Raw genomic sequence first — 72,089 nt, forward strand, 5'->3', positions numbered from 1 at the left:
TCTCTGGGGCTGAGGTCGCCGAGGTGGTTGAAAAGCGTGGCAGGGCCCCTGGGGTGGATGAGGTCCGCCCGGACTTCCTTAAGGCTCTGGATGTTGTAGGGCTGTCTTGGTTGACACGACTCTGCAACATCGCGTGGACATCGGGGAAAGTGTCTCTGGACTGGCAGACCGGGGTGGAGGTTCCCCTCTTTAAAAAGGGGGACCGGAGGGTGTGCTCCAACTTTAGGGGGATCACACTCCTCAGCCTCCCTGGGAAAGTCTATTCAGGGGTCCTGGAGAGGAGGGTCCGTCGGATTGTCGAACCTCGGATTCAGGAGGAGCAATGTGGTTTTCGTGCTGGCCGTGGAACAGTGGACCAGCTTTATACCCTCCGCGGAGTCCTGGAGGGTACATGGGAGTTTGCCCAACCAGTCTACACATGTTTTGTGGATTTGGAAAAGGCGTTTGACCATGTCCCTCGGGGGCTCATGTGGGGGGTGCTCCGAGAGTACGGGGTACCGGATTCCCTGATCGGGGCTGTCCAGTCCATGTACGACCGGTGCCAGAGTTTGGTCCGCATTGCCGGTAGTAAGTCAAACTTGTTTCCGGTGAGGGTTGGACTCCGCCAGGGCTGCCCTATGTCACCAATTCTGTTCATTACCTATATGGACAGAATTTCTAGGCGCAGCCAGGGTGTTGAGGGGGTCCGGTTTGGTGACCTCAGGATCGGGTCGCTGCTTTTTGCGGATGATGTGGTCCTGTTGGCTTCATCGGGCCGTGACCTTCAGCTCTCACTGGAGCGGTTCGCAACCGAATGTGAAGTGGCTGGGATGCGAATCAGCACCTCCAAATCTGAGGCCATGGTAATCGACCGGAAAAGGGTGGAGTGCCATCTCCGGGTTGGGGAGGAGATGCTGAACCAAGCGGAGGAGTTCAAGTATCTCAGGGTCTTGTTCACGAGTGAGGGAAGAATGGAGCGTGAGGTCGACAGGCGGATCGGTGCGGCGTCCGCAGTGATGCGGGCTCTGCATCGGTCCGTCGTGGTGAAGAAGGAGCTGAGTCGAAAGGCGAAGCTCTTTATTTACCAGTCGATCTACGTTCCTACCGTCACCTATGGTCACGAACTATGGGTAGTGACCGAAATAACGAGATCGCGAACACAAGCGGCCGAAATGAGCTTTCTCCACAGGGTGTCCGGGCTCTCCCTTAGAGATAGGGTGAGAAGCTCGGTCATCCGGGAGGGGCTCAGAGTAGAACCGCTGCTCCTCCGCGTAAAGAGGAGCCAGCTGAGATGGCTTGGGCATCTGATTAGGATGCCTCCTGGACGCCTCCCTGGTGAGGTGTTCCGGGCACGTCCCACTGGGAAGAGGCACCGGGGAAGACCCAGGACATGCTGGAGGGACTATACGTCCACAGCCTTTACTTTTTCAATAAAGTTTCAAATAAAATGATAGAAAATCACTCTTTGAAAATAACTTAATCCTCGCAAATCTTAACCTTTTTCGAAATTGTGTCAAACAATCTTAAATATACACCAGAGATTATTTGAATAAAGTCTGGCCTACTTCCATAGCCTTTCAAATTTCAATCAAGTTTTAAACAAATCTCAAATAAATTGCTCATATTTACATTTACATTTACTCATTTAGCAAACGCTTTTATCCAAAGCGACTTCCAAGAGAGAGCTTTACAAAGTGCATAGGTCACTGATAATAACAACAAGATAGCCCCACAGCATTGCGGGTAGTCAAAAACAAGAAGTACATATTGTGAACAACCAAAAAATAGTGCTAAAGGGAAGAAACCATAAGAGCATGTAGTTAAACAAGTTGTGTGCAGGTGTACCTGTAGGAAAGCAATAAAAATAGGATTAACTAAAATAGAATACAACAGTTTAAATCAGCTACCACTAACCAACAAGAGAAACAGTCTAAGCAAGAGTCATTGTGATCCTTGAGGAAACTAGCGTTGGGTTCAGCAAACAATTCCTAAGTACCATTGTACTCCCGGAACAAGTGCGTCTTGAGCCTTCTCTTGAAGGTGGAGAGACAGTCTGTGTCTCTGATGGAGGTGGGGAGTTGATTCCACCACTGGGGTGCCAGGCAGGAGAAGAGCTTGTGCTGGGACCGGGCGGTCTTGAGAGGTGGGACCACCAGGCGGTTGTCTGAAGAAGACCGTAGGTGGCGGGTGGGGGTGTAAGGCTGCAGGAGAGACTTGATGTAGTCGGGCGCAGTCCCGTTCACTGCTCGGAAGGTCAGTACCAGGGTCTTGAATCTGATGCGGGCCGTTATGGGTAGCCAGTGGAGGGAGATGAGGGGGTAACGTGGGAGCGTCTGGGTAGATTGTAGACCAGGCGGGCCGCTGCGTTCTGAATCCTCTGAAGAGGGCGGGTTGCGCATGATGGGAGACCGGCGAGCAGCGAGTTGCAGTAGTCCAACTTGGAGAGGACAAGTGCTTGGACAAGCAGCTGGGTGGAGTGCTCAGACAGGTATCTCCTGATCTTCCGGATGTTGTAGAGGGTGAATCTACACGACCGGGAGACCGCAGCAATGTGGGCCGAGAGGGAGAGCTCGTCATCCATGGTAACCCCAAGGTTCCTGGCAGAGGATGAGGGGGTCACCGTCGCAGATCCCAGGGTGATTGAGAAGTCATGGGAGATGGAGGGTTTGGCCGGGATGATGAGAAGTTCCGTTTTGGCAAGGTTCAGCTGGAGGTGGTGCTCAGTCATCCAGGCGGAGATGTCTGCGAGGCAGGCCTCAATCCTAGCTGAGATCCCAGGATCGGTCGGAGGGAACGACAGGTACAGCTGCGTGTCGTCAGCGTAGCAGTGGTAGGAGAAGCCATGGGAGGTGATGATTGGTCCAAGTGAGGTGGTGTACAGAGAGAAGAGGAGGGGACCAAGGACGGAGCCCTGTGGGACACCAGTGGAGGGCTGGCGAGGGCCTGACAGTTTGCCTCCCCAGGAGACCTGGTAGAATCTTCCCGACAGGTAGGATGAGATCCACTGGAGTGCAGTGCCAGTGATGCCCATCTCAGAAAGTCTGGAGAGCAGGATCTGGTGGTTAACCGTATCAAACGCCGCAGAAAGGTCCAGCAGAATGATGACGGATGACCTGGAAGCCGCTCTGGCAGACTGGAGGGCAGTGGTGACTGAAAGGAGGGCAGTCTCTGTGGAGTGGCCGGTCTTGAAGCCCGATTGGTTGGGGTCGAGCAGGTTGTTCTGAGAAAGGAAGTTAAACAGTTGGTTAGATACAGCACGTTCAATTGTTTTAGAAAAGAAGGGTAACAATGATACCGGTCTGTAGTTCTGGAGGACGGCAGGGTTAAGGGAGGGTTTTTTGAGTAAAGGGGTAACTCTGGCCTGTTTGAAGGCAGAGGGGAAGGTGCCAGAGGTAAGAGAGGAGTTTAGAACATGGAGCAGAAAAGTTATGATAGAGGGGGAGATGGTTTGAAAGAGAGGGGAGGGGACAGGATCAAGGGGACAGGAGGTGGGGCGATGAGAGAGAATGAGGTCAGAGAGCTCTGCCTCGGACAGGGGAGAGAAGGAGTTAAGACATTTAGTAGGGTCAGTAATGGAGGGTGAGGGGGTAGGAAAGGTGGGTTTAGGGAACCGACTGCTAATGTCGGCGACTTTTTTCTCACAGAAGGAGGAGAAGTCGTCTGCTGTCAGGGTGGAGGGAGGGGGTGGGGGAGGTGGGTTAAGAAGGGTGGAGAAGGTAGAGAAAAGTTTGTGGGGGTTTGAAGCGGAGTTAATTTTGTTAAGAAAGTAGAGGGTTTTGGCACCAGTTATGTGAGAAGAGAAGGATTTAAGGAGGGAGTGATACTTATCAAGGTCCAGACCGTCTTTGGACTTGCGTCATCTCCTCTCAGCTGCTCGAAGGGTGGACCGTTCTTCACGAATAACATTCGTAAGCCACGGGCAGGGGGGAGAAGATCGTGCAGGCCTGGTAGACAGGGGACAGAGAGAGTCAAGTGATGCAGTTAAAGTGGTTAGCAAGGTGTCGGTGGCAGTGTTAGTGGGGTGGGACGAGAACTCGTCAATGGGAGGGAGGGAGGATGTTACAATAGAGGAGAAGTGGGAGGGGGATAGGGAGCGGAGGTTGCGCCGGAAAGTTACGAGGGGAGGGGAGGTAGGAGGGGTTGGAGGGAGAGAGACAGAGAATTGGATAAAGTAGTGATCAGAGATGTGCAGTGGGGTTACAGAGGTTAAGTCAGTGATACAGTTACGTGTCAGGACGAGGTCTAGCTGTTTGCCTGCCTTGTGGGTTGCCGGTGTGCTCAGCAGCGTCAGGTCGAAGGAGGTCAGGAGAGACAAGAAGTCGACAGCCTGCATTCCTTGGAGGTGGATGTTGAAGTCCCCAAGGACTATCAGGGGGGTTCCATCATCCGGGAGGACGCTGAGGAGCATGTCCAGCTCCTCCACAAAGTCGGCTAGCGGTCCTGGTGGGCGATAAAGAACAATTAAGCATGCTTTGATAGTTAGCATCACATAATGGTGTTCAAATGATTTGGCAGTAACAGAGAGTGGTGTGGATGTGTATTTAATATGTGGGGAAAGAAGCAAACCTGTCCCGCCACCCCGCCCGGTTGAGCGGGGTGAGTGAGTGAAGGAGTGGTTGACGGAGAGAGCAGCTGGAGTTGCAGTGTTCTCTGGGCGGATCCATGTCTCAGTCAGCGCAAGGGCATGAAGAGAAGCATGGGATGCAAACGCCGGGATGAAGTCTGACTTGTTCACAGCAGACTGGCAGTTCCAAAGCCCTAAGGAAAGAGAGAGGGCAGGTGGAGAAGAACTGGATAGGTAGTGAAGGTTAGAAGTTGACCGAATATACTTTGTGACATATCTACGTCTACGGGTAGTGTAGTGAACAGGAATGCTAAGGAAGCACATGCTAGCTATGAATAAATTCTAGGTAGAATATAATCTAAATATGAATATAAATAGGTTGATACTTATCAGAAGAGGTGATCCGCCTCGTCGGCCTTCCTCGGTAGACTCCGCAGGTAGACTCCTTTGTCTTTGATCGACTGAGTCTTCGTGCGACGAGGCTGGCAGACGAGGCTGCCTCTGTAATGCTAACCGCCTTTAATATGCTAATGCACAGATACAACGCCCCCAATTACTGCCAAACAAAAGAATACCCTGAGTACCCTGAAACCGAAAATGACTCCCTGGCTAGCTACTCCTTGACCAGTTTCAACTGGTTATCTAACTGCTGACCCTTCTGCTCTGCCCAAGAGACTAACTTTTAGCTAAACTCAATAATATACTAGTCTTGATCACTCGCAGTCAATGCAGCGCTCTCGAATTTCTCTTCAGTATGACGCTATACGTATCATATTGGAAAATAGCATTAAATCCATGCTAATATTAATAACTTTTTCAAAATTGTATGCCTGTTTGTGCACAGTCTGAAAATGTTTTGCACTGTGAATTTGGACTATCAGTTTTGTTTTTAAATAAAGGGTTGGAAATTAATGCTTTTTTGTTTTATGTTATCCGATTCATCGAAAAAAGAATCGACAGATTAATCGATTATTAAAATAATCGTTAGTTGCAGCCCTAATACGAATGAGTTTTGCAAATATATTGGGCAAAACATATTTTTCGAAAATTAACAAAATATTGGTGGGGACAATTGGTCTTTCCCAAACTGGTCGTGACTTGTCCCTCTGGACCCTATGCAAACCTATGCCCTTGACTGTCACTGTAATTGTAGTTACTGAAGTTACATATCAACTATAACTTGATTTGGGAAGAGCCGAAACAAACTCTCTGCTAAGGTTTGCTGATGGAAAACAGCCTTCATTATGTATTCAATGACTAGGTACAATGAATAGTGGGTTTGGGAAGGTCACTTTCACAGACAATATAGCATCAATAGTACAATTGTCAGCGGTTGTATTTCTTTGAATTTGTATGGTAGATAGATGGATTGACAGCTTTACAGAAATATAGGACAAATATACCTTCAGACACCTGCATTGGGTTGGCCCTTTTCTGTTGGTGTTCAGAGTTTGTGGAGGACTTGAGAATGGCACTTCCGCTTCATGGGGATAAAGATATTGCAGCTTTCCAAGTATCTGCACACACAAACACAGGATCAGAATTACAATCAAAAATATAGCTGCAAGCAGCAATCAAAGGGGCCAAGCATCATTCGATATGTAAATTCAGTAGCTAAAAAGCAAAACTTTTCATAAAAAACATTCATGTCATTTTGAGACAGAATTCGCTGGCTACATGTAGCAGCGTTATATCTACAAAGCACAATAAATCCGCTACTTCTTGACTATAAATCCCCTGACAATGAAACGTTATCGTTAACATTATGATTATACTGCTAGACAGCTACTGTGGCATACCTGGTTTCGCTAAACAGATAATTCAGTGTCACGACATGCTTGACGACTGTGGCTGGATTCGATCCTACGACCTTGCGTTCCAAAGCAGCACGTCTTATCCCAGTGAGCTATTCTTGTTGCTGGAAAATGCTGTGTTCGGTTACTTTATGAAAAAAAGGAAGCCGTTTCTCCCGTGGCAAGCGTTGTCAGATTTGACCCAAGTATAAACAGCTGTAATTCAGTCATATTTTGACATATCAAGGTTATTGTGGTAAGAAGATGATTAGATTGCATGCTCGTGATGACATTTCCAAAGTTTCGCTCCATACGGTAAACCGTCGCAGAGTCAAGGCCTCACGTCCGCTTTGGCGTCCTCTTTGTCAAAATCGTTTGCGCGTTATTCGTGAACGGTTTGACTCATCGATAACATTTTGATAACTTTTTGTCGGCATGGTCTGAAGATGATCTGTTGCAATTTCCATGAAAATCGGAGAACGGCCTAGGAGGAGTTTGAAAAAGTTGGCATTTCTTAAAATACAAATGACGGAAAAACCATCATGACGACAATGACGTCACAGGGTTCAATCGAATCGTCTGCATCCATGGAATCCAATGGACGTCTGTCGTAAGGTCAACCTATATGACATAGCAGCCCATTTTCAGGTTCCAGTTCCCAAACAGGCCACCCTAGCCGTCCTGCGGCGTTTGGTCTGGGAGGGGCTAGTAGAACGGCAGGTGCTGTCGTCAGAAGGCGCGGCACCACTTACTGAGTCTGGTCTAAGCAAAAGCAAAGAGGAGCGACAAGTGGAAGTGGGGGAACCTCCGATGGAGGGGACCAGTCCTTCCAAAACCCCATTCACTTTACCGCGTTTTGATCCGCTGTCCCCTGATGTGGCGGTGGGCTCTAGTTTAACCGCTAGATTGAAAGTCTGTTTAGCACGTCTCGAGTTGGAGAACCGAGAAAAGGCCCACACCCGACAGCTAGAACAGGAACTAAAGATACGCCGCGTGGAAATTGAAGCGGAAAAGGAGATAAAAATCCGGCAACTTGAGTTGGACGCCGGTAGGCTCGTCCCGACTCTTGCTCAGCAACACCCAGGAGTAGGGGTGTCGTCCACCACTGTCAACCCCCCACGTACGTTTGACGTGAGTAAACATATTGCCCTGGTTCCTCCTTTAAGAGAAACCGAAGTTGATTCCTATTTCGGAGCATTCGAGCGCGTTGCGGCGGCTCTTCAGTGGCCTAGGGAAGTTTGGCCACTCCTGCTTCAATGTAGGCTGTCTGAAAAAGCCCAGGAGGTTATGTCGGCTCTCTCGCTGGCTGACAGTTAAGAGTACGACTTTGTAAATTCTACGGTTCTTCGGCTTACGAGCTTGTACCTGAAGCTTACCGGCAGAAATTCAGAAACCACCGAAAAGCGCAAAACCGGTCGTTTGTGGAGTTCGCTAGGGAGAAGGAGTCTCTTTCTGATCGCTGGTGTACGGTCAGTAAAGCTACCGACTGTGTTACTCTTAGGGAGTTACCTCTATTGGAGGAGTTCAAGAACAGCTTACCTGAGCATCTGGTGGTGTATTTGAATGAACAGAAGGTGACGTCCCTGTCACATGCTGCCATGTTAGCAGATGAGTTTGTGCTAACATACAAACCGTTTTTGGCAGGCCTCACTTTGAGGGCAAGCCTGTATCCCCTCCTACCTCTCGTCCTGTTAGCTCCCAAGGTCCGCAACAGTCCAATCGGGAGTGTTATTAATGTCACAAGATAGGGCATATCGTTGCAGATTGCCCTGTCCTGAGGTGTAAACAGCAGCCAAGCCAGGTCCAAAGACCCCCAAAAGGGTTTGGGTTGATACAGAAAAGCCGCTCGGTCTGTACAAACAGTCCCTAGTGTTGCCTCGGATCCCATCAAGTCTGACCCTGTTTACGATCCTTTTGTGTTTACGGGGCTGGTTTCCTTGTCAGGCAACCGAGCTGATCAGCACCCAGTTCAAGTCCTGAGGGATACTGGTGCTGCGCAGTCGGTGATCCTCACCGATGCTCTTCCCTGGTCCGACAAGTCGTACAGTGGGTCTCGTGTGATGTTATGGGGTATCGAAATGGGGATGGTGCCGGTGCCCTTTCACTGGGTACATTTTGAGTCGGTCTTGGTAACAGGTTTTTTCAGAGTGGGGGTTCAACCCGCTCTCCCCGTACCTGGGGTTACATTCATTTTTGGGGAATGACATAGCCGGGGGTAAGGTGTTGCCTGTTTTAGAGGTGCTAGACATTCCAGAGATCAGTTCAATGTCTGATAGTTTGGCAAAGGAGTTCCCGGGGGTCTTCCCGGCCTGTGTTGTCACTCGGGCACAGTCCCGTAGGTTTGGTGACATGATTGATTTGGAGGGCACTGTTATCCAACCGGTCTTCGCTAACGATGAATTCCCTGACCAAGGGCAGGGAGGTGTACCTCCTGAACACTTAAGAGAGGTAAAACCTACTGCTCCAAACAATGACCGGGCTGATAGTAAGCCTGTTTCTGACATGCTCCCCGGTCCCATATCGGTGACCCGCGGAGACTTAATCGTACTGCAAAAAGAGGACCCCACGTTGTTGAAATGTTTTTCTTCCGTTGTCACACCAGACGAAGCTAGCCAGAGGAAGGTAGCTTACTTCATTGACAATGGACTCCTGATGAGGAAGTGGCCTGCCCACTGCTCAGATGCTGATTTGACTTCAGTTTCCCAAATTGTAGTGCCTATGAAGCACCGTCAGGGGGTGTTGTCCCTAGCTCATGATCATGCCTGGTCCGGTCATTTAGGGATTACCAAAATCTATGATCGGGTCCTGAGATATTATTTTTGGCCCGGTTTGAGGTCTAGTGTAGCCAGTTTCTGTCGCACTTGTCACGTCTGCCAATTGATGGGAAAACCAAACCAGAGGATAACGCCGGCTCCGTTACATCCCATACCAGCCATGGGAGAGCCTTTTGAGCGGGTGATTGTTGACTGTGTTGGTCCGCTGCCGAAGGCACGGTCTGGCAACCAGTTTTTGTTGACAATCATGTGCTGTGCCACCAGGTATCCCGAGGCTATCCCTCTTCATCGGATCACAGTCAAAGCAGTAATTAGAGCTCTGATCAAGTTTTTCTCCACCTTCGGTCTGCCGAAAGTGCTACAAACTGATCAGGGATCCAATTTTACGTCGCAGTTATTCAGGGATGTGCTAAAGACTCTAGCTGTCACCCATAAGGTCTCCAGTGCTTACCATCCTGAGAGCCAGGGTGTTTTGGAACGATGGCACCAGACATTGAAGTCTATGTTACGGAAGTATTGTATGGACACCCAAAAGGACTGGGATGAGGGTGTTCCACTTGTGTTGTTTGCCATCCGTGAGACCGTGCAGGAATCCCTAGGGTTCAGCCCTGCCTAACTCATCTTTGGTCACACCGTGCGTGGACCCTTGAGATAGTTAAAGGAGCAGATGTTGTCAACTGACCCCTGCCCTAAGGTAAACGTATTAGACTACGTGAGTCAGGTCCGCGAACGGTTACATGGAGCCTGTACTCTTGCGAAGGAAACGCTGTAGGTGTCCCAGAAGATAATGAAACAGCGTTACGATCGCAGCACTGTTGCTCGGTCTTTACAGCCAGGTGACAAAGTTATGGTTTTGTTGCCCATACCTGGGTCACCCCTCAGTGCCCGTTTCTCCGGACCATACTTGGTGGAGGCAAAATTAAGTGAAACAGATTACGTCATTAAAACACTGGACCGCAGGCGCCACTCTCGCGTCTGCCACATCAACATGTTGAAATCGTATCACGCCAGAGAGCACCAGACCTGCTCCGATGATAAGACGGCAGAGCCCGCTGTCTCATCGGTGGCTGCCATGGTACCAGTTCCCAGCTCTGATGTGACTGCGGATGCCGAGGATGGCCTAGAGTTGCAAAACACTCCCCAACAGACTGCTCGATTGTGTAATTCGGAAATGCTGTTCTCCCTTCCATCGCCGTTGTTGCATTTAGATGAAGAACAGAAGGCAGATGTGGTGGCCCTGATTCGTAGTTCTCCGGGTCTTTTTAAGGATGTTCCCACTCGTACCACTGTGTTGGAGCACGATGTGGATGTGGGTGGTGCGGCTCCGGTCAAACAACATCCATATTGGGTTAACGCAAAGAAAAGGTTGGTAATGGTCCAGGAGACCGCTTATGTTAGCCAATCAGATGGCTAAGCCAAGTTGTACTCCGTGGAGTTCGCCGTGTCTCCTGATACCTAAGCCTGACGGAACCCATCGGTTTTGTACGGACTACCGTAAAGTGAACGCGGTTACAAACCCCGACTCGTTCCCTTTACCTCGCATTGATGACTGCGTGGACACTATCGGGTCCGCTGCCTATGTTAGCAAGCTGGACTTCCTAAAAGGGTACTGGCAGGTACCGTTGACCTCCCGTGCCTCAGACATCTCTGCTTTTGTGACCCCTGATAGGTTTTTACAGTACACTGTTATGGCGTTTGGAATGCGCAACGCTCCTGCTACCTTCCAACGCCTCGTGAACCTTGTGTTGGCTGATGTCCCGAATTGTACTGCGTATTTGGATGATCTGGTCATTCATTCCTCTACCTGGTCAGACCACATGGGTACCTTAAGCGCTGTGTTCAGTCGTTTAGCCAGGGCTTCGTTAACTCTAAATTTGGCTAAATGTGAGTTTGGAAAAGCTACGGTCACTTATTTGGGCAAACAGGTTGGCCTTGGCCAGGTACGTCCGTTAACCGCCAAGGTTTCTGCCATCACAGACTTCCCCGCCCCTACGACAAGACGGGGTTGCGCAGGTTAATAGGGCTGGTGTGTTATTATCGTACCTTCTGTAGGAACTTTTCCTCTGTTGTTGCTCCACTGACCCGTTTACTCAGTCCTTCTGTAACGTTTCTGTGGACTGTTGAATGTCAGTGTGCCTTTGACTCTGCTAAGGCTTTACTTTCTAGTGGACCTGTTCTCTCTGCTCCCCAACTTTGAGAGGCAGTTTAAGTTGGAGGTCGATGCCAGTTCTGTTGGGGCGGTCCTGCTGCTGGAGGATGAGGAAGGAGTGGACCACCCTGTGTGCTACTTCTCCTGTAAGATTCAACAATTGTCAGACAAAGTACTCTACCATTGAGCAGGAGACCTTGGCCCTGTTACTTGCCTTACAGTATTTTGAAGTTTATGTTGGGTCTTGTAGTTTGCCCGATGTGGTGTTCACAGATCACAACCCTTTAGGTTTTCTTGGCCGCATGTATAATCACAGCCAACGCCTTATGCGTTGGGCTTTAATGGCACAGAACTACCATGCTACTCATGTCATGTGGTTATGTGGGTGTGTAACAAACCCAACGTTTGTTTCTTTTTTGGGGGGGGTGTGTTACGTTCCAGGACCCCTCCCTGTTTGTACTGCTTGTTTGCACTCTGTCATGTTCTCCAAGGGTTCCAGGTCCTGCCCTCCTGTGGTCCAATCAGTGTCCCCCAATCAGTGGCAGCCAATCGGAGGCACTCAATTACCTTCAATTACAAATCTGCTCCTGACCCGCCCGGTTTTCCTTTGCTATTTAAGTTCCTTTGTTCTCTCCTGTTGGGAGGAGGGTTTGTCTGTTGTTGCCATTAAGACCGTGACTGGGTGATGTATGGTTTATAAGGTCTGTGTATACCCAGTGTTGTGCCGTTTGTTTAAACCCTGGGGGGGAGGGGGATTCCTGTAGGTTAGACGCCCATGGGCTTACATTCTACCCGTAGGATTACTTTGTCTATACACCCTAGGTAAGAACCTGGGTGGACCACCTCCTGTATTGTTTTGTTTAGGGCGCCTTACTTGTGTGCCAGATATGTTTGTATTGGGGGCGGTTGACAGGCTAGGGGTGGGGCGGTTGACAGGCTAGGCGTGGGGCGGTTGACAGGCTAGGGGTGGAGAGGTTACCTATTTGATTTCTTTGCTTTGGTCCTGCTCAGCCCCTTCCTCCCAGCCCCCTTGTTTGGTCTTTGTCGCGCCCTGTGTTCCTGGGGCCTGTACTACGAATCAAGATCAACATGCTCTGGATTACTTTCATGTACCCGGCTACGCGAAGCCTAACAATCGCAGTCACGATAAGCGGTACTACGACGGCAGTTATCAACTCTCTAACTCAACCCAGATCTTTCCAATCTAGAGACGTGTGCGTTCACACAAAGGGGCGGTGTTTGTATCGTATGTCCAATTGCAAACATGGACAAAACAAGAGCTGCATATTTCACGCAGGAGGAGCAGACAGTAATCTTCTTCTTTGTCTACTCCTCCTGCGTGAAATATTGTAATACAAGCATATCAGGAATACAGACATATATAATACAGGCAAAATTAAACTGTGCTGCTGCCACGCTGGCATTAAATAGCAGACGCTGTAAATGCGTAAGCTACATGACTTATTGAAGATGTGACTATAATTACACGAGTGCATTCAATCCACAACGCTCAACTTTTGTTGCTGTTGTGAAGTGTACTGTAAGTAGAGCAGTATCAAAAAGTACTGTGATGGTAGTTCACAACAAAGGACATAGGCTTGCCTTTTAAGATTTGCTTAACATTTCTGGGACTTTCTTCTATACGACTCTCCAAGTCAATTTCTCTCGGTCTCCCTATTCCTCTCGGCAGAAACCGCACTTTTAAACGCTCAGCCTGGTCTTTCCCCCCTGGATGATGCAGACAAAAAGCCCCCTGGCTCCCTTGAGAGTGTAGTAGCCTGGCAAGCCTGAGAGTGTAGTGTCTATAACAAGCCAGTGTAGCTACAGCAGCACCATTGTGCATGTAGGGGACAGGAAACCCTCTCCAGGTATACAGACATGAACATTCCTCCTTCTCTCCTCTGTCCTGTGTGTGCATGTGGGTGTGTGTTTGTATGTGCTGGTGTATTCTGTATTGTGTGTACAGTTTTATCATGCTGCCCCCATGCCACCTTCTATAGCTGGTAGACTTGCAGGTGCAGAGCAATTGGCTGTTGTATATTGAACTCGGCTGTCTGTTGCCAGGCTGTAACCTAATGTTAGTTTTACTTGTGGTCCATACAGAGATCATAGAGAATGTGAGTGGAGCAGGCCAGACCAGAGAAAGCAGCCAAATCACTGGGCCTTCGGCAAGTGCAGTTTCAGCTCCTAGCCAGGAGACGAAGCCCTATAAGAAGCTGGGGCTAACTAAACAGGTTCTGGCTGCACACACGCAGAAGGAGGAGCAAGCCTTCCTCCAATAATGTTTCCGGGAGCTGAGGGGTGTCAAGGCCTTCAAGTCAGATTGTTCTCAGTATTTGGAGCGTCAGAGGGGACAGTTTGCTAGCGATGGTGGGGCTTGTGGACATGTATTCCTAGTACTTAAACACTAGTCTTCTTGCAAAGGTGCCAACACTAATAGGAAGATATTCTCAACCCTCCTTATATTATTTGTATCTCATCCTATGCCCTTCTCTAGCGGTACTTGCTGCCAGCTCATGTATGCAGGGTGGCACGGGCGCCAAGCCTGTTGCTCGTCGAGGTGGGCGCAACAAGAAAACCAAGACCAAGCGAGTGACGCAGAACGATTCGTCAGACAGCACAGACATCAGCAACCTCGCCCGCCCCTCCAGAACCAGGGCCTCAACCAGACTTCCTGGTCACCCTCCACTTCTCAGTCCACTTTCCCCCTGGGCTACCCTGCCGTGGTACCGGCCTACCCCCTCCAGGTGTACCCCGGGTCTGGTGCCCTGCCCTCTCAACAAGATCCATCCCTACAAGGCTTTTGGGGTAGCCAGTGCAGACAAGACCGTCGCTGCTGCCCACCCATTCAGCCTTGTCCCTATCCCGCACCCCTGGTCACCCCCATGGTGGCCAAACTACATGTTCCCTCAGTTGGGAAGCGACCCTCCACCCCAGCAACCCATCTACCAGCCAGCCACAGCCCTTTCCCCAACCAACGGCTTTCCCAGGCCAGAGCCCCTGGCCTCCTACACCATCCAGTACAACCCCCAGAGCACCTTCATACTCCAGACAGGTTTCCCCGCTCAGCCCTTCCCCATTCGGCACTTCCCATGCTCAACAACCTCCGGGACACCAAAAACCCCCGGAGAGGGGCCCTCCCGCTCCTCCACACCCCAGTCTGTGGGAGTCCGTGACCAGGCGTCACCCCCACTGTTCCAGGCATCACCCCCACTGTCCCGCTGCAGCTCACCCTTGCAGCTCAACCTGCTCCAGGTGGAGGAGAGTCAGAGGTCAATGGAGAGGCAGGACAGCACCGTGCTCTCTGGTGGAGCACAGCGGAACAACGCCGTTGGGGAGAAGGGGGGGAAATGCAATGAGAAAGAGCTACAGAAGGTAAGACTAGTAGCTTGATGTTTTCCTCTCTTTGCTTCACCGTTTTCCTCTACCACCTTTAGGCCTGCGGGCTAAATGTGCCCCGCCACGTCATTTTACGTGGCCCGCGGGAGCTTAAATGGTGTATTGAAATAAGTCTATTATATCTACGCTGCTTTACAGCGTGCATTGACAATAAACTACATCTCTCACAATGCATTTCGATTATGTTACGGCAAAGTGACGACATCCCGCTTCTAAAAAGCAGTGTATATACACATCAGTGTTTAAAGCAAAGTTCCAAGTTTAACTGTGGGTGAACTATGTTTTTACATCGTAGTTACAACTGGCCCTTTGAGGGTGTTGTATTAAATCTAACTAGCCAGCGGGAATAAATGGAGGTCCACAACTGGGTACAAACTGAGAATACTTTTACTTGCAGAATCTCTCAGTTACATTTTTCTTACAGAGTACCAGCAGAAAACAACCGTTTGAAAACGTCACCGGAAGTGCAACTCCCAGTGCACCACGGGAAACGCAGTCATCCATCCACACATTCAACTTACTGCATTATCCAACAACAGCACAAATAAAACAACCAATTGAAAGTCAAATGTAAACCATACACTTAAAGTTACAACAGAGGGCAACCATAATGCTGATGTGGCCCTCTGTGAAAATTAGTTTGACACCCCTGCTCTATACCCTTATCTTTCTGCCTTTACAGCCTCTCATATAAATAGATTAGATGGTCAATGTGAAGTGGCAACCACAACTCGATTATACCCCAAATTGTTCCATGGATGTAAACCCCCCTCCACTCCCCTCCAGTTCAAATGGTCCAAGCAGTGTTTGGGGAAAACACTTTTTGGGATTTGCGGCCCTAGTAGTGGGCAATAGCGGAGCCAGAGGGGTGGCCGGGGTGGCATTGGACCCCCCTGATATCGGACTGGCCACCCCAGGTGCCTCCCCAAAATGTCCTTCGCTATCCCTGGCAATTGGATGCTGATTAACATTTAATTTATCTTGTTAAAAGAAGCGTTTCTTTTGACATCTGGCAGCGCATTTTTTTCATCGAGGATATTGCCACAGGTATCATTGGTATCATTTGGTTTCATAACAGATTCAGATAAGAGAAGTCTGTTTGCGTTTAGCACTTATAGCTAACAGCGCAGCACAGTTGTCATACTGTGGTGTAGTTGATTCAATGTCGTTTTTTTCATTTTCATTTATATAGCACACTTAAAATAAAATAAAAGTATAATTTAGCCATTTGAAAACCATTGTAATGACCTGACTAGGTCAAAAAGGAACAATCGTTCAGGCATAAGATTAAGTTACTGACGTTTATTAACCACACGGTACACAGGCTACTAGTAAACCAAACAGCTGTTTGGCCCTAGCCCATGCTAAATAAAAGAAAGGGAGGCCACAAAACAATAGTGACCGTCTCTTGTGAAACCCAGACGTAACAGATAGAACAGGCGGTCCCTGGTCTTAACTTCGAATGCTCCATCCCCCTGCCCAACCCCTCCATTCCCCTTCGCCAACCACCAGGATGCCCGGCATCCGAACATTCCGGGAATTCCTGTTAATGGCAGACAGCAGGTTGATTGGCATGTCGGACCCCGCAAACACTGCTGGTAAACAACCAACTAACAGCCTAACATTTAACACACGTCTTTCTGTGTGGGTCGCTACACTATGTTTGTACTTAAACTGCTAAGATTCCTTGATGAGATGCCTTTTCAATCTATTAACGTTACAAAAGATGAACACTGCAGTCAGATAGCTACCCTGTTTGCTATTGTATAATGCCTGTTTGAAGTGTATTTCAGAGTAGGCCATGATCTAGTGACTTAAAGGCTGGTAGTTGATTGAAGATAATAATGGGGATATGTTTAAGATTGAGATTGGACTCAAATGTGGGTAATTGGATGTGTAGGCCTACATGTTATTTTTGCTTAGGGTTCACGTCAAACATTAAAAGAAGGGATGAGATAGCAGACTTCTTCAAAAAGCTGAGTAAAGAGGATCAGATGGAAATAGACCCCAGTTCTTGCACCACCCTAAGACCTCAGAGCAGGTCCCTCCCCGAGGCTACAGGCAGGTCAGAGCATACTAGGCAGTCAGTCACCAAGTTTAGCTTGTGTTTGTAGGCCACACATGTAAGCCTACACAAAGGTTTTTTCCGATTAAGCCTTACTTTAAAATGTTGGTTCTTGTTTTGATGGCTGTGGCATTTTTTGTGTGAGTATACACTAATAGTTATGTTTTAATGTAAAAGATTCATAAAAGGATCTAACATCTAACCTGGTTAGACCCAGATTATATATTCATGAAAACAGAGTGACCACAGTCTCTCCAGTTTGTGAGTACAGTACAGTGTGTGTAAGAAAGAAATGAATTGCATTGGATAAAACCATACTAGGCCACACTGAAGAACTCAGGCTTAAGTGAATTTAAATTTCTATTTCTCATCAGCAATCATATGAATAATTTATATTGCTTAGATGCCAGGCTAAGGTTACACACACATTTTCAGTCTTGGTCTGTGGACCCCCTGAAGTATCCCTGGCAACCCTTTGGCCACCCCATATATAAAAGTCTGGTTCCGCCACTGGTAGTGGGATGCTAATCCATATACTGTTATCCCTTACACCCTTTATCCTTAACTCTCTCTTCCCAGTCCCTCTGGACCCTTGTATTCCGAGGACACACCCTGTGTCTGTGACCGTGTGTGTTGGGATAGAGTGTACACTAGGCTGAGGTGTTCCAACAAAGAGATAGGCCAACTTCAGACACCGTCCTTCACTCGCTCCTCCCCACCCCTATCACCCTCTTCACCCAACCCACTCTTTTTTCCCTATATGTTATGTTTCAACTAGAACAAGTAATTTCAATTTTTGCTTTTCTTGTTATTCCTCCTTGGTTTGATCTGAGAATGTTTCAACGCTCCTCTACTACACAGTACTGAATTCTCTGCAAGCATGTTGGTTTACTGTGGCTTTTCAGAATCAGAAAGGGATTTATTCGCCATGAAAGTTTGCACAGACAAGGAATTTGCTTTGGCAGGAAGGTGCAGACTAGCCTGGCTGCCAGCCCAACTTCTCCCCGCCCAAAAGAAATTTGTTCGGGAAATTGGGTCTGGAGGGTCTCGTATTGGGGACCAACAACAGAAAACCAGAATCTGGGCGAACCAATGAAATTGCCAGGGCGGGCTTTATACGATGATGGACAGATGATCAACAGTAACGTAATCACCCACGTCACAAAAGAGCGCTTAAGTTGAATTTGTTTTGAACAAACATGGCTACCGCTGGAGATCTGGGATGTTGTGATTCTGCCATCGAGTCTGTTTTAGAAGACATCGACAGCGCATTAATTTTGAAAGAGGAACAGAGAGACGCAATCAAGGCATTTGTCGATGGAAAATATGTTTTTGCGTCCTTCCTACGGGATTCGGTAAAAGTTTAATTTATCAGCTGGCCCCGATGGAGTTGTAATCCTAAACGGAGAACTTCGTATATGCATTGCCCTTTATTGTTTTGCTCAAAAAGGTTAACCGTGTGAACAAGTACTCTCCCTACCCTTAAATTAATTTTACAACACCGGCAAAAATCGTTTGTATTCATTCTTCAAGCATAGCCTACTTCAAGTCTGCTTGTAGTTTAGTTCTGTTGACAACAACTATGCGGTGCTTAACATACGTCACATACTCTGTTGCTCTGATTGGTTGTAGATCTATCCAATTGAGCAAAGAGGCATTTGTTTTCCAGGCTCGTTTGAAACACGCCCTGTAGTCAAAGCCCAACGGAGAGTTCTCAGACTCATATTCTGACTAGAATTATGAGTATGACAACGTCAGGCTAGGTGCAGACAATAAACATATAGGAATCTTAAATTTAAATATGTGGTCTAACTATACTAAGGATACATAAACTATCAATACTAAGTGGAATACAATTAAAATAAAATATACAATAAAATAAAAGTTGCCATAAAATAAAATATAAGTTGCCAATTTTCCAATATAAAATACAAATATTACAGGAATTGTAATGTAGTGCAAAATGCACATTGTTTTAAGACATGAAGTCATTAAAGTCAGTGTGAACTCTTGGCCTTGTTGAGGAAGCCAATAGCGGAAGGGAAGAAACTGTTTTTGTGGCGTGAGGTTTTGGTCCTGATGGACCGCAGCCTTCTACCGGAGGGGAGTGACTGAAACAGGGAGTGTCCAGGGTGGGAGGAGTCGGCTACAATCTTCTTCGCTCGCCTTAGGGTCCTCGAGGTGTGGAGGTCCTCGAGGGAAGGGAGATTGCAGCCAATTACCTTCTCCGCAGTGCGGATGATACGCTGCAGCCTGCTCTTGTCCTTGGCAGTGGCAGCAGCGTACCAGTTGGTGATGGAGGAGGTGAGGATGGACTCAATGATGGCTGTGTAGAAGTGCACCATCATTGTCTTTGGCAGGTTGAATTTCATAAGCTGCCGGAGGAAGTACATCCTCTGTTGTGCTTTCTTGGTGAGGGAGCTGATGTTCAGTTCCCACTTGAGGTCCTGGGAGAAGATAGTGCCCAGGAAGCGGAAGGACTCCACAGTGTTGACTGGGGAGTCACACAGGGTGATGGGGGTGAGTGGGGCTGTGTTCTTCCTGAAGTCCACAACCATCTCCACTGTGTTGAGAGCATTGAGCTCTAGGTAGTTCTGGCTGCACCAGGTCACCAGGTTGTCCGCTTCCCACCTACAATCAAACTCGTCTCCAACAGAGATGAGCCCAATGAGGGTGGTGTCGTCCGCAAACTTCAGGAGTTTGATGGACGGATGACTGGAGGTGCCGCTGTTGGTGTACAGGGAGAAGAGCAGAGGAGAAAGGACGCAGCCCTAGGGAGATCTGGTGCTGATGGACCGGGAGTCAGAGACTTGTGTTCCCAGCTTAACGCACTGCTTCCTGTCAGACAGGAAGTCTGTGATCCACCTGCAGGTGGAATCAGGCACGTTCAGCTGGGAGAGCTTGTCCTGAAGCAGGGCGGGGATGATGGTATTAAAGGCAGAGCTTAAGTCCACAAACAGGATCCTGGCGTAGGATGCTGGGGAGTCCAGGTGCTGTAGGGTGAAGTGGAGGGCCATATTAACTGTATCGTCCACAGACCTGTTGGCTCTGTAGGCAAACCGCAGGGGGTCCAGTAGAAGGTCTGTAATGGATTTAAGGTGTGCCAGCACCAGGCACTCAAAAGACTTCATTACCACAGAGGTCAGGGCGACGGGTCTGTAGTCATTAAGTCCTATTTGCCGATGCTTTTTGGGCACAGGGATGATGGTGGAGGACTTAAGACAGGCTGGTACCTGTCAGCGCAGTTCTTGAGGTTGGCTGGAGAGACAGTCTGGCCCAGCTGCTTTGCGGGGGTTCTGTCTCTTAAGCAGTTTGTTCACTTCTCTCTCCTGAATGGAGAGGGTTGTCACTGTAGATGGGGGAAGGGGGGGGCCTCACGGGTGGAAAGGGGTTGTTCAGGTCTGTCCAATTGTTTTTCAAATCTACAGTAGAACTCATTCAGGTCGTTGGCCAGGCGGGAGTCATTAGTGGAGTGGGGGGCTCTGGGCTTGAAGTTGGTGATCTGCCTGAGCCCTCTCCAGACAGAAGCAGAGTCGTTAGCAGAGAATTGATGTTCTAGTCTCTCCGAGTACAGTCGTTTAGCCTCTCTCGACGCCTTGCTAAACCTGTTCTTTGTCTCCTTGAATCTGTCCCCGTCCCCACTCCTAAAACGTGGCCTCTTTGTCCAGCCTCAGCCTTCTGAGTTTAGCTGTAAACCAGGGTTTGTCGTTGTTGTAGCTCACCCTGGTGCATGTTGGTATACAGCAGTCCTCACAGAAGCTGATGTGTATGATGTCACAGCCTCCGTGAGCTCATCCAGACTATTGGAGGCAGTCATGAACATGTCCTAGTCAGTGCAGTCCAAGCATGCCCGCAGATCCTAGCTTCACTGCTCCACTGTTTTGATGTCCTCACAGCAGGCTTATAGCGCTTAAGCTTCTGCCTGCATGCTGGAATCAGGTGTACCATGGCGTGGTCTGAGTGACCCAGTGCTGCTTGGGGAACCGCATGGTATGCTTTACTGATAGTAGAGTAGCAGTGATCCAAAGTGTTCTCTTCTCTGGTAGGGCATTTGATGAATTGTCTGTATTTGGGGAGTTCTTGAGTGAGATTGCCTTTGTTAAAGTCGCCTAGCACAATAACCAAGGAATCGGGATTTACATGCTCCACACTCAATATCTGGTTGGCGAGCACACGTTGAGCCTCGTTGGTGCTAGCCTGAGGGGGCATGTGGACGCCGGCCAGTATGAATGAAGCAAACTCACGTGGCGAGTAAAAAGGTTTACAGTTTGCCAGAAAGCAGGGAGTCACAATCTGCTCTCAGCAGTTTCAAACCTGCTAGCTGTAGTGCAGAGTCCGGGATCAGTTCACTCAGCCATGTCTCCGTAAAGCACAAAACGGAAGATGAACGAAAGTCTGTGTTTTTCCTCACCAGTAGCTGAACTTCGTCCAGTTTGTTGCTCAGCGAACGCACGTTGGAGAGAAATATCCCCGGTAACGCTGTGCGCGCACCGCGCCAACAAAGTCGCACCAAAGCACCGGCCCGTTTACCTTTCCTACGACGCTTCGCTGCTAGGACAAAGCCGAGGGTGGCTTTGACTAATTCCCACTAAATCTGCTGCTGGAAGCAGAAAAGTGGGAAATAAATCCACAGGAGTTGTAGTCCTGATGTTCAGAAGTGCTTCTCTTGTTAAAGAACTCCGGAAATCTTGGCAGAACACTGAATTAACAGACAAAACAAGACAAAACAGTGCACCTAGCTACCGATGGCGCCTTCGTCAGCGCCATCTCGAAGAAATGTCCACCTGTTCCACACAGAGTTTCAGATCCATGAAAAAAAACTCTTGCAGTGAGAATCGGCTTACCTCTCCGCACATTAGAACCCATGCGTACGCTGTGTTTTGAGTTTGTGTGATATGGCGACACCACGAAAGGCGAAGAAATAAAGTTCATGCATAACAAATTACAGTTTACTTAGAGCAACGGTGTTCAATCCTGGTCCTCGGGTATGGAGGGAATGTCCACATAAATGCATAAATACAGCAATCAACTAAAACCAGCAATCAATTAAAAAAGTAATGTAATGTATTATTTTATGAGTGAGGAAATATTATATTTACCAACACATATTTCAACACACATCAACACATATTTACCTAGTACTGCTAAACGCTGCAGAAAGGTGCAGCAGAATGATGACGGATGACCTTGAAGCCGCTCTGGCAGACTGGAGGGCAGTGGTGACTGACAGGAGGGCAGTTTCTGTGGAGTGACCAGTCTTGAAGCCCGATTGGTTGGGGTGAAGCAGGTGATCTGAGAGAGAAAGTTTGACAGTTGGTTAGATACAGCACGTTCAATTGTTTTTGAATATGAATATGTTTACTGATCTCAAAACTACCTGCAATTACAAATGTGCACAAAACTCAACACCAAATCAACTACTACATCATAATCAGCAGCGTGCATCAGTCATGGGCAAAATTCCTACCAATTTAGCCTCCTTGGTCAGTTTCTTTGGTTTCTTAAGGCATTAGATTTAGCAACTAATTATGTTCTTACAAATTTTGTCTCCTCAGTTGTCGTGTCTTATTTTTGAGAATCCAATACAGAAAATTATTTATTTTTTACAGCATTGCATAGCACAAAGGAAAAAATACAAACATTATTGTAAACATAACAAACACTTCTGAAGCTACCAGAGCAATGAGAAATTGCTTGAATCAGAATAAAGTTTTATCGCCAAGATAGTGTACACAAACAATACATTTTATTTGGTGGGCAAGGGCATACAGTAAACGTATAAGAATAAAAATAATAAATGTGTTGGTACAGTTCCTTAAATATAAAATGTAAACAATTTACAACAATATACTTACAACATTGTACAATACAAATATTACATATAAAGTAAAAGAGTACAAGAGTGCAGTAGGGCTGTGTGCAATAGTGACAGGAGCGTTAATGTAACGCTTTGTACTTTATACATGTGTTAGTGTCAGTTGGGGGTCCTTGGCCTTGTTGATGAAGCCGGAAGGAAATTGTTATTGTGGCCCAGAAGGAAATTGTTCTTGTGGCGTGAAGTCCTGATGGCTTGTTCAAGTCCAGTTCAAGTCTTTTATTTGTCAGGTGCACAGAGCAACACAAGGTTAGACTGGGCACTGAAATTCTTAAGACAAGACAACGCAAGCACTTGGCATAACATAACATATAAGTACACAGAACAAATTTACATCTATGCTGAGCTTAGATAAGTGAACTTCCTAAATATACAGATAGCAATAAATAAACGACTATACTAACCCTAACACTAAAACTTCCTAAATTACAGATAACAATAAATAGTACGCTATACTAACCCTAATACACAAAAAAAAAAAAAAAAAAAAAAAAACCTGTTACAACCCTATAAACTAATCTAACCTAAATGGAGTACAGTGCAGTAGTGCAAATTTACAGATCAGTGACTTTGTCAATGACCAAACAGGAGCCTGGTGGCGAGGTACAGTAGTGCAATGTTACTGAAAGAGCAACCAGTAGCTGAAAGTGACAGTGTATAAGTGACTAGTGTGCAGTAAAAATGTCCATATCAGTGTCCATTGAGAAGCCTGATGACCCTTGGGTAGAAACTGTTGTCCAGTCTGCGTGTGCGCGACCGGATGCTGCGGTAACGCCTGCCAGAAGGCAACGGGGTAAAGAGACTGAAGGATGGGTGGGAACAGTCTCTTAGAATCCTGCTGGCTTTCCTAAGGCAACGTGTGTGGTAGGTGTCCTGTAGGGCTGGGAGCTTCCTGCCGATGATGAACTCAGCAGAACGGACCACACTTCGTAGGGCCTTGCGGTCCCGGTCTGTGCAGCTCCCATACCACACTGTGATACAACCAGTCAGAATGCTTTCTATAGTGCATCTGTAAAAGTTAGTAAGGATGACTGAGTCCATACCAAACTTCTTCAGTCTCCTCAGGAAGAAGAGGCGCTTACGGGCCGTTTTGACCACCTTGTCCGTGTGAACAGACCAGGTGAGGTCATTGCTGATGTTCACCCCGAGGAACTTGAAGCAGCTGACCTTCTCCACTTCCGATCCATTGATGAATAGGGGTGCATGCTCCTCCTCCTGCCGCCTCCTAAAGTCCACAATCATCTCCTTGGTCTTGCTGATGTTAAGAGAGAGGTTGTTGTCCTGACACCATGATGTCAGGGTGTCAACCTCCTCTCTGTAGGCTGACTCGTCACTGTCAGAGATGAGGCCCACGATGGTTGTGTCGTCAGCAAACTTAACGAGGAGGTTGGAGCTGTGCGTAGCCGCACAGTCGTGGGTGAACAAGGAGAACAGGAGAGGGCTGAGCACACAGCCCTGGGGGGTGCCTGTGTTGGTGATCAGTACAGATGAAGTGCGGTCACCGATTCTCACCACCTGTGGCCTCCCCGTCAGGAAGTGGAAGATCCACTTGCAGAGGGAGGTGCTTAGTCCCAGGTCCACAAGCTTGGAGACCAGTCTGGAGGGGATGATGGTGTTGAATGCAGAGCTGTAGTCAATGAACAGCATCCTCACATATGTATTCCCCTTGTCCAGGTGGGAGAGAGCGGTGTGCATGGTCAGAGCGATGGCATCGTCTGTAGACCTATTGGACCGGTATGCAAACTGCATAGGGTCCAGTGTGGGGGGCAGCGAGGAGCAGATGAATGATTTGACTAGCCGCTCGAAGCACTTCATGATGATAGAGGTCAGTGCTATTGGGCGATAGTCATTCAGACATGTGACCTTGGTGTTCTTGGGCACAGGGATGATGGTGGTCCTCTTGAAGCAGGTGGGGAGTACAGAGAATAACTGATGCCTCCTGCCGGAGAGGAGTGGCTGGAACAGCGTGTGACCAGGGTGGGATGAGTTGGCCACAATCTTCCTTGCTTGTCTCAAGGTCCTAGAGGCATAAGTGACCTGAATAGTTGATGTGGAGGTTGAACAAGTACTTCAGAGATAACAACAGAGAATTTCAATTGTGATCTGAGAAATATAGGTACCAAAGGGACTGAGAAGGACTGTCATGACCAGCTGCATCACAGGCACTGCATTATCTATAAGTCCAGAAATCTGCGTGTCACCAACATCATCGCAGCACTGTGCCCTATCTATAATTTCAGGAATCTGTGTGTGTGTGTGCTACCAATCTCATCAAGGGCACTGTGCAATATGTACTGTGTGTTTCTGTACTTGTGTGTTTCTGACATCTTAATCACCAACTGTATCACAGGCACTGTACACTAGTTTCACAAAATTTCACTGTTGACGAATCCCAGACAATTCAGCCTGGACAGAGTACACACGAGAAGTGATACATTGTGATCTTGTGTAATTCTTGTGAGTGTAATTTGTAATCACAGACTGGTCCAGATATTTCACAATAGGCGTGTTCGACTTTATTCATCTGTGGCTGTGGCAGCCCATTGGTGGCTGACTTGCAGCAGTGCATGCCTGTTAGAATCTTCGTCTAACTTGAGGCAGTGCCAACGCCACATCACTGTGACGTATGCCATCAAAGTTCTACCAGTGCCATTCGGGAGCGGCCAGCTGGGTCAGCCAATGCAACTTCTCCAGAGCAAATGCACAAGCTCTGATGACAACACAGCTATTTCATGATTGGACAGACTCATTGACATGACAACCGTGACATGTTTTGTGTTTATTCTGACACCTTCCGCAAATGCTAAAATCTGGACCAAATAGTACAATGGAATAACATATTTAAATTTTGTGCTACAAAAAAAGGCATTTTTATCACATCCAGTTCGTCAAGTCAGACTTGACGCCTCCGTTTTCAACTCCTCCCCCGACTACAAGCGGCAACTCTCGCCGATCCGCCCAGCCGGCTCCGTTTTCAACTCCTCCCCGACTGCAAACGGCAACTCTCGCCAAACGGTCCAGCTGGACCGTAGCCATGTTGAACATACCCATTCTAAATATCTCGCTGACATGGGCGGTGTCAACGACATAAATTTGTGTTTTGTGAACATAATATAGATAGTTTTCAGTTATTTTCAGTTTTTGGGGTGAAAATGTGCGGCTGGATTTGCTCAGGTCTGGAAAATAAGGGAGGGGGTTTGCCACAATACACCTATTTCCCAAAACTGGTTCAGTCATTTGTGTTGCCTTCTTTTCAAATTGAGACTGGTAGAGGAGAGCGACATGGAGTAAAAAGGGAGACCTGGGGTCCTATTTGATGACAACCCTTTTGATTTATATTTTACAGGTAGGTTCACATGGGGATGGTAACCACAGTGATGCTAATTCATCATCAAGCGACCTGCTGGGACTTTTTGCTCCAGGAAGACTCTTGGTCAGGTACTGAAGGGAGTCAGATGGCTGAGCGGTGAGGGAGTCGGGCTAGTAATCAGATGGTTGCCAGATCGATACCCCGCCGTGCCAAAAAAAGGACGTTGTGTCCTTGGGCAAGGCACTTCACCCTACTTGCAGGGGGAATGTCCAGAAAACAAATAGCAGTCTAGCCTATTGCTAACGCCTGTCTAGATTATCTATTTGAAAGAACTGGAGAAAGGCAGGTGCAAGATACAGGATACGTTAGCATTGCTAATAACTGTTGCGGTTGTGATGAACATAAGGTCGGAACGCAACAACTTCATAGCAAATCCTGCTTTACATTGTCCTAGGTTTTCAAAACCGTCCTTGGGTAAATGGTTCAAGCAAATGTGTAATTGAGTGTCGAACTGTACAGGGATCTTCTACGCTAGGCTACGGTATACATCAGCCATGCCCGTCGAGTCAATGTTAGCAAGACTCTAGCTCATCTGCTTTTTATTAACGCTGATTTGCAAGGAATGCAAGAAAAGCTAGATAGCAAAAACACCTAGACTGTAGGCATGTAAACTAGCTTAGCTTGCAAGAGCATAGTCTAGGTCAGTGTTTTTCAAAATCTGTGTCGCGGGGGCTGAAAATTGAGTCGGCAAATGTTTTCATAATTATTTTGTCATAGGCAGTGCTTGAAGTGGGCCGGTACTCATTGGTACGCAATACCGGCACTTCTACATTTTACTCTTAAGCGTACCGGCACTTTTGCTGGCGTATCGCTACTTCTCGCATGTAGCCGGCCGGCTCTTCCACTGACAGAGAAAGCGTCAACGTCAGAGAGATTGGTAATGACCCTATCACTACTTGACTTACCTCAGATCTTGACAAATCACATAAAAGCAAGCAGTCGGCCCACCCTATCAGAAGTTCGCTTCTCCATGGACGCTAGTTCGAAAAAGCGGTCCGCAGTGGCGGACTGGCCATCGGGAGAAGAATAACAATGGAAAACGTAAGAGACGGTTAAGAAACGTAAGGGTGGGACTGAACATTTTTGAAAAAAATACATTACCTTCACTAGACGAGGTTTTACCAATGAAAAAACGGCTGTTTATTTTACATAAAGCTCAAAAAACTATTTTGCGCTCAATTAAAGGCCCTAAATGTTCCCACTTCCATTAAGTGTGGAAGTACCTATCTTTCTTTCCGAACTGGCATCACATCAAACACAGACTGCGCATGCATTAGCAGGGCAGCTGTGGTGGCGTATATTATTACTGATGACAATTAGAACAAATTATTCTGTTAAAACATCAACAATTAAATAATAACGAAAGGGAAATTGCATATTTGCATACACCTCTTTTCATATAATTTGGGACGCGATAGCTTGTCATTTTGAAAATGTGGGTCGCCGAAAAAAAGGTTTGAAAACCACTGGTCTTGGTAGAATGTGTGATGATTTAGTTTATTGGCAACGGGGCTAACGTGTTATTTCATGTTCCTGATTGTGTTTCATTCAAATAAATAACCTGTGTCCAGATCTTTGTCAGGTTATTTTTCAGCAAGATATCTAGTTAACTGAAGCTGAGTTGAATCATGATGTAGTAGGTTGCTAAGCTGTAACGTTCTACCCACCTAAGTCGATCCAGTTTGCTTTGACAAAAGAAGTGGAAACAACTAACGTTGGCCGCGTTTCCCAGATTCGTTAAGAAGCTCTTAACGCTAAGAGCTTCTTAGGAGCGTTCTAGAGCGCTCTTAGAACACTCCTATGAAGCTCTTAGCGTCAAGAGCTTCTTTACGAATCTGGGAAATGCGGCCGTTATCATTTCAAATGATATCTAGTCAATCTGTTGAAAACAGTGTTGTGTAGACACAATACATTTATTTGCACGTTTTTATTTCAAGTCTCCATCTCCACCTTCGGTGTTTCAGTGAGTGCTGTTGGCCGTGTCGTGTTTCTGCTCCGCAGCTTCACTCATTGAAAACCAACCAATCAGCGCGCAGCTCATCTAAATATTAATGAGCATACCATAAAAGGAGAAAACCTAGTTTTTTCCCGGGAACATTTCTGAGGAATTACCAGAGGGCATAGAACAGCACCCGGACCATTTTCAGCCCAACCAATGTTACATACCCTATTCGGACACCTTAAGGAACAATGTGAAATACCTAAAAAAAACTGTCAATCACCCCTTTAAGTAGGGCTGCACGATTGTGGCCCAAATGATAATCACGATTATTTTGATCAATATTGAGATCACGATTAATGATCACGATTATTCGTTGATTTTAACCTAATGAAATGTTATTGTCACAATGCATTGTACCTGCAGAATGGATGTGAATAAAACTCAAAATATACAATCAATAAAAAAATAATATTCCATAACAGAAATTTACCAAATGAGAACGTTTTGACCTGAATCCAATGATTAGTCATCTAAATAAATACCTCTCAAGAGAAGTACTGCTTCTTGGATGATTTGTGCTCCACATCATTCATATCACACATTTGCCTTTCTTTCCATGGGATTCATGGAATTGCTAGTTGCTACATTGTGTAATAAAAAATATAATTTAGGACAGCAGTTCCATTTTTGTGTTATCCTTTCGCATTACACACATTTAGTCAATGTTCTTAAACTCAACCGATTGTTGTCATTTTACCATACTGTTCATGTTGAACAGACATCAGTATTTGGGAATATTACTGTCTTTAATTTAAATTGGAAGTGGTATTAAAAGGTCTTAGTCTTAAATGTAACTTGTTTACACCTGTAGACACCCTGTGGAGCCCCCACCCCCAACTCCAGAGACAGTTAGTGACAGAGAGGTGCAGACATCAAGTTAAACATAGTTATGCCTTAAGAGTAGAGTAAAAAATAGAGACTAAATGTGTAAATGGATGTTGAAACTCGGTTCTCTGAGTTGGTGCATGTCAGTTTAGACAAAGGTTGTCTTTTAAACCTCCAAGTTTAAAAATAATTCACATTTACATTTAGCAGACGCTCTTATCCAGAGCGACTTACAGTAAGTACAGGGACACGTCAAAGCAAGTAGGGTGAAATACCTTGCCCAAGGACACAATGTTATTTGGCATTGCGGGGAATCGATCCGGCAACCTTCTGATTACTAGCCCGACTCCCTCACCGCTCAGCCATCTGACTGATTTGATTGGAACTCGCTCTTTTATACATTTATAGTTGGATTTGACATTTAACAGCCATTGAATTCATTAAGCAAGTTGTTTAACTCAAACAACCATAACACAGTACATATGGTATACAAAGCTGCAGTCAGATTTGGCGAAATTGTTAGCTTGGATGTTATCTTGATATATACATGGGGTCTTGATGATGATGCGCACGCAGCTTCAAGGCAGAAAGACGCGTTCCATTTCAGGAGAGTCCGAGACCTTAGCGCGTCACTAGCATCTCGTCATATCACGCAGTCGGAGCACAGCTATATGATCAACGTCAGCGCTCTTGGGTACCCAGCATGCAGTGCGGCATGTCAAAAACTTGTGGAAATAGTTTGGTTACAACAGCTATGCAAGGGATTTCAGTTGTTGAGTTCGTTCAGTTAGATGTTTGTAATATTGTTGTTTGTTAGTTAAAATAATCTTGTTGGTCACCCTGAGAGTGCATGTTGTGTGGTTTAATCAGAAGTGAGAGTCGGCCGTTTGTAAGATAGAAATTGCAAAGAGATGATCATGGGTTGTGTCACAGAATTATTGCCTATGAGGTTATTCTTGATTGTAATTTGACTGTGGTTCTGGATTGCGGTCTTCAAGCCACCTTTGAGAAATTCTCGAAACAGTGTTGCGATCAATGTGTTTTGATTGTGGGAGGCAAATTTTGGTCGACATCTAAACCTCATGCGTCCGCTACAGCATTTCTTCTTTGGCGTGGCTTGCACTGGGAGGGAGTAAAACGGCATGGATTGGGATAGTGTGCGGGCAGGTGTGTTTTTATATAGGGTGAAATGGAATGAGAAATGTAATACTAAATGTCTGAAAGGGGTGTATTTATGTAAATGTCCACATTGCCTCAATATCTTTGTGTCAATAAATCAAACATAATTTTGACTGATGGTTTTCAAACCTTATTGGGTTCAAGATGGAATTACTCTGAAGTACCATCATTTCACCTTAGTATGTAAAAATATGATTGAATTTGAGTAGTTTAAACTTTGGCTGAATCTAACAACTCTTACCACAGAAGAAACAGCTGACTTTTTTATACAGTAACTGTCTGATAATGACAATATTCAACACTGAGAATAGCTCAATGGACTGGGACAGTGACCGGCAAAGTATAGACCAATTATTTGTTTGTAAACAATCGGGATGCGCGCGCAACGTGGCTGCAGAAAACCGGGAAAGGATAGCATTTTAAATGGCAAAAGGACCACACGGATAATACAAATAGTTAGATTTAAAAAGACCAAAAGCGTCGAGGAGGACATGCCTTTGGAGAGAAAGCGATTACCTAATGATCTGTCGCATCAGAATTTTGATTTGGGTCACGAAAGTCTTGAAATTTGAGTGAGAATGACGCCCGGTACAGACCGCATAGTTGAGCGGCAACCATGTCTTCACGTCATGTCACAAAGTTCATAATTTTACACTTTTACAGTCAATTCTACATTTAAAATGTCGAGCAGGGCAGCTTTCAAGAGATATGGGAATTCTGCTTTTAGTCAGCTGGTCCGATTATTTTTCTGATTTGTTTAAACTGGCAATCTGAGTGAGACTACATCCCAGTTACACTGTTTTGATGTTAGCCTCAGTCAGACTCGCTCACTGGCAGTGTGCACAATGTTGTATTTCACTCCATTCTACACCAGAAACGTCAGGGAGGACTGCCTAATGTAGATATGAGTCTGGTGAAGATAGCCAGAATCTCGGATTTCTTTAACCTGTCTGTTTCATTCGTCATTTGCCTGAGAAAGCGACCTCCGTTAGCCAGGCTAGTTTGGCCGGATCACTTGGACAGGCTATTTAAGGGTATCGGGGTCAAGTGACTTTTGTGCATAGACAAGTGAACGTAAATGTATTTGTCCAAAGGCCAAGAGCCTCAAAAAGTTAATATCAAGCCCTGCAATCCAGTGGCCAGAGATATATGATGACCTGAACGACACTTCAAGAGTAATAGAACGGGGAGAAGTTCGTCTTTTGCAACCCACATGCGCAGTTGAGACTGCTTGACAGTTGTGTGACGTAGGGTGATAATTGGTCTATAAGGTCGTAGGTTTGAATCCAGCAGCAGTCCTTTAGCCTGTCGTAAATTTGAATATCTGTTCAGTTAAACAGGATGACATCATTATGAAATACCAGGTGCAATGTCATGCAATGTCAACCGCTTCTTAACCTTTGTCCCAAAGCTGACCAAAGCTAATACTGTGCCCTTTCTACTCATACATTGTCAACAGTTGGTGTGTAGCAGAAAGGATAGAGAGGCTGCCTTATAACCTTATGCTCATGAGTTCAAATCCCCATTCAGCCTTTTGTAGTTGGCCCAACATAGTCGTTTTGCTCTCTTGTTGTCCAACTCTTGACCTTCTACAATGTACATTTTTAGAAAATGTTGCCATTTTGCGGAGGAACCCGCATCGCTGCTTGCTGCTATATTTTTCATCTGTTTTTCTGCTCGTGTTCGTATGGTTATAGGCCTAACAGCAGAATTTTGACATGAGAATGTGATGGCTTGCCAATGAAAATGTCTAGACAAAATTCGAGTTGTATTAAGAGTGGTAGTATGTTGCAGATGTTTACTGCAGGGGTGACATATCAAGATAGAGGCATCTGGGTGTTGCGCCTTGCGGACCATGTGTGGGTGGGGATATTTCTTTGCAAAAGGAAGTTTTGAGGGAATTGGGTGGAGGGTTTTGGGGGTTGTTTTAAGTGTTAAGTGTTTTAAGTTTTGTTTTAAGTGTAGGATTAGGTTTTATGTAGCATGCACAGCGCAGAAAGCAGATAGGCACTCTCCTCTTGTATGGTTACACATGCATCTAAATGATGTTAGCATTACCTAATGGCTAAAGTTATAAAGATCATTACATGGAATATCAATGGTTCCCAGAATCCTGTAAAAAGAAAGAAGTGGTTAAGCTATCTGAAAACCCATCAAACAGATATTGCTTTAATTCAGGAGACTCATATGGAGGTTAAAGATGCAGATCAACTCAAACGAGACTGGGTAGGGCAGGTATTTCATAACTCGTACAGTAGTAAGCAAAATGGAGTGGCAATCCTGGTGCACATGAGGTTAAACTTAGTGATGCTCAATCAGAAAAGAGATGATGAGGGCAGGATGATTTGTATTCCTGCTGCCATTGATGGTGTAAAGATTAATATCTGTAATGTTTATGCCCCAAACAGGGATGATAGCAACTTTTTTCACATGGTTAATAAGACCTTGGAAGAACTTGATGATGCTCAGACAGTTATAGGAGGTGACTTTAATCAGGTTCAAGATGCTCATCTAGATCAAACAACTTATCATAAAATAGTGCCAAAAGATAGATTGGCTATACAACTGATGATGAAGGACCATGGTCTGGTAGACATATGGAGGTTGGTCAATCCCAGAGAAAAAGAATACACCTTCTTTTCACATGTGCGTAAATCACACTCAAGGATTGACTATTTTCTAGTTTCAAGAAAATTGACTGAGATGGTAACTGATTGTAAGATTGGAGCTATAGCTCTGTCTGACCATGCTCCAGTAGAGTTGATTGTAAAGCTGAAGTCAAGTAGTTCTACTGGAAACAGATGGAGACTAAATGCCTCTCTTCTCCAGGACCCCACATTTAAGACGTCTTTGGACATCTGCCTTAGGGACTTTTTTTTAATCTAAATGTGGGGTCAACAAAGAGGGTGCAAGTGTGTGGGAAGCCTCAAAGGCATATATCAGGGGATATCTCATCTCGCAGTCCAGTTATAGGAAGAAAATGGCCAATTTAAAGATTAAAGATCTAGAATCTCAGATTAAGAATAATGAAACTGAATTGGCACAATGTTATAGTGAACATAGATTTAAAGAAGTCTGTAATTTGAAATATCAGCTTAATGAGATTTTTAATAAGTAAGCAGAGTATGCCCTTTTCAGGTTAAAGACCAACTTGTATGAAAGTGGAGAGAAAGCTGGCAAGCTGTTAGCCACACAATTGAAGCGAAAGGATGCTAGTTTCTTAATTCCAGCCATCAATAATGATAAAGGGGAGGTGTTAACGGACAATATGGAAATTAATAGGATATTTAAGGATTTCTATGAGAACTTATACAGATCAGAAGTGTCTGTGGATCAAGCTGAATATGCAGATTTCTTTTCTAAAATACATATTCCCGAGGTGTCCCAAACACAAGTAAACATGTTAGATGCACCTATAGATGAATCTGAGGTTAGAGCAGCTATCTTGACAATGAAATCTCGACGGTCGCCTGGTTTGGACGGCTTTTCGGCGGAGTACTATAAGGTAAACATTGATCTGCTGGCACCTATTCTAACGAAGTTTTACACAGAAGCACTGGAGGTGGGGCTACTGCCCCCTACTTTCAATGATGCAGTAATAACTATATTACTGAAAAAGGAAAAGGACCCATATGAACCAAGTAGCTACAGGCCAATTAGCTTAGAAAACGTGGACTGTAATATATTGTCTAAGGTGTTTGCAATGAGACTTTAGCCAAAAATCATCATTGAGGACCAGGTTGGTTTCATTAAAGGCAGATCATCTGCTGATAACCTTAGACGCCTATTACATCTTATGTTGATAAATCACAAGAAGGAGGCTCCTATTGCTGCTTTTTCCCTTGACGCCATGAAAGCATTTGATGAGGTAGAGTGGGGGTACTTGATATATACTTTACAGGCCTTTGGCTTTGGGGAAGGATTTATCAAATGGGTAAAGGTTCTGTATTCTGCACCACGGGCAGTTGTTCTCACTTATGGTACCATGTCACCCTTCTTTCATTTAGGACGGGGGACTAGGCAGGGTGAACCTTTATCTCCCCTACTGTTGACCTTGTTTGTAGAACCACTGGCAGTGGCTATAAGAGACGATTTCAATATTAAAGGTGTGATGGCGGGAGGTCAAATGCATAAGATGTTTCTGTATGCAGATGACATATTATTGATATTGTCAGATCCAGCTTCTTCTATTCCAGGTGTTATGGATATTATTGAGAATTTCTCAAAAATGTCAGGTTACAAAATCAACTGGCAAAAATCAGAATTAATGCCTGTCTCTGCTGGTTTTTCAATTGCAGATATTGGGGCATTTTCATTTACTTGGATACCATCAGGAATGAAATATCTGGGCATTAGATTAACCATAGACTTCCAGACGCTTGTACAAATTAACATGGATCCAGTCCTTCAAATTATCAAGACCAACTTTGCAAAGTGGAAAATTATAAATGTATCTCTATGGGGCAAAATAAATACAGTTAAAATTATGGTCTCTTTAAAGATTAACTATATATCTATGATGATTCCTTTGACTGTTCCTGAATCGTTGATCAAACAATACAATGATATAGTTAGGGAGTACCTATGTGATGGGAAGAAGCCCAGGATCAGTTTGAATAAGTTGTTTACTACAAGGGACAGAGGTGGACTGGCTTTGCCAAATATAGAGTTGTATAATATCTCCTTTGAACTGGTCATATTGTGTGAACACTGGTCAGAGGGACTCGACATTGGGGTGGCTGGAAATTGAGAAGTCGCTGACCTTCCCATTTAGTTATATAGATGCTTTGTCTCAAAAACTAGCAAATGCCCACCTAGTTAATCCTATTCTTCAGCATTCAAGGGATGTCTGGAACAAAATCCACAAATTGCTTTGTTTGTCTCAATACAAACAGAGTTATTCATCCATTTGGAAAAACCCTGTGGTTTTTCTCCAGAAGACAGTCTTCTGGAGAACATGGTATACTAAGGGAATTGCCACCATCAGAGATGTATTTAAGGAGGGAATATTGTATTCATTTCAAGGACTTAAAGAAAAATATAATCTAAATGATAAAGGGGACTTTTGGAAATATCTTCAGTTACGCAGTTGTGTATTATCTACAGGTTGTAATACAGCACACGTTGAAAGTGTCCTGCAGAATTTCTTGAAGCTTCCCAAGATGGTGCAGTCATCTTCTGTTTTCTATAAAATGGCTGCTAATGCTCTGTATGGTGAAAGTGAAAATCTGAGGACTATGGCAAAAGGATTTAGGAATTGAAATGGAACAAGAGGTTTGGGAGAATATTGTGCATAACGTGGGTTGGCCAGTGAGAGATATCAACCATGATAATTCCAAAATTTCCTGTGGGAATTGTGATGGTTGCTTAAGGGAAAAATACGTTACACTATCATCGCAGGGTGTTTTTCTGTAATTCGACGGAGCTTCCGGATGATTTGGGGCCAGTAGAAAGAATCAAAATAAAAACGGATCCTGAGTCTAATAATAAAACACGGAACACCATATTTGGTGGTAATATTCACAATAAAAGACGTCGGTATAGCACTAATTCAAACTGTGATGTGTTCTGTGGAGACTACTTTTATTTTGATATGCGAAATAATTTATATTCTGTCCTACACGGTATTGCTCGTCACTGCGTAGGCTTCTCTGAGGTCAGAGAAACAGTACTATGCAGCGGGGGCGCAGCAGGATTAAATCTATATAATCTCTATTATTTGCATGATAAAATCAGTGTGCTATAAAATACAGACATGGTGAAGATCATTTTTCAGCCTGTCTCGTCGCAGAAACCCGATAAGGAGAACGATGGCGATAAAACTGATATTCTTATGCCTCATGTACACGTGAGTTTACGCTACATTGCATTTTTTACATTGTTCTAATCTTGACAGTTGACACTGTTGTTGTTGTTAAAACATGGCAGGCTTGCTAAGCAAAAAGGTTATACAAAATAGTTTTCTTAACTTTCCACCTTCAGATGCATTATATATACGCTGTTTATTTAATACAAATTAGATTAGACAATAGTGTCTATCAACAACATTCCGCACAAGACGGTGCATCTAATCGTTGTCACATCAAGGTTACAGAAAGTAGGAAGAACTATCTCTAGTCAAAAATCCTGCCTTCCTGTGTGTAACTAAATATGCTCCCAGAGGAATTTTACACTGCAGATGCTTAAACGATCTGGGTAGGCTGATCTCGTTCACAAAACAGGATGCCTATACATTTAACTGCCTTACAAAACGTTGTTTAGACAATTGCTAATGTTGATTGTCGTAACGGACAGTGTCATTGTAGGATACACTCTAAATGGGAGTAATTTGCTATGCATTTACCGCACCGTGCCATATATAAATATTGATCACATTTTAATATAATATAAATAAGGCTAATTTCCATTTGTCATGTAAATGAATATTAGTTATGCGATATTTTCACCGTCCTCCTCCCTGGGTTTTGACTTTAAGGTTGGATTTCTGTTGAAATGTGTTGTGTTGATATTTGAAAAGCCTATAACAGATAGTATACTGTAAAATGTAGTTACTCTGATAGGTGGTGGGTGAGAGGGAGCAGTTGTAGAAAGGCATTTTACTGCATCAGAGTAGACAGTGTGTTTGTAGAACTATTAATACCATTTCTAATATAGGATTCCGGAGCCCCGCAATTGTTCTGATTTACCTCCAATGTTGGGTGTTCTGAATGAATATGGAGTGTGGAAGTGGGGCTCCAAGAATAGAACTCCAACATTACCCTTACGCCCTGCTACGGCGTCATACTACCAACGCAATCTGCTCATTTTCCTTTGGTTGTCCATGGCAACGGTGTCAAATGTGTTTACAGCAAGTGTGTGTTGCCTCATTAATAGATTGACTGAGAGTGAGGGATTGTGTCTGGTAAGGTGCCTCATCTCAGCCCAATTTTGTCCTAGAGATGTCCATACTGGCGACTAACAGGGCGTGTCCGCTACAGCGAAGTGGGCAGTGCGCCGTCTATCACTGCTGATAGACGGCCAAAAATGTTGTACAGCCCTATTTCTGATACCATGACGGCAGAAATGTTGCCCGCCACGGAAAAATCTACATAGTGGAAACACTGAAATTTCAGAAATGTAGTAGCAAGGCGCTCAAGTTTTATCAAAAGTTTGGCGTGAGATTGGCATACCTTGTTTCTTATTTTCTGTTTTTTAACTCTGCATAGATTGAGACAACGATCAACTCCGCAGAAACTAGTGTATTTCACTAGTGCTAAACGCGCTTACTCTCTTAACTTGTTGCAAATGTTAATTTCAAGACACTGTTATTTTGAATTTTGCGAATACTGACTGGTGGTGCTCCCGTAGATGGTCAGTTGTATTTCCTTCATCTGTGGCCTTCTGAATGTTTTCGGTACCCGAAAAATTCCCATACTGCAAGGTAAAGTTCCAGGAGTGCACCTCCTTTGGCTATTCTGTATACTGACTGCTTGCTCGCATAAACCGGAGGGTTACTTTCTCAGTTGTGTAAAGCCTGAGGGATTTCTGCACTTTCCGTCTTTGACAACCCCCCCCCAAAAAAACAGCTCTTACCGCAGCAACGGTATAGCGGAAAATTAGAGAGGTATTGAAACCGTGACTTTTTCAAAACACGGTATACCTTGAAACTGGTAACCGGCCCATGGCTACACAGAACATTTCATTTGTCCTGATTGTAGGAAGGAACTAGAGAGACAGCAAACTCCAATACTATGCAATTATTAACGTTTTCCTTTGATTTTGATGGTAGTCATCCCATCAACCCATACCTCAACACTGTGCTAGCTTCTATTTGCTTAGGACTAACTTAAAGTGTTCTTTCTTTACACTAGGGGGAGCTGGTGCTTCCTCTTAGGCCCAGGAAGTCTCCCCTAAATGGCCTGTGTTGCCTCACCTTTGGCCTGGTGGTCTTCATGTCCAGCCTGGTGTTAGTGTCCATCTACGTTTACCGTTACTATTTCATACCTCAGGTAGATGTCAAACATATAATTTTGATAATGGTTGGCTGCACTGATTTATCATAGCCTACTCCAGAATGTTAAACTAACCAAAGTTTGGGTATCGTTCTCAATCCAGATCCCAGAGGACAGCCTGTTTCATTGCAGGGTTCTGTATGAAGACTCTGTTTATGCTCCTCTGCGCGGGCGCCAGGAGTTGGAAGAGAATGTTGGCATATACCTCGATGACAACTATGAGCAGATCAGTGTGCCTGTACCCCACTTTGGAGGGAGCGACCCCGCCGATATCATCCATGATTTTCACCGGGTAAGAGAAGGACATGTCACCCTGGTGGTCAACCCTGGCCATTCCTCCAGAGTAGGTGCTCACAACACTGACAGTGCCAAAGAATCCATGTGAAGAGGTCTGTCTTTAACCACTGATCAATTAACAGTAATTTAAGATTACTTTCACTTTTATACTGTTTGGAATGCTCTGAATATAATAAACAATGTTTGATCTATACCCTGCTTTATTAGCTCATGAGAACATGGAACGTCAGTGCCATTTTTAGGTGCCAATCTAAAGCCTAAACAAAGGCTATGAATGTGGCGTCTTCTGTCTGTGCTTGCGAAGGCTGTGTTGAAGATCACCCCCTAACGTTCCTGGTGGGAGTAAAACCTCCCATATTGTGATACTATTTAACTGCTCTTCATTACTGTATTCTTTGTGCAGTCCTCTGAGATGCTCAATTTGAGTGTATCAGACAGCTGCACCTTATAGATCTGTAATAAGTACGTTGATTTTGTCTTGAACTTGTGCTTAACTATTCCCTTCATTGACTTGGTACTTTCAGAGCAATTGGGTACTATTGAATACGTCTTCATTAGAGACCCAGATTGTATCTCAAATGTCCAAAGTGAATTTATGTTGAGTTCCTCTCCAGTCCTTCAATTGTCCATTTGTGGAAGTTGGGGGGCCATGGGCAAAGTTATGGAAACAAGGAGATGAATTGAGTGGCCTTAGATTATAGGATATACTTTAAGATATGGTCATACTAATAATAGTCGCACGTTGTACATTGAGGATCTTTTGAATGGCTTCAGTATGCTTGACTTGTCACTATTTTGTATTGCAGGGTTTGACTGCGTACCATGACATTGCCTTGGACAAGTGTTTTGTCATAGAGCTGAATACAACACTGGTAATGCCGCCACGTAACCTGTGGGAGCTGCTGGTCAATGTTAAGGTAAGCTCTTTGTTTGCTTGACTCCTGTTTTGAGAACTGAATAGGGATGTGGTGGTTTGTATGTGTAGAGGACAGTGTTGTATTCTGAATGTGTCCTGCAGAAGGGGACATACCTACCCCAAACGTACATCGTGCAGGAGGAGATGATGGTGACGGGCCGTGTGAGGAACATGAGACAACTGGGGCCTTTCATCAACCGGATGTGTTATGGCAGGGAGATCTACCGCCTCAAACGCCGCAACCAACACAGACGTGAGTTCACACACGAAAACCACTCCCACTCTTTTGGCATTACACACAATGTAATGCCAAGTCATGGTTTTGGCAGCTCTACATCAATGGATACCAAGGATTATAGTGTATTCCAAATTGTTTGAGTCATGGAAAATCCGTAGGCTGTTTGGTGTGAGAACAGATGACTGCTGTGAGATGACAGCAAGCATAGAGCAAACGGACATGGTTCAGTCTTAATGGACGCTTCTGCCACATAGCAGAGCAGTGTTTTCCACCGAAAGTGATTATATTTGTGATGGTATGCAAGGGTGGAGCAAGACTTTGTAAAAGAAAATTGGTGCTCAGCCCGAAGCTATGTCCTAGTATCAATTCAATGAGAGTGTAGATAATGACTTCAATAAGTAATACTAACTTGTGATTTTATTTATTTTTTCATTCATTTGAGCGCGAAATAGTTTTGAGCTTTACGTGATATAAACATTACCTTGGACTCATTGTTTCTTTAATTAGCCAATGGATAGTAAATTGTTCGATTTAACTTGCCTGTGATTAAGATAGCTTGAATGAGAGCACCCGTTGTCCAGTGTTGCCGCTGGGTGGAGGTGGGTTGGGGTGCCAGTTAACAGAAGTAAAATTAGTTGTTTTACTGCTGGTCATAAACGAGTGGAGATTGCCAAAGTAACAGAAAGTCGCTAGATTTGCTGCTAGTCGCTAGATACAATTAGTTGTCACTATGGAAGGTAAAATGTCGCTACACTGCCTTTTTTGCTTTCTCTCACAAAAAACTTGACGTGGTTTGACTGCACTTGTCATGCACCAAACACCCGCTCATTTGTCACCTTTCACAGAGATGGATGCATAAAAGGCAACAGTTCCAGTCTGGAGCAGAAAATGTTGATATTATTTTTGGGGCTGTGTAATGATTAAAAATTGTAATGAAATTAATCACAGGTTCCTATGGATTAATCATGATTCATTTCATATTACCGATTTTCGGAATTTTTCATTAGTGTGCGTTGATCTTTGATTTTGCGGTACCTTGATGCTCAAGTCACCCGTTGCCACTCGCAAAACTTCGGGAAGTTGGGTCTGGATGGTCTCATATTGGGGACAACTACAGAAAACCAGAATCGGGACGGACCAATGAAATTACCAGGGCGGGCTTTATACGATGATGGACAGATGATCAGCAGTAACGTAATCAACGTCACGAAAGAGCGCTTGGGTTGAATTTGTTTTCAACAAAAACATATTACGTTGCTCTGATTGGTTGTAGGTCTATCCAATTGAGCGAAGAGGCATTTGTTTTACGAGTTCGGTTGAAACACGCCCCGTAGTCACAGCCCAACGGAGAGTTTTCAGACTCATATTCTGACTAGAATTAGAAATTAGAAACTAGAAACGTCAGGCTACAACAATACCAATCGGTCTACAGCTTTTTGCAATACATTTGGCAACTGTGCTAGTCACCTTGTCACAGGCAGACTTAAGTGAGGGCCCTACGCTGTTCAGTGAGGGTGGTTTGGCGCATTCTACTTGAACTCCGCACCAACGCATGCTTCGCGTTGAGGTGGTATAGGTTACTTTAGGCAGGTATTGCTTCGGTGAAACGATAACATTCAGTCATTTAGCATTCAGTCATTTAGCAGACGCTCTTATCCAGAGCGATAATGTCTTCCCGCAGAGTGTGTATATCACTTTGACTTAATCCTTAGTTCAACAGAAGACCCAGAGGTTCAGCAGTAGGCCTGTGACCCATCAGCACTGGAGGGTGGCACGTCAGGTAGCACTAGAAAGCCATTTGCCAAGAAATGGTAGATTGAACCCGATTGCAACCATAAACTACAGAAGGGGTGTGCTTCCGTCGGTTGAGGATGGGTATGTTTCCAGGCTGTGATATCAACACCCAGTATTTTTGTACGCCCTTTGACTGGTTATCTTCTGCGATTCCAACACAGCAGAAGTCTACTAGTTAGCTAGTTCTACATTTTACTGGGGCTAGGGGCCTGTTCCATAAAGGCTGCTCAAATAAGTTGGACTTAAAGTCCCAAACCAGACTTGAATAAGTTTAATTAGTCAAGAGGGGCTAAAGCGGTTCTACAAAAGCCAATTTCAGCTCACGCAGTCCTACTAATTCAAGTCAGATTTAAGTCAAGCTAATGGAGCGTGCACCCTATTTTTAAGCAGCCCGAAAGCTAAAACATGGATCATACAATCCACCACGGCAAAAGCAATCCACACGGCCACGTGACTTCTTCCAGAAAGAACGTTCCCTTTAAGCTTTGCACTATGATAGCTCCTTCCTCCTCCGCTTCATCAAAATGAAACGACACGCCATGATTGACGTGAACGATAGGCTACGTAGGTCGAGGTCCTTTTTTAGACCTTTACTTCGTTGATTTAAAAAAAGACACCCTCTAAACACATGTAAATTGACTTTTTTGACATTGTTAAATGAATAGTCTACTATTAATCAATACATTACCCAGTAGCCTAACTTTATAACATGGTTGTTGTAGGGAAAAAGGAGGATATGTAGCTTATGGATTTAGGTTAGTTTTACAATTGTAACAAACAAAACTACTTGGATAATTTAGATTGAAATAGGCCTATGCCTGATGCCTTAACATTTGAAATCGCAAATTAGGCTAGCCATAGGCTACGTTTAACGTGGCGTGTATCAAATAATTGTTCATTATCGTTTAATGCATTAGGCTAAATGTTGTTAGCCTGACGTTGTCATACTCATAATTCTAGTCAGAATATGAGTCTGAGAACTCTCCGTTGGGCTTTGACTACAGGGCGTGTTTCAAACGAGCCTGGAAAACCGATGCCTCTTCGCTCAATTGGATAGATCTACAACCAATCAGAGCAACAGAGTATGTGACGTATGTTAAGCACCGCATAGTTATTGTCAACAGAACTAAACTACAAGCAGACTTGAAGTAGGCTATGCTTGAAGAATGAATACAAACGAGTTTTGCCGGTGTTGTAAAATTAATTTAAGGGTAGGGAGAGTACTTGTTCACACGGTCAACCTTTTTGAGCGAAACAATAAAGGGCAATGCATATACGAAGTTCTCCGTTTAGGATTACAACTCCATCGGGGCCAGCTGATAAATTAAACTTTTACCGAATCCCGTAGGAAGGACGGCAAAAACATATTTTCCATCGACAAATGCCTTGATTGCGTCTCTCTGTTCCTCTTTCAAAATTAATGCGCTGTCGATGTCTTCTAAAACAGACTCGATGGCAGAATCACAACATCCCAGATCTCCAGCGGTAGCCATGTTTGTTCAAAACGAATTCAACTTAAGCGCTCTTTTGTGACGTGGGTGATTACGTTACTGTTGATCATCTGTCCATCATCGTATAAAGCCCGCCCTGGCAATTTCATTGGTTCGCCCAGATTCTGGTTTTCTGTAGTTGGTCCCCAATACGAGACCCTCCAGACCCAATTTCCCGAACAAATTTCTTTTGGGCGGGGAGAAGTTGGGCTGGCAGCCAGGCTAAAATGTTGTAGCCTATGCAGGCTATTTAAGTTGATTTTCTGTCAATGTTGAACATATTGAACTGATGAGAATAAGAAAATGAGAATGTCCGTGGTAAATCATCGTTTTCCCGTTGGGTCAGTGTTACAGGAAGGTCTGGTTAAGCACCAAGTCACGCTAAGTCAGACAGTTAGTCTGCCCCGGACCAGACTAGTTTTGCAGCATAAGTTGCCATAGTAACCTAGTTCGAACTACGTTGAGCTAGTTTTATGGAACCGAATGAACTAGAAATGAGTCCGACTAACAGACATAAGTCTGGCTTATTCGATAAACTCGTTTTATGGAACAGGCCTCAGGTCCGAATCTAGGAGCAAAACAGAGCACAGCTGCCAGCTGTAGGTATATGCAGGTTGAAAAATGATGTTCACTTAACTTAAGTACTGAACCAGACTATTTACCTACTGTAAGCAATGATACAGCGACGCATCACACAAGCTTGAGTTTGAATACATTATTTAATGTAACATTAAGTACTGTACATGCAAGTCTTAAATTGCTTAAATGTATGATGCTCCAATGTTTCCCACAGATTAAAAAAATAGTTGTGGCGGGGAGGGGGGGGGGGGGGGGGGGAGTCGTAATAATTCCTTCGTTAATAATTTGTTACACAGTTAATTTGTTAATAATTTGTTACATTAAATATTAATCCTAAATGATTTACACCTTCACAAAATTAACAACAACTAACATATCATTTCTGCATTATGCATGTAGCCACGCTAGTGCTAAACAACTATTTAACTGGTCGGCTCCAGGACGCCGGGTAAGTAGCTAGCTCCTGAGACTTCTCACCAATAGAACGAAGGGGAACCTTCGAGTAAGGTACCTAGTGAAAAGTAGCCTCAACTTTTAGCTACGGCACTAATGCTGAAAGCTCGCTGATATAGCTGTCGGTCTTACTAGAACGGCGTATGTATGCATTGTTGCTAACGTGTGCTGACGTTGTGACTGTGCATATGTGAGAAAGACGCATGAGTGACAGAGAGACGGAGGCAGGGGAAAGGAAATGCAGCTGAACGAATATGCTGCGTGTTTTAACCTAAATAGCGATAAAAAAAATGTTTCACGAAACGCAACATGTGGCGGCCGGTGTTGATTCTGTGGCGCCCGGTGTTGATTCTGTGGCGCACCGCCACAAATTAGTCTGTGTGGGAAACACTGATGCTCTTTTTGATCAGTCTTCTTATACCACAGTATGATACTTGCTGAGAAACAGCGCAAACACAGGCAGGGATACAGTAGCTAACAACGCTAGTGCTAAATAACTATTTAGCTGGTTGGCTCCATGACGCTGGGTAAGTAGGGCTTATGAGACTGGTCACCAAAAGAATGAAGGGGAACCAGCTTGTCTAGCAGATTAAGACATGCTCGTAGGTACCTAGCGAAAAGTAGCCTCAACTTTCCCTAGACTTTTAGCTACGGTACTAATGCTGAGGGCTCACTGATATCGCTGCCTGTTTTACTAGAACGTCGTATCTATGCGTTGTTGCTAACGTGTGCTGACGTTGTGACGTTAGGCTAGCACTAAAGTGGCTAGCAAACTAGCTAGCATTCATGCACTATTTGCCACAAAAACGTTGTAAGCTCCTAAACCGTGCAACGTACATCCCAATACAAGCAACGCAATCGTGACCAAGACTAACATTTTGACATCATTTTGACTTTGTCTATGTAATCCAATTATTGAGGAATCCTTGAGAGGTGGGAAAATAAAGAACGAGAGAGGGTACAATTTCTGGGGAAATTGTAGGGTGTGCTTGCTTGCGTCGGTTGCAGATGGGTCCATTTATTATGAAACAAGCTTAAACCCCTTTGAAACAAGCTATTCTAACAAAGTTGTTACCGGCAGTATTTTTCAGTTGGAATGGCGATTCAAAACAGTACCATCTGCTAACTGAAAATATGCCCCCAAACACGTAATTAAGCTTGATTTATTTTAAGTTTGCTGGAAGCGATCATTGTCAGAGAGCGACCATTTGGTCTCAGTCGAGAGCCCTGTGTGGAGAAGCTGAATTGTGCTACGAGCAAGCTAGCCTAGCTGCTGTTGCTAGCCAAACTTCACTGAGGGGATTGTTTGAATGCGCTGGAAAAGAAAAACGTTAAAAACATATGCAGTCCAAATATGTGGCATTGAAGACAGCGACACACCACACAAGATTGAGTTAAAACACATTATTTAATGTGACATTACTTACTGTGCATGCAAGTCTTGAATTGCTTAAATGTATAATACTGCTAGTAACGATACGATACTTGCTGTTCAAAAGTCTTACTAGCACATCTATGCACGTCGTATCTATGCGTCGTTGCAAACGTGTGCTGACGTTGTGACGAAGGCTAGCACTGAGTTCCCTTTGTGCACGCAAGACACACCTTTTGACACCGGCGTTGTATATGCAGTCTAAATATTGCGGGATCCTTAGGGGTGGGGAAATTAAGAATTAAGAATAAATATACATGAGAGAGAACAAACCAAGCCGGTTCAGGCAGGAGGACTCAGTAGTGTTGTTACTTGATACTTTATTCCACACGATACATTACATTATTGTAATATTTGATTTGGCATATGGTTGTGCTCGCAGCAGCTCCCTGCCGCACCCAACTGACACACCGTCTCCTGAGACACCGTCTCGACATCCGGGCAGAGAGCAGCGAGAAAGAAGAAAAAGAAGAACCAGACAAAGGGTGGAGACCGAGAGCGTCTGTGTCACACTAGCAATGCAAGTGCCGGGATCCCTGCTATATACCCCACGCTATTAGGAAGGTGTGCCTTGACGCGTGATGACGATTGCTTGTGACGCGCGCCAGGTCTCGCGTCCCCTGCATGAACCAGCTCCGCTTGTTTGCGCTCTTCGTAAGGCTTGAGCACATCCAATAAATATATATGAGAGAGAACAATGGGTGTGCTGTTGCCGAAGGCAGGCACACCCAATATGAATTCCGACAGATGAAGAATGTATTTTTTATTTTATTTGCATTGTTCATGCATTTCATGTAAAAAGTCCGGCGAGTAAAATACAAAATTCACTAGCCAATGGCGACTCAAGGTTCATTGTGTCCGTATAGCGCTGCCTGCGTGAAGTTGGGCCCCCCACCTAATGCACATCAGAGGCAAAATAGTCTCAATTGTTTGTATGGGTTTGTCCCTTTTAACTTATGTTTGTTCTACTGTAATTATTTTTATATTAAAGAATATTTTCACCAGCCCCCCAACATACTCCAAATTCACCCAAAATAGTCTTGTTTGTTTGTGCCTCCTTGTTTAATTTTTTTTTGACATATACTTAAATGTTTTGCGTTGGGTGGGGGGGGCAACTTCACGTAGGTCTCTTAGTATTATTATTGTATCAGAGTGTGTGTGTATCAGAGTATGTGTGTGAATGTGGATTTCCACAGGGAGCTTCTTGCATAATCAGTGTGTGACTCACTCCTAGGACACCACGCAGGATCAAACATTGAGGAGGAGGAAGTGTTGCGTAGTAGTGACGTCTTCTGAGAGTTGGCGAATGGAGGCATTGCTGATGTAACATGCTTCCTATAAGCGCATACATGGTGTTGGAGTAACTAGCAGTATCTACATTGATGCTATGGAGAGGTAGAGAGTAGGAGTTCTCAATTGTATTGGCGAACGTAATCCACTTCTCCAACTGTGACTAAAAGATCTCTCCCTTTCTCCTTTTCCTCCCTCTTTCCAGGCATCATTAAACGTGAGGCAAGGAATTGCCACAGCATTCGGCACTTTGAGAACACTTTTGTGGTGGAGACCGTCATCTGTGATCAAATCTATCTCTAGAACTGAGAGATCCGCCACTCTACACATTGCAAAGCAAATTCTGAAATCAGACCTCGCGCATCTATTAGGCTTAACTGCACTTTATGAGCATGTGTTTGATTGTATTGTATTTTATAGTAGTTAAATGTTTGTCTTTATTTTGTTTGTCCAAAGTACATTGTCCTGATGTCATGTTTTTTATTAAAATAGCCTATACATTTTGATAGTGTGTATTGTAAAATACATAAGTAGCTTTTTATCATGGTGCACAAAATGTTGATTTCTTTTAATTGAGATCATATGCATAATCATGAAAGCTCTTTGGTAGAATATGGAAAATTGATTGATTTTGCACGTTTGTCTTGTTTTTCTCCGTTGTTCATCTCGTAACCAAGGGTATGTGTTTGTGGGTGTGTGTGTGAAGATGTGGGTGCAAATATGCTGCTTGCACTGTATGCGCACATACGGTTACATTCCTTCCTAGGTCCATCTAAACAGAACTGGGCCTATTTGTTTTGGATCTCAAGAAAAGCCGAAACATACCTCATATTTTAGACGTCAATATTTTTTGCCTGTAATTTTAACCCATTTACTTTGCATTGTTCTTAAGCAATATATATATATATATACTGTAATTTTTCAAATTATACAATGCACAGATTTTTATTTAAGTTCATTTTGTGAATTATTTATTTCATGATTATCTGTCCTTCTAGTAGTATCTTTCGCCTTTGTTCTCACTCATCTGGCATTGGGTGTATTCAGTAGCAGTGTTTTGGGGGAACCAAAACTAGAACCAACATTAGGGTTATATGTGCAGTGTTTGGGGTGGTTTATAAAAAGTTAATATAAAAATAGAGGCAAATCTATATAGGTGACGGCCTCCCGAGGAAACTTTCTTTCAATTTCTTTCCTTTTCTGTTTTCCTCTTTTCATTCCTTTGTTTAGCTGTTACTCAGACTTTTAACTCCCATTTACCTTCTACATTGCTATTCTTTTAAGCTGCTCTTTTTAAACCACTGGTACAATATCTGCTATCTCAACTTCTACTACCACTACCACCGTATCTAATATGATATTGGACACATTTGTTGGCTTTGGATGAGATCTAGGATATCTCTCCATGACTTTCTCTTCTGAATCTCCCTGCTGTACAGTCCTTCTGCCTTCAATATCTGACCACATAATAAATAAACTGTAAAATATATGTTCCTTGGAATCTTTTTCTCAAAATTATAGTATTCAAATCTCTGTTATAAGTTACCCCAGAAGGTAGCATTGTTAGACCTAAGAACGTAAAGTACCATATAAAAAGACAAATAGAAGGTGGGTTTGTGTTTTTAACGCAATCAATCTACAATGCATTAAACTGAGACTGGTGTTGTGACAGCGAAGGACAAGATGTTCAACTGACTGCTGCTTAGCACCATGGGCCAGAGCTGCCAAGTCTCACGCATATTACGGAAATCCATATGTGCCTAAAACAAGCTCCCACCTCTCGTCTTTAGGCAAGGGCCCCGGTGGATCTTTGTGGTATTGCATTTTCGATTGGGCACCAGGCTTGTTCGAGAAGGGTCCAACCAGACCCCCACCCGTCAGCTTGAGGCAACAGCCCCAGTGGATATCTATCTCCCCCAATAATTTTAGTTAAATTCTTGAACCTGGCTTATACTACTGGATTTGTCATAGAATAATTATTTCCAGATTTTTGCTAAATTTGAAACCAATCCGAAATGGGTAAACTAGCACCCCATTTATTGGCTTGCCTGGAAACATGCTCGCGGATACGAACAGGGGACGAGCACAAAAGAGAACATTAGCAAATCGTTGATTTACCTGAGCTGAATGAGAACAATGAGAAAGGGCTTGACCCAGCTAGAAATTGTACGTTCCAAGAACGTTCCCGTTGGTGTAAAGGACGTCGCCTTATAACGTTCCCAGAACGTCCCATTTTGGTCTCAATGTGGAGTTCTTTAAAGGGTAGGAGGACATTATTTCGGGGCCTTTCAGGACGTTCTAGGAACGTTTAGGGAACCATTATAGGACCTTTCCTCTGTATCAATGCTAACCTTTGCAGAACCTATTAGTGACATGTTAAACCTTTAGGTGACCAACCTACAATGGCCAGGTTTCCCAGATTCGTTAAGAAGCTCTTAACGCTAAGATCTTCTTAAGAACGTTCTAAGAGTGTTCTAGAGCGCTCTTAGAACGTTCTTAAGACGCTCTTAGCGTTAAGATTGTTGACATGTTTTTCTGGAGCAAAGACGAAGATGAATAAATCATGTCTGATAACCACAATATTGTTATGATCGTTATATTGTTATAACTTTAAAATAGTGGTGGGCCGTTATCGGCCTTAACGTGCTGCGTTAACGTGAGACTTATCGCGCAATCATAAACTTACACCACTTATTTAAGATTTTGTGTTGAATGTATGCACTTTCCTCCCAAATTAAATTCCTTGTCTGTGCAAACTTTCATGGCGATTATAACCCTTTCTGATTCTGAAAACAGACTGTCAGAGAAATATGTTTAAACTAGTGTTGGGCCGTTGTCGGCGTTAACGTGCTGCGGTAACGTGAGACTCGTATCGCGCGATAATTAAAATTTCGCTGTTTATTTATTCTCAAAGTTGGGTTGGCAGCTGGGTCTATACTACACAACCTATGATGACTTTCACCTTGATATTTTAGCGCGGATGTATACCTAGCCGAATTGCACTGTAGGGGGCGAGAACGAGTCTTCGAACCTGTGTGTATGCCTTGTGTATGAAATTACCACGTCAAACGAGACGTGCTAACATGGATGCAGCTATGAAGCCGCCGGGTTTGCTTCAGGGAAAATTTATTTTTAAACTTCCCAATGGAAACCTCGACAAGACTAGGGTTGTTTGCACCTTGTGCGATGCAGAATAAGTTTACTGTACGAGTTCTTACAGTCTCAAATACCACCTAAACGCAAAGCATCCCTTAGCTAATGCGGAAGATGCCGGGCCAAGCACTGATGTAGCGCAGGGAAAGAGTCGGCGTCAAACTGGTGTGTCTCGGCGTTGCAGTGAGTTACACTGGTTTGAAACCACAGGTAATGATAATTTCACCCACAAATCGTTTACTTGTTATCTACATAATAAATCCTTCAACGGACATTTATTTAAGAGGAATATTTTAACGATTGAAAACAGGTGCATTATAGACCGCTGTAGTATGTGTTTCCCGGGCAACAGAGGCTATGTCATGATGCTAACGCTTCAGTGAAATAGTAGACTACTGTTTCCGAAAGTAGATGTACTTCCTTAATAATATCAGCTTATATTGTACATTACACATCACAATTGTGTGTCATATCACAAAGTAAAATTAGCAAATAATGATCACCCAGGCATTGGCGAGGCATTGCTTGTGGCTTTTCTGCAGCTGCCTTGCAGTAAAGCAGTTAAGGCCAATTTATAGTGTAAGGGGCCCCATTATTGTCCACTCTAAATCTCAAACGTTCGGGGCCACATTATCGTCCACCCTGGAGATGAGAACGTTTTTACCGTTAATTTTCAGAAGACGGTTTGCTGCTGCAAAAAAACTAAGTAACTCTCCGATATCAATACATCTTACATTTAGCAGACACTCTTACCCAGAGCGACTTACAGTAAGTACAGGGACATTCCCCCCAAAGCAAGTAGGGTGAAATACATTGCCCAAGGACACAACGTCATTTTGGCACGGCGGGGAAACGATCTGGCAACCTTCTGATTACTAGCCTGACTCCCTCACCGCTCTGCCATCTGACTCCATTTTAAATTGTCTCTATACCAGATTACAGCCCCCTACATGAACATATTCATATTTAAATACACTGTTAAAGACGTATGTAGCTAGCCAGCTAGTTTTAAGACCTCGTCAAATTTGCGATAGAGCTACAAAACGAAGGTCGAAAGATAGTCTAGTTAGCCTAGCGGGTAGTTAATCAAACTGTCAGTTGTCAACCTCGATCTAATTTTATATCATATCATCTACTGGGTATCTGACAACTGCCCACTTCAATAAGAGATCCAGATGATCAATTTTTTTACCTATTTTGGTGATGTGTCGTTCCGTGAACAATTCGTGAACGATTCGTGAACGATACGTGAATGAATCCTTACAAGGACTCGGGAGTAACAAGTCCTCTCAAAGAGTTGATTCGTGAATGAATCCTTACAAGGACTTGGGAGTAACAAGTCCTCTCAAAGAGTGATTTGTTCATTTCCCGACTCGGTCTTTTTACGAGTCTTTGGATCATTTTTCACGTGACCTGCATAGGCTCTGTAATGGTTGCTAGAGGAAACGAACGATTCGTTCCTTTCCCGACTCGGTCTTTCTACGAGTCTTTGGATCATTTTTCACTTGACCTGCATAGGCTCTGTAGCTAGAGGAAACGAACGATTCGTTCATTTCCCGACTCTGTCGTTCTACGAGTCTTTGGATCATTTTTCACATGACCTGCAAAGGCTCTGTAGCTAGAGGAAACGAACGATTTATCCATTTCCTGACTCGGTCTTTCTACGAGTCTTTGGATCATTTTTCACGTGACCTGCATTGGCTCTGTAGCTAGATGAAACAAACGATTTGTTCATTTCCCGACTCGGTCTTTCTACGAATCTTTGGATCCTTTTTTCACGTGACCCGCATTGTATTTTTTTGTAGAGGAAACAGTTTCCTCATTCCCTTTCGCGTGGCCGCTGTTTTAGTAAGACGTGAATGATATTCACTCAAGTCATCATACTGACTGGTTTTGTTATTTTCACTTTACATTTACACTTGCAGCTTAGTGCAGTGTAATTTTTGGCCGTGATAATTACAGTTTTTTACAATCGCTGACAGTTTTTTCAATACCTTTAGCAAGTTTCCGAAACTCTTAACACAGTTAGCACAACATCTGTCTGTGTTGGCTATACAATTAACACATTTCTTGTTGCTTTGAAACAAAATGCATAGAGTAAACAACATTTCTTTATGCTTGAAGTTCTTTTACACACAAGCTCAACCAAGACCAAAACAATCTATTTTTACGGACCATTTTACCAATGCTTTTACATTGTATGTCAGAACAGATAACACTATGTTCAGCTGTTCATATTGTGAATTGAAACACAAATATATCCCCTGTATTTTATTCCATTGCTACTGAGAAAAAGCTGTTTGAAGTTATGCAAATACTATAAATCACAGTTGATTCCCAACTAGGAAACACTATGCTGTTGAGGTTCTTTAAATCGCATGACTATATGGTATATATACTGCAAAGTGGAGCTCTTTGTGCTGATCTTGTGTGAAAAAAAACAGTATAGAGCAACAAGAAGAAATTACAGTAAGAATACAGTAATACCTGCACGAAGGAGAGGAAGACAAGTACCAGGACAAGGGAGAGGAGTGGGACAAGGGAGAGGAGTTATAATGTGTAGTGGTGCTCGGAGAAGGGCCAGAGCTAGGGTAATACTATAAATGGCAGCTATATTGCATATTTCTTGCAGTAATGTCCTGTTGCAAATGAAGCCTTTACTGCAGCAATTATGTTTCTGTCTTTTACAATGTGTGAGCATGAAATTAACAGTTTTGCCAGTGTGTGGTAGGTGTGTTGGTGCGTTACAAGTTTAGCAAACCTGTTTGGCGGGGCGGGGAATCGATCCGGCAACCTTCTGATTACTAGCCCGACTCCCTCACCGCTCAGCCATCTGACTCCAATATTAAGTTATAATGGCCGACTCTCATTTCCAATTAAACCACACAACATGCACTCTCAGGGTGACCAACAAGATTATTTTAACTAACAAACAACAATATTACAAACATCTAACTGAAAGAACGCAACAACTGAAATTGCTTGCATAGCTGTTGTAACCAAACTATTTTCCACAAGTCTTGGCGTTTTTTGACATGCCGCAATGCATGCTGGGTACCCAAGAGCGCTGGCACTGATGATCTAGCTGTGATCCGACTGCGTGATATGACGAGATGCTAGTGACACGCTAAGGTCTCGGAGTCTCCTGAAATGGAACACGTCTTTCTGCCTTGAAGCTGCGTGCGCATCATCATCAAGACCCCATGTATATATCAAAATAACATCCAAGCTAACAATTTCGCCAAATCTGACTGCAGCTTTGTATACCATATGTACTGTGTTGTGGTTGTTTGAGTTATACAACTTGCTTAATGAATAAAATGGCTGTAAAATGTCAAATCCAACTATAAATGTATAAAAGAGAAAGTTCCAATCAAATCTGAATTATTTTTAAACCTAGAGGTTTAAAAGACAACCTTTGCCTAAACTGACATGCACCAACCTCAGAGAACTGAGTTTCAACATCCATTTACACGTTTAGTCTCTATTTTTTACTCTACTCTTCAGGCATAACTATGTTTAACTAAATGTCTGCACCTCTCTGTCACCAACTGTCTCTGGAGTGGGGGGTGGGGGCTTCACAGGGTGTCTACAGGTGTAAACAAGTTACATTTAAGACTTTTTAAGACCTTTTAATTGCACTTCCAAATGAAATTAAAGACCAAATGTACGATGGAAATACAAATCAAAAGTGGAAATATACAGTAATCTTCCCAAACACTGATGTCTGTTCAATATGAACAGTATTGTAAAATGACAACAATCGGTTGAGTTTAAGAACATTGACTAAATGTGTGTAATGCGAAAGGAAAAAACAAAAATGGAATTGCTGTCCTAAATTATATTAAAGCAATATATAACGAGTGCGAGTGGGGTTGTTGAGAAATATACCACGGGTGATGTTCGGCCGTAGCCACGAGGCCGGAGGCCGAGTGGCGTACAACACCCGTGTTATATTCCTCAACAACCCCATGAGCACGAGTACTATGTTGCTTTTATATTTTTTTTATAGTCAACCAATTAACATTTAAATACAGCTATTGATTAAAAAAAATGTTTATTTTGCCATTGTTCCTCCGCAACGAAAAAATTGTCCCGGTGACAACGTCAGCTGAGCTATTAGCCCGAAAGCTAACGTTATGCTAGCAAGATTCAAAGGCAATAACATTTTTTAAGGTTGACAAACAGTAAATATAATTTTACAGTATGTTTGACATAAAGATTTGCTAGCTAACCAGCCATGTCACTATCCCAAAATCAATAACAAGATTTTCACGAACAAAGTATCGGCCATACTAGTACTAGGCTACAGTACGGCCGCAGCCTGTGGAGCGAGTTGAATAGCAAATGGATGTGAGATGACCGCATCAAAGTTGACATTTTCTCCAAACTGTAATTATAATTTGACAGTATTTTTAACGACAAGACTAGCCAGCTATCGAGCCATGTCATTGTCCCCAAATAAAATCACGATTTTTAAGAAGAAAATAATTGGCCATGTGTAGAGTTGCTGCTACTGGCCGCAGCCCGTCTGAAGTAGATTGACTAGACTAGCGAGGTGAATAGAGAATGGGATGTGAGATGAGTGGTTACGTGACACTGACAGTACATTCTGAAAAGAAACATTTTTCAAATACGTTATAATAAATATTGAAGTCACTCATTGTTGTAAATAGAAGTTAGCTTGTTAAAGTCTTTCAAAATTGTAAATGGAGGCTTTGACTCGTCTCCGTTGTTATGGTTACATATTTGTATCAACGCGAATGTTTTATCGCGGAGTGATTTATTATTGGAGTGAAAAGTAAGAGTGGGTTGTTATCAGATAATTCAACTCATGGAACGTCTCTCATCCAATCAGAAACAGCTATTTATGTCGAAAAAAAACAATTGTTTTATAATTTTTATTACACAATGGTGGAGCAGAAACTAGCAATTCTATGAATCCCATGGAAACAAAGGCAAATGTGTGAGATTAACTGATGTGGAGCACAAATCATCCAAGAAGTAGTATTTCTTGAATGTTTTTTATTCAGATGACTAATCATTGGATTCAGGTCAAAAGTCTATAACTTGAACTGGTTTCATTACTTAAGACACTAAAAGTCAGCAGCTTGGCATGCTGGGACATGGAAAGGATTAAACCTTTAGACTTTCATCAAAGTAAAAAATGCTGATTTGTCCTTTTTCATCAATGTCCTCAAAAAAGCAGTCTGCAGAGCTACTGTGTCTGTGGGGTGTGGGGTCTCTGGAGGGCTGGCAAGCCAGGGCAAGCAGGGCCTGCAGGCAGTCAGTGCAGGCAGCTAAAGCCTATGCGGTCTCCCTGGCACATAGGCTTATTTCAAAGACTTTCACGACCCAAATCAAAATTCTAAGCCGACAGGTCTGTGTGGAATTGCTTGTTCTCCTAAAAGCTTCCCTTCTCTACCTTTTTGATGAATTCGCTGAAATGCTACATGATTCACTAATTAGACAGAGGGAAAAAGCTAGATACTTTTCGAGTTCGGTTTTCCGTCACTTCAAACTCACGATCTAAAGATGCAAACCTTCACCATAATTCAAGAGTAGTGTACTTTGAGGGAGTCAGATGGCTGAGCGGTGAGGGAGTCGAACTAGTAATCAGAAGCATGCCGGATTGATTCCCCGCCGTGCCAAATGACGTTGTGTCCTTGGGCAAGGCACTTCACCCTACTTGGCTCGGGGGGAATGTCCCTGTACTTATCGTAAGTCGCTCTGGATAAGAGCGTCTGCTAAATGACTCAATGCAATGTAAATGTACTTTCACGAACCCAATCATTGATTCTAGCTTAAAATGTGTAAAAATAGGACTTACCGAACGTGGCTGCCTCCAACACGGCTATCAGGAGATTCCGGTTGAAAACAACAATGGCCGCCGAAAAAGAATTTATATTAGTAACGGTGAGCTGCGATTGGAAGCGAAATGAAACAGGAGCTAAAGACCAAGGGTGGGAGCTTGGTCAGCACACCATTTCCAGAAAGGATGTGTGTGCGTCTCGCCAAGCTTGCGCGTGTGTCAAGTAGGTTGACATTGACACACTTCTTTCAGCCATTTTGTATAGCATTTCTTATTCAATTTGACCCTTTATAAAAACATGTATTCTACACATCTGGAACACATTTCAAGTCGATTGGATCTATGGTTAATGAGAAGGGTTTTGAAGGTTGTACCAAATTTGGACTGTACAGCAAAATCTATCATGGCGGACCTTATGGGTTCTTGAGGCTTTTTTGTTCCCCATGAGAAATAAGGCATGTATGCCAATTTTCAGGCATTTTGGAGTAATGGGCGCTGGGGAAATCACATAGACTTTGGGCGTGTTTTATAGCGCCACCTATGGTCGTACATGGGCCTCTAGCCGTCTGGGAGTAATGAATAACCTGTTGAATCATTGGGCCAAATTGGAAAAAATCGGGTCCAAGACTTTTTTAACTCTTTAACTATTACTGAAAAATAATAATAATAATAGGAATACTAACAGAAACAATAGGTTCCCACCCACGGGAGGAACCCTAATAAAGAGTAGACGCGCATTGGCTGCTGGGCACGAGAAATGCGGCCACCATCTTGGAAAGGGAAAATTCCTAGTTGCTTAGCATCAGAATAAACAAGATACCAGCGCTGTGCAACATATTTCTGCTCAAATCGGCGGACAATCACAAACAGCGCTTGGGGGGTTACTTTTCACAAGTAAAATGTAACATCACCATACTATTGGTTTTATTTTGTGAAAAGAATAACCATGTCCTGTATCATAGCTACATGTATGACCTTTGCAGCAAAGCAAATTGCGTGAAAATCAGTTTGGTATTCAGTTTGGTATGATTAATTAAATGTGCTGACAGCTCATTGCCTCAGCTAAACAGATTACACCAGACCCTTGCCCCTCAGCTTGAAGGCTCCCCTTACAAAAATGAAGTATACTTCAAGTTTATTTTGTAAGTATACTAAGTATAAAAAGTATACTATTATCATGTAACTTAAAGTATACTAGCAGTGTACTTATTTATATAATTTTTTTGTACTAAGTAAACTGAATTGGCCCACTTTTTTGGTCATTTAGTACACTTTAAAGTACTCGCATCATTTCACTGCGGATTATTATCTGCAAGAAGCTATTCACTACATATCGTTGCAAGAATCCAGCTGTTCTTATGAAATGTAACAGTAATTTAACTCATGGTTACAATGGTAAACCAGCACAACAATGACAATTACCACGCAACAAAACACTACATTCTAAGCAGACACATTTAAAAAATGAAATTCATGAAGTTACATTTGTATTTCGAGCAAACAGCAAACTTATCTACAAATTTTAACTAGGGGTGTCACGATACCAAAAATTCAGTAGTCGGTGCCAATACCATTAAAATAACACGATTCTCGATGCCAATTTCGATACCATGGTAAAAAAAAAGAGGATTGTCTAAGATTCCATGTAGGCTACTTGAACCATGAACTTCTTTAAAATATTTGAAAAATAGCAAAATGTCCTACAAAGACATACAAAACATGTGCAATAGAGCATAGCACAACATAATAAAGTGCAATTAAGCCATTCAGCTAACAAGATGAACATGACATGAGTTTACCTTCTAAGCTATGGGCTAACGTTAAAACTACAGCTAACCTAAACTATGTACATAAGCCATTGTAACACACGTGCCCACCATCTCAAACATAATGTAACGTGTATTTTAGTATGACAGATGAAACAAACAGAAAAAGAGCATTCTTTGGATGTATTCAGAATTTCGCCGCGACTTCAACGAACATTGATTTATTTTGTATGATGCCAGATGTTAGCATTGGTGCTGCGCCTCTTCTGGAACTGAATCAGAACTTGCCTTGAATTCTTTAAACAAATCCAGATGACAATCTTTCAGGTGCTTAGCTAAATTGGAAGTATTCCCCCTTGGTCTGAAGACTGCGGTAGCATTTTTTGCATAATGGCTTCTGCGGATTAATTATAACGCCACGGTCATCTGCCTCAAACGCAAACTACTTTTTTTGCCTTTCTTGTCAACAAGTCGAAGCGGGGCGATCGCTAAAGCAGCAGTTGTTATCTTGTTTTTCTTAATGTAAACGTCGACTGGAACACTCCTGAAGGCGCAGCACCGATGCTAACATCTGGCATCGGCGCTCACGGTACTTACGGTGCTTCAAAAAAATGGGCATCGTCGGTGTTTGTTATTTTAGCATCGGAAGGTACCGTAAGTATCGGTTCTCGTGACATCCCTAATTTTAACACTATTTACTGCCTTGCATCATGGGAATTGACTAGCCAATGAGCCACACTATCTTCATTAATTCACGTAGTTATTTCGTTCTTCAGTCAGTTTGACAGTATAACCTTCAAATGCATAATGCAACCCTTCTGTCTGCTTGTTTCTCAAGTAGCTTTTTCGTTTTTTTCCATTAATACTCCAATTGATAATTATTGGTATAAGATTATAGGGCTTCAGAATGTTTTGGCAGTAATTAAGGTTACAGCTTCAATACCAAAAAAGATTCAATGTGCAATGCATAATAGATTTTCATAGACATTAATAATTAGAATAAGATGGATAAAAAAAATGTAACCTGTAAAGTACTTTAAAATTATTTTGACTGTTTTTGCTGTATAATAATAGAAAACGTACATCCTACTCCAAAAGAAATGTATACCTTTTTCTGTTTCTAAGCATACTTCTTAAAAGTACATCAAAAGTGAACAATTTTCAAAGCATACTTAAAAGTACATCAAAAGTGAACTATTTTCTAAGTATACTTCTTACAAAAGTGAACTATTTTCAAAGCATACTTAAAAGTATATCAAAAGTGAACTATTTTCTAAGCATACTTCTTAAAAGTATGTCAAAAGTGAACTAAAAGTGTACTATCCATATTTTAGTAAACTTATAGTATACTTTAATATACTTATTTTTTGTAAGGGTTAAATGCCCAGATGTCCGTGGTTTTCAATATTTCTGAACTGAGTGTAATGATATATAGAGTCCGCAAATGTCCACAAAGATTTTTTAATAAAACATTACGTTAGCATACTCACGGTGTAAAAGGCATCCTTGATTTTTTTCTGCGCTTAAACATGTCTTAAATTATACTTACACAGGGGACACAGGGATTAAAACATTGACTAGATCTATGCTGTACACCAAGTCATGCTATACACCAATGCAATGCCCTCGTCCAATTATTTCCATCTATGATATGTCTCCAGCTTAAAATTACCTGTATACCAAGCTGATGTGATGGTGTTCGAGCAACCTCAGACCTTCAAGGATGCCCAAACACAGTGGATGGATCCAGCTGTGGAGGACCATACCTACTCTAAAGGATCCATCATTATATGTAACATGCCCATCACACCTGCCCCTGAGATCTCACTATCTATTGTAGAGGTTACACTGAAAGGTGATAAAGACTGCTTTACACAGGGATTTGTCTACTAGTGTTCAACACTAGTTCACTTGTTTCCTGTCTACAAGCTTTTGCGCCCCAGTCATCAACAATGCCAGTTCAAGACTAAGTTTTGTTGACACTCATGAAGCTCAGACAGAACTTTGTTCTGGCTGACTTAGCGAGGCTTTAAAATATCAGTCAGTCAGGTCTGTAAAACAGTTAAGCATTGGATAGATGTCCTTGCTGAGCACATGGACCTCATTCCATGGCTTCCCCATGACACAATCACATCAACAATGCCACAGGTTTTTCTGCAATATTTCCCTGATGTAACTTGTATTATTGACTGCGCAGAGAGTGTTGTGCAACAAGCCAAAAACTTAAACTCGCACTCAGTCTTACAGCGATTACTATGCAAGTAACACTATTAAGTACCTTGTTGCCATTGCCCCATCAGGGATGGTGATGTTTATTTCAGAGGCTTTTGGTGGAGGTATATTTTGGGACAGGTATATTACACAGAACTCAGGGTTTCTTGATTGTTTATGTCCTGGTGATTTGGTGATGGGAAACTGTGCGTTCACAATTAGAGATCTTGTTGAGGAGAGGAGGGTAAGGCTAGTCATACCTGTGTTTACACGCAAACAAGGCCATTTAACTAATGAACAAGTGACTCAGATGAGACGGATAGCAAATGTACGCATTCATGTGGAACGGGCTATAAGGTGTCTCAAAGTGTACAAGATCACAACATCTTATATATTTATGAAAATATTAGTTCCTATTTTTTAATTGTAAAATATACAGTACTACAAATGTATTTGAACCATTGTTTGCATCTCACAGAGTGGGACTTACATTGCCAACTGATATGTGGGTTAATTACAAAATAGTTTGAGTTACTTGGGGCAGAGATGTAGTTTCTTTCCTCCAAAATCATCAGCCAACCTGGGAAGCATATGTAGAAAAAAAATATATAGTTGCTGTACTTGTTTGTCAGTGTAATCTTTGTCGAATGGAATGTCCAATTCTAAATGTTCCTTTGGTGTCCAGACAACAAGATTGCAGCTCTGTAGACCTAAGCACATCATAGCCACTTGTGTCTAAAATAATAGAAAATACATTTAATTGGCACCAAATTATGAATATTAGCTCACATTATCTCTTGTAATAATGCAGCTAGTATATCTTGCCCTTGAAAACAATCCAGCTTACCTGAAGGTAGTATCCAGCTCTTCCATTTGGACAAATTAGGTACTTTCCATCCTCCAAGATTTTGATGTCACCGTTTGGCCGGGTGAGAAGTTCTTCAAGAGACAATCTGACTCTTGAAGGGGCACTTGATCTCAGAAGTTTTGTCCTATCAAGGATCCCATCTGGACTGGCTGCCAACCAGGGGTGGTCAGGATGCACCACAAGGCCTCTGTTGTGCACAGCATGCCCTCTGCTCTCAAGGAGTGTGATGACCCTCACTTCATTTTCAGAGCCATATTTTGTGGCTGTGTTCCCGGTCAAGGTGGGGTACACGTGCTCATTAAGGATTTTTGGGGGGTCTGTGGTGTGTCGTTTGGGGACTTGTTTCACTGTGCTTGCAGTTAGACGCAGTCTCCTAGCATCATGCCACACGTGTGACCTACCCATTCCCTTTGCACATCAGTACAGGCTGTCTCTGTCTCACCTTGCCTGACTGCATTTCACATTTTGTAAACACATACTAAACCGACTTCTATGCTTTAAGTAGACTTTCCGGCGTTTACAAACTACTTTTACACATTTTCAAGATCATGTTACTCTCATTAGCACTATCTTTACTAACCTTCCACAGTAATGCTGCTGCATGACTACAGGAGCGTCCTAGCCCTGCAATACATGAAGAGCCTACTGTCTGTTTCATTCCTGTCTTTGATACCGATACCCTGGCCTTATGATGGGTTGTTTTAAGACTATGACTTGGATGTATTTCAGCTTTCAAGTATACCAGGGGCCTGTACTACGAATCAAGATCAACATGCTCTGGATTACTTTCAGTTACCAGGCTACGCGAAGCCTAACAATCGCAATCACGATAAGCGGTACTACGATGGCAGTTATCAACTCTAACTGAACCCAGATCTTTCCAATCCAGAGATGTGCGCGTTCACATAAAGGGGCGGTGTTTGCACCAAATGTCCAATTGCAAACATGGACAAAACAAGAGCCACATATTTCACGCAGGAGGAGCAGACAATAATCTTACAAACTTTGTCTACTCCTCCTGCGTGAATTTTTGTAATACAAGCATATCAGGAATACAGACATATAATACAGGCAACAATCAACAAAGTCGCTGCTGCCAAGCTGGCAGAAAATAGTAAGCTACATGATTTGTGCCCCGGACACAAGATGTGACTATAATTACGTGTGCATTCCATAACGTTAAACTTTTGTTGCTGTAATACACACTTCCTCCACAGTTTGCTCCAGCCGAGGAGCTGGCTCTCTCCAGTTATCAGGGTCACGGTCACCCCATGATGGAAGGAGTGGAAGGGGGCATTTCTTCAGACCCTGGTGGCAGCAGGTCAGAAGCCCAGGCATATGTATGTTTCAAGTAATCTATGTGACCATGTTCATTCAACAATTATTTATGAACATTGTAGGAGTGAAATGTATTACTCTTCTCTGCAGTGACAGGAAATACAGTGGTGTTGCTGCCACCGCCCACTGTCGTCCCACTGTGGCATACAGAGGTAACAGTGAAACTAATAGTCATACGCCAGTATGTATACCATATGTGTTTGCTGAATATTGATCAAATATACCATTTACTTTCTCAAGTGGAGGTCCTAAAGATCAAGAAACTGTGTCTGGCTACTCAAAGAGCATTTTGGGGGTACACTTTTACGTTTTATTTACCACTTGCAACACAGATGGTGAGAGTGTGTGATCGTGTGGCTGTGATTGAAGTGTCTGTAATGACTTACTAATGGTGGTGGTCTCAACATAAGACACAAGTCTTTAAAGTGCTCATTTCAAATATGACTCAATTGATTAAATTGATATGGTGTTAAACTCAGCAGGAAGAAGAACTTCTTCCTCCCCCTGAGCCTAGGGCCTTCAATTCAAGGCCAAGACACAAGGTAAAAGCAATGAACCTTGAAACACAGAAGTCAAATGGACACCTTCAACTTTCTACAAGTGTGCCTTGCAAAGGGACAATGTTCTTTATTTGTTTCAGGTTGGAGCAGACAATGTGAGGGCCCTGTATCAAAGAACCCTGGAGCTCGATTATAAGAGGCTTTTAATAAAAAAAACAAGGTTGGAGTATGAGAAGAGATAGTTCATGACTGAATGAATGACTCTAATTTTAGTTACACTGACATATTTTTCTGTGTTCCCAGGGAAGGGAGAACACATGAGGATACGTTTTGGTCTTTTCATACCTTTTTGTTGTGCCTTTTGACTCTTTTGTGGGGGTTTTCACCACTTTTCTCTTTCAATGTCCTATTTATTATTTTTGAAAAATGCTATAAAAGTGAATGAAACATCAAAATTCAATAAAAGTAGTGAAATGATCATGTATTTAACTTGTGAAGAGCATTGTACAGATACACGTTGTTCTTTTTGGTTAAAAATGTTTTGGTTGAAAGAAACCCCAATTTCTGATATGGAAATCAGAAATAAAGATACTCATGAGGGAATGCGAAAGGGTTTTGTAGGTCTCTAAGCGCACCTCTCACTATCCGCGCACCAAGCTCCACAGGATCTTCTATGAATGGTGACGACATTATTGTCAAGAATGAGTTAGTGGGCGGGGTTTAGAGATCAACCGGTGATCAGATAGCTGGTCTGATCAACCGGGGATCAGATGGCTGAGCGGTAAGGGAGTCAGACTATTAATCAGAAGGTTGTTGGTTCGACTCCCGGCCGTGCCAAATGACGATGTGTTCTTGGGCAAGGCACTTCACCCTACTTGCCTCGGCGGGAATGTCCCTGTAGTTACTGTAAGTCGCTCTGGATAAGAGCGTCTGTTAAATGACTAAATGTAAACTTCAACTGCGGTTGATCTCTGATCTTCAACTGCTCCCGACCAGGATAGGCGTTCAGCATCTGTTATCATGGCGATCTACCCCGGTAACAAGTGATCCACCGTTGTAGTACAGAAAACCCTGGGTTGAACCTGAAGTTACCTCGCTAACGCGAAATCTTGATTCGTAGTTCAGGCCCTAGGTCTTCTGTGATCTCTTTTAGCCACACTCGCCCGGCTTTCTCGCTGTGTAAATACTGGTAAGCTTCAGAGCTTTTAAGGTTCATCATTACCTTACCATCGCAAGACACAGACTCAACAAAGTACGAAAAAATGCTGCTGTATGTTATCCTAGGCCATTTTTTTACTTCGTCTTCCCATCCAGTTACTGCGGAAAGCAAAGGTATATTTATATTGTAGTTTTTTAACTCGGTGAGGTTGTTTTCCCACATTGTAGAACGAATGAATGAATAGGTGTGTTCGACTTCATGCAGCGCCGGCGTCGCCTGCAGCCCGGCTGACTTGAAGTAGCCAATGGCATTCTCAGCTTCAAGGCAGCCGGCTGCAGCCGTCTGTCGGCGCCGCCGTCGCTGCATGAACTCTAACACATCTAATGACAGACGGTGATTGTTTACGTCGGTCTCGTAGCAACCGGAAGTGAAGCCCACAATTCGAGCACAGCACTATGGGGCGGTGGAAACTTGTGGATAGACCAATTTCACCCAATACAGTATGAATCTGTCAATATATTTGCAGAAAATCACAAAAGAATCACCCATCTGAATCAAATAGTAGGGCACCTCCTGACCTACTAGTAGTTTAGAAGGTTGGAATTACTCAATTTGTCTAATGATGTGCTAAGCCGTGTGGGTTAATAATGAGCCACCCTGGACCTTAAACAAGCAGAAGGGCAGTAGTTTACAATCGCCCCTTTCATATAGTGATCCCAGAGCCATTTAAAAACCTGTTCTCATTCCCAACTCGTCAAATTCAGACGCTTTGTCATGCATAGACATAATAAAGAGTAGACGCTGCATCAACCGCTACTGCCTACTGGCGCTGACGAGCCATGGGTCTGCCATCTTGGAATGGTCAACCGCTCCACTCAGTGTAATCTGTTTGGCTGGGGCAATGAGCTGTCAGCGCATTTTATTAATCATACCAAACTGAATCCCAAACTGATTTTCACGCTGTTTGCTTTGCTGCAAAGGTCATACATGTAGCTAGGAAACAGGACATCGTTATTCTTTTCACAAAATTAAACCAATAGTATGGTAATGTGAAATTTTACTTGTGAAAAGTAACTTTCCAAAAAAAAGAAATCTTCAGTCACCATCACTAGACGATCTATGATTTATGTATTTATTAAATAAGATGTCCTTGTATTTATTCCATCTCAATTTGCAGATCCAGGCTAGGTTTTACCTTCCGCCACAATCTTCTTCGCTCGTCTCAGGGTCCTCGAGGTGTGCAGGTCCTTGAGGGAAGGCAGATTGCAGCCGATCACCTTCTCTGCAGTGCGGATGATACGCTGCAGCCTGCTCTTGTCCTTGGCAGTGGCAGCAGCGTACCAGATGGTGATGGAGGAGGTGAGGATAGACTCAATGATGGCTGTGTAGAAGTGCACCATCATTGTCTTTGGCAGGTTGAATTTCTTCAGCTGCCGCAGGAAGTACATCCTCTGTTGTGCTTTCTTGGTGAGGGAACTGATGTTCAGTTCCCACTTGAGGTCCTGGGAGAGGATAGTGCCCAGGAAGCGGAAGGACTCCACAGTGTTGACTGGGGAGTCACACAGGGTGATGGGGGTGAGTGGGGCTGTGTACTTCCTGAAGTCCACAACCATCTCCACTGTCTTGAGAGCATTGAGCTCTAGGTTGTTCTGGCTGCACCAGGTCACCAGGTTGTCCGCTTCCCACCTATAGTCGGACTCGTCTCCACCAGAGATGAGCCCAATGAGGGTGGTGTCGTCCGCAAACTTCAGGAGTTTGACGGACGGATGGCTGGAGGTGCAGCTGTTGGTATACAGGGAGAAGAGCAGAGGAGAAAGGACGCAGCCCTGGGGAGATCCAGTGCTGATGGACCGAGAATCAGAGACTTGTGTTCCCAGCTTAACGCACTGCTTCCTATCAGACAGGAAGTCTGTGATCCACATGCAGGTGGAATCAGGCACGTTCAGCTGGGAGAGCTTGTCCTGAAGCAAAGCGGGGATGATGGTGTTGAAGGCAGAGCTGAAGTCCACAAACAGGATCCTGGCGTATGATGCTGGGGAGTCCAGGTGCTGTAGGGTGAAGTGGAGGGCCAAATTAACTGCATGGTCTACAGACCTGTTGGCTCTGTAGGCAAACTGCAGGGGGTCCAGTAGAGGGTCAGTGATGGATTTAAGGTGTGCCAGCACCAGGCGCTCAAAAGACTTCATTACCACAGAGGTCAGAGCGACGGGTCTGTAGTCATTATGTCCAGTTGGCCTGGGCTTTTTGGGCACAGGGATGATGGTGGAGGACTTGAGACAGGCTGACACATGGCATGTCTCCAGGGAGGTAGATGTAGGTAAACACCGGAGACAGCTGGTCAGCGCAGTTCTTGAGGGTGGCTGGAGAGACAGAGTCCGGCCCAGCTGCTTTGCGGGGGTTCTGTCTCTTGAACAGTTTGTTCACTTCTCTCTCCTGAATGGAGAGCGTCGTCACTGTAGATGGGGGAAGGGGGGGGGGCTCACGGGTGGAAAGGGTTTGTTCAGGACTGTCCAATTGTCTTTCAAATCTACAGTAGAACTCATTCAGGTCGTTGGCCAGACGGGAGTCGTTAGTGGAGTGGGGGGCTCTGGGCTTGGAGTTGGTGATCTGAGGCCAACTGCCTGAGGATCATTTCCTGTCTTCACCAAAAAAGATCAATATAATATTGTAATATTCCTTTTCTAGTTAACACTGAGTGCTGGGGTGTTTTCCAGACAGTGTAGCAGTATTAAGTTGTGTGAAATTAAATCAAATGTGAAAAAAGACTGTGCAAAAGTTTGGGCACCCTTATCATTTATTTGATTTGAATACCTCTGCCTACTAAATGCAGATTAACTGCAACACATAATTAGTCTGATTAACTCGTTAAGCCTTCAATTACATAAAAAGGTACATTCAATCATTAGAAAGGATATTTAAGTTAGCCAATTGCAAGTTGTGCTTCTCTTTGATTCTCCTCTGAACAGTAGCAAAATGGGGGCATCAAAACAGCCACCAAATGATCTAAAAACAAAGATTGTTCAGCAGTACGGTTTAGGGGAAGGCTACAAAAAAGTTTTCAGTTATCAGTTTCCACTGTGAGGAATGTCATTAAGAAATGGAAGGCAACAGGCACAGTTCTTGTTAAGGCCAGAAGTGGCAGGCCAGGAAAAATAACAAAGAGGCAAAGGCGAAGCATGGTCAGAATGGTCAAGGACAACCCTCAGACCACCTCCAAAGACCTGCAAGGTCATCTTGCTGCAGATGGTGTCACTGTGCATTGCTCGACCATTCAGCGCACATTGCACAGAGAACAGCTGTATGGGAGAGTGATGCGGAAGAAGCCTTTTCTGCACACGCGCCACAAACAGTCTCGCTTGAGGTTTGCTAAACTACATTTGAACAAGTCAGGCTCATTTTGGAACAAAGTGCTGTGGACTGATGAGACAAATATAGAGTTATTCGGTCACAACAAGAGGCGTTACGCATGGAGGCAAAAGAACACAGCATTCCTAGAAAAACACTTGCTGCCCACAGTAAAATCAGTCTGTCATGCTGTGGGGCTGTGTGGCTAGTGCAGGAACTGGGAATCTAGTTAAAGTTGAAGGTCACATGGATTCAACTCAGTACCAGCAAATTCTGGACAATAATGTTCAAGAATCTGTAACAAAGCTGAAGGAAGAATGGTCCAAATTACCTCAATCCAGAATCCAAACACTCATCAGAGGATATAAGAAGCATCTAGAAGCTGTTATTTTTGCAAAAGGAGGCTCTACTAAATATTAATGTGATTTTTCTGTTGGGGTACCCAAATTTATGCATGTGTCTAATTCTCTTATGATGCGTATTCCACATTTTCTGTTTATCAAATAAACCTTATTTCACTTCTAAAATATCACTGTCCATGACGTATGTGTACTCTCATCTTCCGAATAAACGTACCGGTACGTTTATTTTTTTTACCCGAAAAATCCACCCGGTACATTCTTATTTTGGACAGTACGTTTATTTTTTGGGGGGGGAAATCGAGACATAATTTTTGAAAATTCCATGCATTTTTTTCGGAATTTGAACTCTTTGATGTGAAAACGTTAGCTACCTTAGCTAGCTAGCTACTGGCATGTAGCTTACATTAGCCAACGACATTAGCTACCAACTGGTTGTCAGTGCAAGCTAGTAAATGTTAGCCAGAGCCTCATTATGGCTCGGATGTTAGCTCTAGCTACTGTACACTCACATAACGGTTCCCATTCAGCACACCAGCATGACAGTCACAACCTATAGACAATGACCCTCTCATCGTCAAATAGAAATCCCAGGGCATTAACTTTTTTATATTTTGCAAACTCAAGTACAGTAGATACTTTGAAGGTGTAACTAGTACTGGTGCAAGTTCAGGATAGTATGCTGCACAAGACGCGGAATATGAGGTGCTGCGAGATGATGTCATTAGAAATATCACAGCACCTGCAATTGTGTCAGTCGTGTCTACTATAAGTTTGTTGAAGTACCGTATACCAGTAGTCATGGCATGTTTGTTATTTGACAGATTTGTAACTATGTATTTCCAAGCTACAGGCATTGAAGTATTTTCCTAATGCTTTATTTGGTAGTGGTTGTCATGTTGACTGTTTAAGGAAAAGGGATAGTACTAGTACATGTATGTTTGGAACTAGACAGCCTTTTTTTAACTTTGTAATAACTAAGTATGTCCAGTGGTTTTCATGTTATGTTGCAGTGATGTTGACTGTACGTTTTTGAGGAAAACTACCATATATTTGTAACAGCCTCTTTTTTGAAAATTTCTAATAATGATTATGTATTTCCAAACTACGAGTGTTTAAGTTTTTTCCTAGCAATGGTATATTTGCTGTCCATTTCTACACCTGATTTCAAGTGACAGTAAAAGATGCGCACTTACACTGATAGGAACACATTTTGATCGCGTATGGACACAGTTTGCGTGCTGATTTGGCAATTTTCCGGGGGGGAACTTTTATTCCGGGGGGTACTTTTATTAGATGTTGAGGATTTGTCTGGGGGGTACTTTTATTGGGAAGATAAGAGTATATATATGACAAAGACGTTCCTCATCCAAACGCCCAACAATTTATAGATGAAAGTAATGGAGATTATCAGGGGTGCCCAAACTTTTGCATACGACTGTATGTGGTCAGATTGGGGAAAAGGGACAAAAGGACAGACTCTTGTATACTAACCTGATGCACCAGATGGACAGAGGCCTGGGTAAAGGACACAGTGAGGCGGAAGTATGGAGTTAGATTAGTTTCATAATTCAAACAAACAAACGCAACACGATTCAAACAAACTTAACACGATCCAAACAAACGTAACACGATTCATACAAACATAACACGATTCAAACAAACAAACGTAACACGATTCAAACAAACGTAACACGATTCACAAATGTATTTTGTGATTCACAAATGTAACGCGATTCACAAATAAATGACCCTATTACATTCGTTTGCAACCTGACAAACACAAGTTACAAATCCCTGCATTCGTTGGTGCGAATCCCTGCATTCGTTGGTGTGGATTTTTCTTTCCTGACGCTCTTAGATTCACAAATGCATTTTTTCTAAAAGATATCCTCTGCAGCCTATCAGATGTTTCAAATTTTAGCCAATCACCGGAGAATGTCTAATATGGGTAGACGGGCTCTGCGTTAGGAAACACGGAAAATGACTAAACATGAATCCTGCCATTCTCAACAATATTTAATCACGTATGATCATCGGTTTAATAAGATTAACAAGCAATATTTCACCTACATGCTACCAGAAGACATTTCTCGTGATCTGAAGGAGACGATGTCCGTCATTATGGCAGTTTGTCCACATAGACACGTTAATGTGATTGGCTAAAATTGGAAGAGTCGATCTGATAGGCTGCAGAGGATATATTTGAGAAAAAATGCATTTGTGAATCTAAGCGCGTCAGGAAAGAAAAATCCACACCAACGAATGCAGGGAATCACACCAACAAATGCAGGGATTCACACCAACGAATGCAGGGATTCACACCAACGAATGCAGGGATTTGTAACTTGTGTTTGTCAGGTTGCAAACGAATGTAATAGGGTCATTTATTTGTGAATCGCGTTACATTTGTGAATCACGAAATACATTTGTGAATCGTGTTACGTTTGTTTGAATCGTGTTACGATTGTTCGTTTGAATCGTGTTATGTTTGTATGAATCGTGTTACGTTTGTTTGAATCGTGTTGCGTTTGTTTGTTTGAATTATGAAACTAATCTAACTCCATACGGAAGTCATGGAAGCCGTGATCAAGTCAATTAGTTCAGGTTGGAGTCTTCGTGACATGTTAAGAGATTAAAGGAGATCTCACCCTTCCCCAGTTTGAAATAATCTTAAAAGGACATTTCAAAGAGGATAATTCTTTAGATTTATATCACAGGCTAGTAAACATAGCACAAGATAGCTGTGAGTCTCCTCAAAACTTTCTCTTTAAAGCAATTGAGTTAAAAGAGAGGCTGTTACTAGCTTCAAGGGATAGTGGGGCAGATGAACAGTACAGTCCTGCGCTCATCCAGAAGAAATTATTGAGATCAGTTAGTACTGGTCTGCTAAGTGACCATATAAAGTTTCATCTAAAGCCTTACCTCGATGATCTGAGAGTGACAGATGAAGAACTCATCGACAGGATGAACGAAGCGGCAAATGTCGAATCGGAAAGACAATCCAAGCAAAGGAAGCAAACAAGCAGCAAATTCAAAGTAAATGAACTACAGACAGAAATGCAAAACAGTTTGCAAGGTCAGGGCTTCGAAGCCGGAGTGATGGTTCTAGAGCAGGCAGTGGAAATGGGTAAATCTAAGAGCCGTAAAACACCTGTCGCCGTTAGTTCAAGAGACTCTGAGCTTTATGAAACAGTCGGGCAGCTGAGAGAAGAAATGGCTGAAATTAGGAAAAGTATCACAAACATCCAAGCACCCAACCGTCAAGGAAGAAGGAGTTTTAGGAGGGGTTGTAAAGACTGTCAGGAGCAGGGAACAAGTGAACAGTGTGAGCACTGTTTCAAGTGTGGACAGTCAGGGCACTTCTCTAAGGGCTGTAGGGTGAATGGGAGGCTAGCAGGGAAATCTGAAGGTATGAAAGTGGCAATTCAGACTGTCACTCCCCCAAAATCAATAGCTCCCAGCCAAGCTGCACCAGGGGACAGGGTACATGAGCTTCTTTGTGATAGAATCAGGCAGGTGGAGGCAGAAATAGAGAAAAATGGGAAGTTTGAACAGACTGTGGGTGCTACCTATGCCAGTCACCTCTCGTTACGTCGCCAGGCCAAGCTGTAGGCCCTCATCGGGAAGAAGTGCATGGTAGATTGTTTCTTGGAGGGAGTAGCGACACAAGCACTGTGGGATAGGGGTTCACAGGTCACGATCATCAACGGAAGTTGGAGAGAGTCCTATTTTCCACATATACGGTTATGGGGCACAGCGGAACTCTTGGGGGAGAATGAAAGCCTTGTTGGGAGAGCAGCAAACCAGACGCCCATACCCTTTGCGGGCTGGGTTGAGTTGAAGTTTAAGCTTTGACCAAATGGGGGCCCACGGCCAGAACTACTCGTACCTGTGCTGGTTTCAAATGAGCCAGGAGTAGCCGAACCACCAATTATTGGCTACAATGTGATTGAACAGCTAGTAATGAATGGAATGGAGAGGCATCCAGAGGTTACACCTGCTGTTGTGAGATAAGCTTTCTCCATGGACTGTAAAAAAGCAAATGTGTTGATCCAAATAGTGCAGAGTTGTGACCAGTTTGACAAAGAGGGTGTGGTGAAAGTTGGGAGACTAAAGACAGTGATTCCAGCGGGTCAGACCAGGGAGGTAAAGTGTAGTGTTAGGACAGGTCCCCTATCCCTTTTTAGGAGATTCCAGAGTGGCCAGAGGGGGTGAACATTACAGAAACCGCCATCTGCCTGCAGAAGGGAAACTGGTCTATGGTAGCTATCCCAGTCACTAATGACAGGAACCATGACATCTCTCTCACCCCCCGTACAGTATTGGGACAACTACAGCAAATCAAGGCAATTTACCCAGTGGATGTGAGACCAGCCAATGCTAGTGGAAACTCTACCAAAACAACTGAAAGAGATAATGGGGAACACAGACAGAGGGGCAAATGCCAACAGGATTTATGGGACCCTTTGGTGTCAGTTGATCACCTGACTCCAGATCACCAAGAAATGGTGAGACAGATGCTACGAGAAGAGTGTTCTGCCTTTTCAAAAGACGAGAGTGATGTAGGGTGCATTCCATCGCTGCAGTTGAAAATCAGTGTGACAAAAACACGGGAAGAGGCACCTACACTTCAGTACCCAAACCGCTCCACAAGGAAGTGAAGGAGTATTTGGAAGACCTACTGAATCGAGGATGGATTCGGAAATCCCGGTCCTCATACTCATCACCAATAGTTTCCGTACGGAAGAAGGATGGGAGTTTGCGTCTATGTGTGGATTACCGTGAACTCAACCAAAAATCCATCCCCGCCCGCCACCCCATCCCTCGGGTACAAGATATGCTGAACAGCTTGAGCGGGAGTGTGTGATTCTCGGTACTAGACCAGGGCAAGGCGTACCATCAGGGTTTCCTTGAGGAAAGTAGTAGACCACTTTCAGCCTTTATAACACCTTGGGGTCTGTATGAGTGGGTAAGGATCCCCTTCGGCCTGTCCTCTGCTCCAGCAGAATTCCAGCGCAGTATGGAGGAGTGTCTGTCGGGTTTGAGGGATGAAACTTCTCAGCCGTATCTGGATGATAACCTTGTACATAGTAAATCGTTCGAGGATCATCTGTGTGACAT

At 43.7% G+C, this 72,089-nt stretch overlaps 1 protein-coding gene across 1 annotated transcript; it reads left to right on the forward strand.

Annotated features, from left to right (window-relative positions):
- Window positions 1-35,592: 35,592 nt before the first annotated feature.
- itm2cb (integral membrane protein 2Cb) lies at window positions 35,593-47,941 on the forward strand. Its single transcript, XM_047018188.1, has 6 exons — window positions 35,593-35,822; window positions 37,825-37,962; window positions 38,069-38,257; window positions 39,069-39,179; window positions 39,281-39,431; window positions 46,660-47,941. Exons 1-6 carry the CDS (start codon window positions 35,730-35,732, stop codon window positions 46,755-46,757), a joined length of 780 nt encoding a protein of 259 aa, XP_046874144.1. The 5' UTR covers window positions 35,593-35,729; the 3' UTR covers window positions 46,758-47,941.
- The last annotated feature ends 24,148 nt before the right edge of the window (window positions 47,942-72,089 follow it).

Source organism: Hypomesus transpacificus, unplaced genomic scaffold (assembly GCF_021917145.1).
Source record: "Hypomesus transpacificus isolate Combined female unplaced genomic scaffold, fHypTra1 scaffold_96, whole genome shotgun sequence".
Lineage (NCBI taxonomy): Eukaryota > Metazoa > Chordata > Actinopteri > Osmeriformes > Osmeridae > Hypomesus > Hypomesus transpacificus.

Bases quoted from the DNA above. Each gene is read 5' to 3' on its own strand.
- itm2cb (XM_047018188.1), top strand. From the start codon at position 35,730: ATGGTGAAGATCATTTTTCAGCCTGTCTCGTCGCAGAAACCCGATAAG. The intron at 37,963-38,068 runs GTAGATGTCAAA...TTCTCAATCCAG, and splicing joins GTTACTATTTCATACCTCAG to ATCCCAGAGGACAGCCTGTT. The intron at 39,432-46,659 runs GTGAGTTCACAC...CCCTCTTTCCAG, and splicing joins ACGCCGCAACCAACACAGAC to GCATCATTAAACGTGAGGCA.